Here is a 72,089-nt window from a genome sequence, read left to right on the forward strand (position 1 = left end):
TTTTTTTGTTCAAAAAGAAGAAATTGTAGTTAGGGTTTTATATAAACATATATATAGATATATAATTTTTAGCCAGTGTTCCCTTTTTTAACACTGTAGTGAATTTTTATACTAAAGTTTTTGCATGCACGCACGATCTGTGTGCGGGCATGCTGCAGAGCACTGATCAGTAGTGTGCTTATTTACATCTGCACATTTCTGAGGCTTTGTTTTTTTTAGTTTTTTTTGTGTGTAAAAAGAGCTGCAGTTAGTGGTAGTTCATATATTTATATATTTATATTTTGTGGGGGATTTGTTCTCTTTCGGGGGTCATTCTCACAGATATCTTCGCCAGTATAACTGCTTACCGACCGCCTAACGCAGGGATGCGTCCTGGCAGCGGTCGATTCATTCCTCCTGGACGCATCTATGCGTCATCTCGCGAGATGCAAGATTTCCTGTAAACGCACGCACACAGGCGCGCACGTTCACAGGATTGGCCGGTAAGCAAGTGGATCTACAGCCTGCCAGCGGCGATCGTTCGCTGGCAGACTGTAGATGCGATTTTTTTAACCCCTAACAGGTATATTAGACGCTGTTTTGTTAACAGCGTCTGATATACCTGCTACTTGTCCTCTGGTGGTCCCGTTTGCTTGGATCGACCCACCAGGCAGCTCTGTAATAAGGTAGCACCAAGCACCACACTACACTACACCCCCCACTGGTCACTTATTAACCCCTGATCACCCCATATAGACTCCCTGATCACCCCCCTGTAAGACTCCATTCAGACGTCCGTATGTGTTTTACGGATCGGATCCGCAAAACACATACGAACGTCTGAATGGAGCCTTACAGGGGGGTGATCAATGACAGGGGGGTGATCACCCCATATACACTCCCTGATCACCCCCTGTCATTGATCACCCCCCTGTAAGGCTCCATTCAGACGTCCGTATGTGTTTTACGGATCCACGGATCGGATCCGCAAAACACATACGGACGTCTGAATGGAGCCTTACAGGGAGGTGATCACCCCATATAGACTCCCTGATCACCCCCCTGTCATTGATCACCCCCCTGTAAGGCTCCACTCAGACGTCCGTATGTGTTTTACGGATCCATGGATTGGATCCGCAAAACACATACGGACGTCTGAATGAAGCATTACAGTGGGGTGATCAATGACAGGGGGGTGATCACCCCATATACACTCCCTGATCACCCCCTGTAAGGCTCCATTCAGACGTCTGTATGTGTTTTACGGATCCACGGATCCGATCCGCAAAACACATACGGACGTCTGAATGGAGCCTTACAGGGGGGTGATCACCCCATATAGACTCCCTGATCACCCCCCTGGATCCGCAAAACACATACGGACGTCTGAATGGAGCATTACAGGGGGGTGATCAATGACAGGGGGGTGATCACCCCATATACACTCCCTGATCACCCCCTGTCATTGATCACCCCCCTGTAAGGCTCCATTCAGACATCCGTATGTGTTTTACGGATCCATGGATCCGATCCGCAAAACACATACGGACGTCTGAATGGAGCCTTACAGGGGGGTGATCACCCCATATAGACTCCCTGATCACCCCCTGTCGTTGATCATCCCCCTGTAAGGCTCCATTCAGACGTCCGTATGTGTTTTACGGATCCACGGATCCGATCCGCAAAACACATACGGACGTCTGAATGGAGCCTTACAGGGGGGTGATCACCCCATATAGACTCCCTGATCACCCCCTGTCGTTGATCATCCCCCTGTAAGGCTCCATTCAGACGTCCGTATGTGTTTTGTGGATCCTGGCTATACAGAGCACCGTTCACACACGGTCTCAAGTCCAGTACCTTTATGGGGGAGTGTGGCCCAGTAGTCCTCCCGACAACGGCCTCGTGACCCTTACGCCCAGGCGTCACCCAATGTTCTGGCTAGCACCTAGCCCCGTGGCCCCTCAGCCAGCCGGGTTGAGACCACTCGTACAGAGCCTCCAGCAGGACTCTGTTTCACAAAGACTATCTCCCCTTTGACTGACAGTCTGGGTTAGGCTCTTATCCCAGCCTGATTGTGGCACCTGGTGCTGCCTCAGACCTAATGACTGACTGGGAAGACACATAAAACTCCTGCCATGAATCTCCCCTAGCAGCTAAGAGGCCTGTCACTGCCTCACAATATATATATATATATATATATATATATATATCCATATATATCCATATATATATATGTATAAAAATTTTAGTTAGTGTCAGTTTAGATTTTTGCACAAACGCACGATCTCCATTTTTAAAGTTATTTTTTTACATTTTTTTGTTAAAAAAGGCCTACTGTTTAGGGGAGGGGGGATCTGTGGATGGCACTGTTTAGGGGGGAATCTGTGGATGGCACTGTTTAGGGGGGATCTGTGGATGGCACTGTTTAGGGGGGAGATCTGTGGATGGCTCCCTGTATTTAATGCAGAGTGTGTGTGTGTATATAATGCACACACTCTGCATTAAATACAGGGAGTCAGAGTCAGACTCCCATCAATCTGAGTCACCCTCTTGCAGATGTGTGTATATAATGTAGAGTGTGTGCATTATATACACATACACTCTGCATTATAGCTGCATTTCGCACCCTAGTCTTATACTCGAGTCACTAATTTTTCCCATTTTTTGGGGTAAAATTAGGGGCCTCGGCTTATACTCGGGTCGGCTTATACTCGAGTATATACGGTATATAAAACTATGTATGTATATTTCCAAAAAATGAGGCAGCACTCTACTAGATATAGTGAAAAAAGTGGACCCTTTATTGACCCCTCTGCAACGTTTCAACCGCTTATTGCAGTCTTTATCAAGCATATAAAATGGTGTATCACAGGGGTATACAGCCAGGTCCATAAATATTGGGACATCACCACAATTCTAACATTTTTGGCTCTATACACCACCACAATGGATTTGAAATAAAACAAACTAGATGTGCTTTAACTGCAGACTGTCAGCTTTAACCGCTACCCGACCGCCTAACGCAGGATTGCGTCCTGCGGGCAGCTGGGTTATTCCTCTTTGACGCGCCGGCGTGTCATCTTGCGAGACGCGAGATTTCCTGTGAACGCGTGCTCACAGGATCCGAAGGTAAACAAGTTCATCTACAGCCTGCCAGCTGCGATCATTCGCTGACAGGCTGTAGATGCGATTTTTTTTTAACCCTTGAAAGGTATATCAGACGCTGTTTTGTTAACAGCGTCTGATATACCTGCTACCTGGTCCTCTGGTGGTCCCTTTTGCTTGGATCAACCACCAGAGAACACAGGCAGCTCTGTAATAAGTAGCACCAAGCACTACATTACACCCCCCCTGTCACTTATTAACCCCTGATCACCCCCCTGTCATTGATCACCCCTCTGTAAGGCTCCATTCAGACGTCCGTATGTGTTTTGCGGATCCGTGAATCCACGGATCCGCAAAACACGGACACCGGCAATGTGCTTTTCGCATTTTGCGGATCCGCACATTGCCAGAACTATATAGAAAATGCCTTTTCTTGTCCGCAATTGCGGACAAGAATAGGACATGTTCTATAGGCTCTACAAAAAACGCAGTGTTCGCCCGATCAGGCCTGATCTTGTGCGCACACTTGCGTTCAGTCCGCCCCACCGCAGTGGCAGAATTTTTTTTTTTCTGATCACTGCTAAAACACCGTAAAATCGCTGCGGCGCTATAAAGATAACTTTTGAGGGGCATGGCAAGTTCATAAAAGATTTATTTTTTTTTGGGCACAAGTTAGCGGAAATTATTTTTATTTTTATTTATTTTTTCTCATATTCCACTAACTTGTGACAAAAAATAAAATCTCACATGAACTCACCATACCCCTCACGGAATCCAAATGCGTAAACATTTTTAGACACATTTGTTCCCACTGTGTAAGTTCTGTTTATGTAGATTTACAACAGCTGTTGCTGGTATTAAACACATGCACATGTGATTGGGTTCAATTTACACATTATATGTTGTACGAATCAATCATGTTTGTCAATAATCTGCACATTCCAATGAGTCTTCTCACGCTTTAGGGCCCCTAAAATGCCAGAACAGTATAAATACCCCATAAATGACCCCTTTCTGAAAAGAAGACACCCCAAGGTATTCCGTGAGGGGCATGGTGAGTTCCTAGAATATTTTTGTTTTTTGGGCACAAGTTAGCGGAAAATGTTTTTATTTTTTTTTCTCTTACAAAATCATTTTCCGCTAACTTGTGCCCCCCCAAAAATATTCTAGGAACTCGCCATGCCCCTCACGGAATACCTTGCGGTGTCTTCTTTCCAAAATGGGGTCACATGTGGGGTATTTATACTGCCCTGGCATTTTAGGGGCCCTAAAGCGTGAGAAGAAGTCTGGAATCCAAATGTCTAAAAATGCCCTCCTAAAAGGTACTCATTGGAATTTGGGCCACTTTGTGCACCTAGGCTGCAAAAAAGTGTCACACATGTGGTATCGCCGTACTCAGGAGAAATAGGGCAATGTGTTTTGGGGTGTATAGAATGTTAGAATTGTGTCCATGCCCCAATATTTATGGACCTGACTGTATATACCCAAAATTCATAGCAGCAAATTAAAGAGGACCTTTCACCGATTATGACACTGTGAACTAAGTATACAGACATGGAGAGCGGCACCCGGGGATCTCACTGCACTTACTATTATCCCTGGGCGCCGATCCGTTCTCCCGCTATTCCCTCCGGTATCTCCGGCCACTAAGTTATAGTAGGCGGAGATTTCAGTCACTAAGTTATGGTAGGTGGAATCTGCCCTTGTTCTGCTCTAGCGCTGACCATAACTTAGTGAGCAGAGATACCGGAGGGCATAGCAGGAGAACGGAGCGGCGCCCAGGGATAATAGTAAGTGCAGTGAGATCCCCGGGCACCGCTCTCCATGTCTGTATTCTTAGTTCACAGTGTCATAATCGGTGAAAGGTCCTCTTTAAGTGACAATTAAATAATCATTTATTATAATAGTGTATAAAAACTGTGTAAAAAACGATTAAAAATAAATATACAATCACTTGTGAGGCGCAAATACAGCATCAATGGCTATGGGCAAAATGTGCAGATTATTGACAAACATGATTGATTCGTACAACATATAATGTGTAAATTGAACCCAATCACATGTGCATGTGTTTAATACCAGCAACAGCTGTTGTAAATCTGCATAAACAGAACTTACACAGTGGGAACAAATGTGCGGCGCCAAGATCCGCGTCCTAGGAGTATGACTGCGCATGTCCAGGAGCCTAGCAACCACACTCCAAACTATCGTGATCAGGAGACGTAATCACGGCCACATGATCAATCATATGACAGACCACATGACCCGAGGAAACCACCAGTAGAAAAACTAGCGTCATCCCCATAGTAACAACCAGGGCTGTGGAGTCGGAGTCGAGGAGTCGGAGGCAATTTTGGGTACCTGGAGTCGGAGTTGGCAAAAAATGAACCGACTCCGACTAGATTTAAATTGGAATAAAAAGAAACAAAAGGAAGTTTAAATGTCCCAATTCACAAAAAGTTATAATTAATTATTGTATTTTTCGCCCTATAAGACGCCCCTAGGTTTTTGAGGAAGAAAATAAGAAAAAAAATATTTTGAACCAAAAGGTGTGCTTTTGGTGGGGTTTGAACTAATGGTGGTCTGTGGATGACACTGTTATGGGGGCATCTGTGGGTGGCACTGTTATGGGGGATCATTGTGGGGGCATCTGTGGATGACAGATATATAGCATCTTATCTTATTTGTCATCCACAGATCCTCCCCATAACAGTGTCCCTGTGTAGTGAATGGGGGCCGGCATCTGTTTCTTTAATGGCAGCGGGGCCCGGTGCCTGCTTCATTCATAAAGTGGGCGGAGCAGGCGCGTGACGTAGTGAGCTACGCTACGAGCGCCTCTTGACTGCCAAGAAGTTTTTAAGATGATTGGAATACTTTAACAATACCCACAAGTTAGATATGATTACCGTATACTACAGTGAGCGGGGCCCGGTGTAGTAGAATACAGTGACTGCACCGGGCCCCGCTGCCATTACAGAAACAGATGCCGGCCCCCAGCCCCTCCTCCCTCTCAGCCTATTCACTAGAAGGTCGTAGCATTTGCCCCATAAGACGCACTGCTATTTTTCCCCCACTTTTGCGAAAAATATGGTACTTCTCTAATGTAAGAATAAAGGCCAATGCATGCAGTGCGTCACGTTACCGCAAAACAAAAACGTTAAGCGACCATGAAGAAGCATGCTTTTCATATGCTTCACTATATGGCACGCAACGCACAGTTATGGAGCAGCAATACTTATACTTTCCATTTTGTTGTGTTCCGCTGTTACAGGGAACGCAACGCCCATGGTTAACCTAGCCTCTTACTGATAACTGATTAAGTAAATATGGGTTTTTGCAGGACTAGACACTTGTATAAGTGAAGGGAATGGATAGTCAATAGTTCAAGACTGAAGCTGTAAACCATTTGAAAAACTGCTGCCATTCAGCTAATTAGGCGATAAAAACTTGTAAACTCGATTGTTAGCTTAAACTTTAAACATGACTATGGGATTCTACTAGGGAAATCAGGTTTTACAATAAATGCCCCTTCCTGCATCCTCCCACTGCCCTATCATCAGCAGATCAGCACACAAAGGAGAAGGCAGCAGTTTCCTAGCCAGTAGTTCTGTGGTAATGACATGGTAATGACATTCGCATATTAAATACAAAGGAGTCGGAGTCGGGGAGTCAGAAGTACCAAAAACGGAGGAGTTGGAGTCGGACAATTTATCTACCGACTCCACAGCCCTGGTAACAACCGAACGCACCACGCAGGACAAGCGATAACCAAGATCCTGAGGAAGCCCTCTGTACACACCGCTGTGAAAATGTTGATAAAGATAATCTAAAAAAGAAGAAAACAAAATAAATATATTTATCATAAAATAGTGACACCATTTGTAATCACAAACCCAAAGCAGAACCAAGAAAAGAACCGCAAGACGGGTAGAGTGCACTTAAAGGGGTTATCCCATCATAGACAATGGGAGCCTATCGCTAGGATATGCCCCCATTGTCTGATAGTCGCGGGTCCCACCGCTGGGACCCGCACCTACAAGCAGAACGGAGCGGAGAAACTTGAGGAGGGCGCACTGCGCATGCGCATCCGTCCTCCATTCATTTCTATGGAGCCGCCGAAAATAGCCGAGCACTGGCTCGGCTATTTCTGTCGGCCCCATAGAAATTAATGGGAGCGTTGGCCTCACTTCAATGGCAGAGGCGGGGAGCTGCGCCTGGTGGTGGACGGACCCCGGGAAATCCGGGGTCCTCCAGCCACAACTCTCCCCGGCTCCGTTCTCCTTGTAGGTGGGGGTCCCAGAGGTGGGACCCGCACCTATCAGACAATGGGGGCATATCCTAGCGATAGGCCCCCATTGTTTATGATGGGATAACCCCTTTAATTTCATCACATTCCATTTGAATTCAACATTCAGACCAAATGGTCTCAGAATATGGAGGCGATGGATCCAACGTAGCTCCCTTTGTTTGAGAGCCAATGTCCGATCGCCTCCCCTCTTTGACAAGATGATCTGATCCAAAATCATAAATTTTAGGTCCTTCTCATTGTGTCCTGCTTCCACAAAATGTTACGGAACAGGATATAAACTAATAGGAACTTTATTATATTAGTATATAGGATATTTATTATATTCAAATGTATCCGTATAACGGGCCCCCAAAATACATTTTACTAGTGGGCCCTAGGTACCCCAGTCCGACACTGCCACCCAATGTCAGCTAAGTCTGGGTCCTACCTCTGGGACCTACACCTATCTCCAGAACGGGACACCCGAAATGAGCGGAGAGGATCTGCACATACGCCGCCCTCCTTTTATTTCTATGGGACTGCCAATAAGAGCTGAGAGCTGGGTTTGGCTATCTCTGGCGGACCGATAGAAGTGAATGGAGCGGTGGCTGCACTAGCACAGTGCGCTCTCCATTGATTTCTATGGGACTTATAACCAAGCTCTTGCTCTGCTACTTTCAGAACTCCCACAGGAATGATCAGCGCACACCGCACATGCATGCTAAGGGAGCGACACCTATCTGACATTGGTGGCATATACCATCAGTGACAACCTTAAAGGGTATTCCCATCATAGACAAGGGGGGCATATCGCTAGGATATGCCCCCAATGTCTGGTAGGTGCGGGTCTCGCCTCTGGGACTCGCACCTACAAGGAGAACGGAGAAAGTGGAGGAGAGTGCACTGTGCATGCACCCTCTATTCATTTCTATGGAGCCGCCTAAAATAGCCGAGCGCTGTCTCGGCTATTTCCGTCAGCCCCATAGAAATGAACGGGAGCGGTGGCCGCACAAAGGGAGAGGCGGGGAGCTGCGCCTGGTGGTGGACAGACCCCAGGAAACCCGGGGTCCTCCAGCCACAACTCTCCCCGGCTCCATATCAGACAATGGGGGCATATCCTAGCGACATTCCCCCATTGTCTAAGATGGGAATACCCCTTTAAGGAGCCTGTTCACACCAATCTTTTGACAGCGTAATTTGGAGTTACAAAAAAACACAGGGTCCCTCAGCAGAAGCCTGCGCTGCTATCCAGGCGGCTGCACTGTGGCTCTGACGGAAGGGTGCGCAAAGAAAGTGCATGTCCTCTCATCTCCAGGGCTAGAAAATGTAGAGTCCCATCGAAAACAATGGGAGTTGGCTTCCATGCCAGTTTCAGCTGTTAGAAAATCTAAAGAGGCTCTCTAGGAATAGAAACTAGAACGAGAACTAGAAACAGCGCCACTCCAGCCTGTGGCAGTGTCCGGTATTACATCTCAGCCCTATTCGGCACAGTTGCAATAACACACACAACCAACATGCAAATGGCGCAGTGGAGTTTCTATCTAATGTCGCAATCTCCACAGGACGCACGTCATTCACGGCTCTATGGTACACTCAGCCCCGCCCATGCCTTGACCGTTAACCCAGAACCGGAAGTGGTGAAAGCAGACGGTTTTCAGGCCGCGCGTTCGGATCTGCGCATCTGCCTCGTGTGGTCGTGAAGCGGTGACGGTGGTGAGCGGAGCGGGGCACTGGTGAGGACTACCCTGGGGTTACTCTGCATGGCAGCGGGCGCCTGAGGAGAGGCCCGGCCTCCATCTTGGGTTTGTAGCGCGGGCTCTGAAATGGGGCCTGGGCCTCTCATTGTGCTCCTCGTGTATATTGCTAATACCTGTTTACTGTACCCTGAGCAGCCAGCTGATGGCACTGTATAGTGTACATTACATGAGGGGCTTATACCGGTGACTGCTATGAAAAATGCTAAATGTGTTCCTCATTATACTTTCACACTCGCATTTGGTGCGCATCCATCATGGATCTATACAGACGGATCCGTTCAGATAATACACCCGTCTGGATCAGTCATGAGCACCATTGTGTCAGTGAAAACGGATCCGACCTCCATATTGTGTGTCAGAACAGATCTATTTGGATCCGTTTCATCAGACGGACATCAAAACGCAAGCTTGGAGGCAAACTGATGCTTTCTGAGCGGATCCTTTAACATTCAGAATGCATTAGGGCAAAACTGATCCGTTTTGGACCGCTTGTGAGAGCCCTGAACGGATCTCGCAAACCGAAACCCAAAACACCAGTGTGAAAGTAGCCTTAGGGTACTTTCACATCAGCGTTATTTTTTTTCGGCATAGGGTTCTGTCAAAAGGGCTCAATACCGGAAAAAGAACTGATCAGTTTTCAGCTACTTTCACACTCGGGTTTGGTGCGGCTCCGTCATGGATCTGCACAGATGGATCCGTTCACATAATACAAACGTCTGCATCTGTTCAGACCGGATCCATCTTAAACACCATTGAAAGTCAGTGGAGGACGGATCCGTTTTCTATTGTGTCAGTGAAAATGGATCCGTCCCCATTGACTTATATTGTGTCAGGACGGATCTGTTTGGCTCAGTTTCGTCAGACGGACACCAAAACACTGCAGGCAGTGTTATGGTGTCCGCCTACAAAGCAGAATTGAGGCAAACTGATGAATTCTGATCGGATCCTTTTCTATTCAGAATGCATTGGGGCAAAACTGATCTGTTTTGAACCGTTTGTGAGATCCGTTCAGGGATCTCACAAAACGGAAATCCAAAACGCCAGTGTGAAAGTAGCCTAAAGGGGTAAGGGTGCATTCTGGGTCTGCATCTTGTGGAACTGGTGCAGAACCACTGACTTCTATGTGGCCTCAAAAGATGTGGTCATCACACTGGGTGCTGTCTGCATCTGTATTTCTGCATGTCGAAAAGAGAGCATGTCCTATTCTTGTCCATGGTTTTTCTATTATGGTTGTGGCCTATGTGCTGTCCGCAAATTGCGGAATGCATATGTCGGTATCCGTGTTTTGCGTCGCCTGAATGAGCCCTTATGCACACGACCGTGTCCGTATTGCTGTGTGCAATGCCTTCCATGTGCACTCATTCTCCTCCGTAGATTACTAATCCTAATGTCCACCATATGGACCAGAATAGTACACGTTCTGTACTTTGCGGAATGGACATACTGATGGGGGCGGTACACGGGCAACTTCCTTGTGGTATCTGTTTTATTTCTTTTTGCGGATCCACAGAAGTGAATGGGTCTGCGGGGACATGGATATGAAAGTCATTGCATGACACGTAAGACAAATAACCCACCTAAATCAAATATACTGCACCCTCTGCCCCCGGCATCACCTCCCAGGGTATAGTCAGGAGCTCCCCATACAGATTGTTGGCTGGCTCCTCTAAGAACGGCTGGTTTGACTGACCATGCAGTATGTATGTGGGGGGGGGGGGGGGGCCTTAAATGGGCTGTCCTGTTAGTACAACTTGTCCCCTTTCCACTGGATAGGGGATGCGTTTCTGATCAGCGGGGGTCTGTAACCCCATCTCCTATCCTGTGGATAAGTTGGAGTAATAGGACAATCCCTTTAAGACTCTGTTCACATGAATTACTTCAGTGGCCGCACAACAGAATGGACAGCGGGGAGATTGTGGTGAAGCTGATGTCTATGTGGCACCTCTGCCAGGAGGTAGTGAGGGTATATAACGTCTCGGCTCTGATGTGCCACAGCTGCCTGGCCTGACAACACATTACAGCTGGTGCAAGTGCAAAATGTTGATGTGCCAGGCACTGGTTAAAGGGGTTGTGCACTGTCCCCTCCTGGGCAGACCTCGCCTGGTTCCCCACCTGCACGCTCCTCTGCTGCTCCACTCGGGATGGTCACATGACTGCAGCGGTGTCAAACTGGAAGCTTACATCCAGGGACCCTAGCGGAGCAATCGAGGCTGGGAGCCAGGGCAGTGTGCCCCTCTCGCACTTGACAGACTGTCTAAGATCTGTAGCCTGTTACAGTGCTGGTAAACTGATCCTAGTTTAGCAAAATCTCTAGCATTTGCCACAGAAAAAAAAAAAAAAATTGTACCAAGGAGATTTAAATGGCTTGTCCTATTTTTTTTTTTTTTGAGGCCCAAGCAGCAAATGGCTGTCCGCAGTGCACGGGCACCAGCCTTGTGCCCACCATTTACGGATGCAAACCCATTCACCACTGAAGCGCACATGGTGTACCTGACAGGTGCCCGTATACTGCATGCATGAGCCCTTATTAAACCATGCTTATCGGGCTGCACCTGAATTGTGGCTTCAAGCCCGTTTTCCCATTTCCTCTGCCACATTTTCCAGTTAAGCTGGCGGAGCATTGGCTAGAGGGGTGGGCCTTAAGTGGCATACACCTGCTAAGATGTGCTAAAGTTAATAAGGGGCAGGTATCTCTTAATTTTGGTACATTTCATGTCATCACTGACTAGATAAAGGATGGCATTAGAAATGCCATCTTGATAGATCTCCCCCAGAGATATTACAAAATCCGACTGTGTGGACATACCCTTATGATGCGTTTACAGTGCCTTAGGGCTCGTTCACACGACTGTGTGAAGCCTGTGCTGCGGACCGCAAATTGCGGTCGCAATGCATGGGCATAGACCATGGCCCAGCGGCATGGGGATCGTGGGTCATTCACTTGAATGGGTCCGCGATCCCTCCGTTCCGCAAAAAGATAGAACATGTTCTATCTTTTTGCAGTGCGGAGGAACGGAACCCCAGGAAGCACTCCGTAGTGTTCCGTATCTCCAGATTCGCAGACCCATTGCAGTGAATGTATCCGCATCCGTGATGTGGAATGCACACGGAATTGTGCCCGTGTATTACAGATCTGCAAATGCGGTCCGCAATACGGCAACGGGCAGCACACGTTCGTGTGAACAAGCCCTTACTGAGCAGGCAATTATCGGCAACAGGACTGTTCCTTCCCAATAACTGCCTGCTCGTCAGTAGAGGTGAAGAACTGCATTCACAGGCAGCATCCCCTTCCAGTGTATAGTGAGGAGTGATGGCTTCCGGCATCGCGCAGCCTCGGACAGATTTGTGGTTTCTGGGAAGCAGCTGGTTACACAGCATTGCCCACGAACCCAGATTTAAAGGGAACCTGTCACCGGGATTTTGGCCATAGAGCTGGGGACATGGGCTGCTAGCACATCTGCAATACCCCGTCCCCATAGCTCTCTGTGCTTTTATTGTATTAAAAAACAGTTTTGATCTATATGCAAATGAACCTCATATGTGTCCTGTATCCAGATGATGAGTCCAGCGGAAAGGAGCCCAGCACCGCCCCACGTCCTCCGAATCTCCTCCTTGCTGGCTGACGTCACAGAGCTGGAGCGCCGAAATCTCGGGATGCGCAAGTTAGCGCATGCGTAGTTCGTTCCCTGTGCTGATGCCAGCACAGGGAATGTACATGATGCCGACACTGTGCTTGCGCTAGCTCGCTTTCCGCTGGACTCATCTCTGGATACAGGACACATATGAGGTTCATTTGCATATCGATCAAAACAGTTTTTTTTAACACAATAAAAGCACAGAGAGCTATGGGGACGGGGTACTGCAGATGTGCTAGTGGCCATCTAGCAGCCCATGTCCCCAGCTCTATGGCCAAAATCGTGGTGACAGGTTCCCTTTAATGTGCTGCATGAAATCTGGTCTCACCCGATAATGTGTTGTGCTGGTTCCTCAGGCGATCAGCAGCACATTTACCTCAGATTGTTCTCGTGAGATGTAAATCCTTTCTGTTAAATGATCTTTGCTGATAGTCCTGCAGTGATGTCGGCATGTACAGCAGGTCAGTGCTGTAGGAAAATACCGCAATAGAGCTGCCGGGGCTGTGAGCATTGGTTTATTGTATGGCATTTTGTCTCTTCGCTTAATTTGTCCATATCCTGGAAATTCCTATTTTACTTTTGTGCGTGTTATTTCCCTACTGTGTTTTGTTGCAGGTTCTACAGGAGAATTGGTAATCTTTTACTGCAGTTTGCATATATTTAACCTGTGTAAATGCCTGGCTGAGTTGGTGTACATACATTACTTATCCTGTACTGATCCTGCTTGTATTATACTCCAGAGCTTTATTCCCTATTCTGCTAATGGGGTCCCTGTGTACATACACTACTTATCCTGTACTCATCCTGTATTATACTCCAGAGCCGCACTCACTATTCTGCTGGTGGAATAACTGTATATTCATTACATTACTTATCCTGAACTCCTCCTGAACTACATCCTGTATTATACTCCAGAGCCGCACTCCCTATTCTGCCGGTGGAGTCTTTGTAAATGCATTACTTATTCTGTACTGATCCTTAGTTACATCCTATATTATACTCCAGAGCTGCACTCACTATTCTGCTAATGGAGTCCCTGTGTTCATACACTACTCATCCTGTATTATACTTCAGGGCCGCACTCCCTATTCTGCCGGTGGAGTCTGTGTAAATGCATTACTTATTCTGTACTGATCCTGCGTTACATCTTGTATTATACTCCAGAGCTGCACTCACTATTCTGCTAATGGAGTCCCTGTGTACATACACTACTTATCCTGTATTATACTCCAGAGCCGCACTCACTATTCTGCTGGTGGAGTCACTGTGTACATATAATACTTATCCTGTACTGATCCTGAGTTACATCCTGTATTATACTCCAGAGCTGCACTCACTATTCTGCTGGTGGAGTCTGTGTAAATACATTACTTATTCTGTACTGATCATGAGTTACATCCTGTATTATACTCCAGAGCTGCACTCACTATTCTGCTGGTGGACTCGCTGCGTAGTAGTTACTCGGACATCAGAAGAGATGACAGGTCCTTTTTAATGATTGTGTATTAGTCCGTTGATGTGTTCCTCCGCCTTCTCATACATTTGTCAAACTATATGTAAAGTGGCTAACCTTTTAAAGGTCTGCAAATAACTCCGGGCTCCAGGGATCACCTGGTAAGGTGTGTGATCGTCTCCTGATCTTCCTGCGGTTCTGCAGACAACCTCCAGTAGCCGTACGTACAGGTTGTGTATCTGGATATGATGTGCTCCTGTGCGTACACTACAGCATGGCCGCTTTTCCTTGGCCAGATCTCCTGTCTTGTACAGCAGGTCCCCAGCCCACCACTGGTGGTGAAGACAGACAGAAGGGTGATGGGGGTCTGTTTTAGATGGTCGTGCTCTGACTTGATCCCTCTGCCTTTAGTAATATGGCATAGTTTAGGCTCCACAACGCTGTCTGGTATCTGTAGTGTTCATAGCCTTCTTACTTTCAGCATCAAGTGCCTACCTATCTCCCCCTCCCATCTGAGAATAGGATCGTTAACATTCGATCAGAAGGAGGGGACTGGCATATTTTTTATGTATACAGTAGACAAATTTCCCAATACTGACAGTAATTAACATCAGATGAGTTGACCACATCCCTTTAAGGCCCACGTTTTCTGCAGGTTGTAGATGGCTGTCTGAGAAACCATGGTGATATACAATCTGCTTCATGAGCTTTGTAGGAGCTTCTGCAGACTTCACAAATGGAGGAATGTTCCCAGGTTTTCTCTTTTCTATTGGTGTACCTTCACAGTGACTCTCCAGGCTCCCCTTACTAAGGGCTCATGACCATACTGGCTCACTAGACCATAATCGGCCGGGCAGCAATATACGGGCACCGGCCATGTGCACTCCGTGGTGCAAGCGCAGAGCCGTTGACTTGAATGGGTCTGCAATATACAACTGAAGATAGGACTTCACCCGTCTTATGTGGAGCGGAGGCACGGATCAAAAGCCCTGCAAAGTCCTTCTGCTGACTTTCGGGTCCATGCCTCTGCACCGCAGAAACATAGAAAATGTTCTATCTTTGGCCATAACTTGTGGACCCATTCAAGTCAGTTGGTCCGCATCTGCTAACTGCGTGCACATGGCTGGTGCACATGCATTGTGGACTGTTTGCGGTTCCCAGCACGGAGCCCCTACGCTCGTGTGCATAAGCCCTAAGGCTCGTTCCCCTCTAAGGTTGCACCAGGTTTCGAAGACTAAGTATTTTTTTGATGGTGTGGCAGAGGTTCAGTCCAGTACCAAGATGATCTGTTTTTCAATACAAAGGTGCCCTATTGTGCAGCTTGGCGTCAGTTTGCGTCAGCGATCATGGCGCATGCCGTATTCTCATCAGTGGCTGCACATTGGAGGCGGAGGGAGGGCATCCCTCTCTTCCCACTGTGACATGGCTGGCCACTGCCACTGATGGAAAAGCTGAGGGAAGGTTGAGAATAGGAGTGCAGGGGATTTGTGCAATATATATGAGGGGGTCCCAGGGCTCCAGACATAAAAAAATCAAAAACCGTGCCGCCAATGATTCTACTTTATAATGTTGGGGGGGGGGGGGGTTCAGTGCACTGTGCCACCAATGAATATCGTTTATGCTTAATACAAACACAAGCTGCGCTGCCGGCCATATCCCATACCCGGCTCCCAGCCTCTATGACTGCGTGCTGCGATCCGCCGTCATAGAGGCTGGGTGCCGGGTATGGGATATGGCCGGTTTTCTGCCAGATTTCTATACCTTGCTAGAACGCCATACCGGAAGTGACGCAGCCGCACAGGAATCGGAACACCTGCAGCGCAGCCTGCGTTTTATTCATTGGTGGTGCGGTGGACACAGCCCCCCCTCCTCCCTGCTATCAGCCCATTGGTGGCAGGGGCCCAGGGGGGAGGGATTGCCTCCTTCTCCCCTGTGCTGTTGAGAAGAACATGGCACACGTTGACAGCAGCGCGTCCTATGTCAGTTTAATGTGAAAGAGGCAGAGCAGCGGAGGGTCTAGGCGCCCCATTTACCTATTCTAAGTCGCATTGGCGACCATTTTGGTCGCCATCTGGAGCCCTGGGTCCATGCTTCTCATGATGTCATTACCATGGGGCCAGTAGCATCCATAGGTTACTCACGTGATGTCGTCAGAGGTCCTTTATCCTATTCAGGCGATCTTGCCTCACAAGCTGGTAATCTTGGTGTGCTTCATGGAGTCTAGACACTACTGTGCCTGTATCAATTTGAGGCGCATGGTGATATTACTTCAGTACTTCTATGTGCCTCCATTATGGGTGCATTCGCACGACCGTATGTATTTTGCGGTCCGCAAAACACAGATCCTCAAAAAAGACGGATGATGTCGTATTGGATCGTTTTTTTTTTTTTTTGGTGTGGACCTATTGTAACCATGTCTTATTCTTGTCTGCAAAATGCACAAGAATAGGACATGTTCTATTTATTTATTTTTTTTGTAGGACTGCAAGATGGACATATGACTGTGGTGAACCCACAAAAATGTGGGTCAGATACAGAGTGAAAATAGTAGTTTAATGAGACCTAAGGCCCCATTCACAAAACCGCATTTTTGGTCCACATTCTTTTTGTGGATCGCACATGGACCCGTTAATTTCTATAGGTCCTCCCAAAAAACTCACAACAGTGTACTCTCTGCGTCCATATGTTTGTTCTGCGGCCCCGCAAAAAAGATAGAACATGTCCTATTCTTGTCTGTTTTGCGGACAAGAATGGGCTTTTTTATAGCGGCATGCATACGGACTGCTTCTGTACTTTGTAGATCCTCAATTTGCGGGCTGCAAAATGGATAAGGTCATGTGGTGTGCAGACAGCCTACGAAGTAACCCCCATCATGTACCTCCTCACACATGAGGTTAATGCGAGGTAGATCATGTGACTATTTACTAGTAATGTGAGGCACGTGATGGGTCTGAATCGATAAACCCTTGTTTTATCATTTAATTGTGAGGTACTCCATGTACCTCACACATTAACCCCATGTTGTCTGTGTGGAGCTACTAGATGAAGTTACTATTTGGGCTCATGCACACGACCGTGCCGTTTTTTGCAGTCCGCAAATTGCAGATCTGCGTTGTTACTGCTCCTAGAAGCTCCGTTCTCCCACCTCTGTCTCCTTCATCCAAGTCTTGATTGACATGGTAAATCTCGCTCCTGCCCCGTGCCGTTTGGTATTCGGTGAAGGAAGGACGCTCACTGGCTGCTGACTTCCTTACTGCGCTGAACGCTGCGCGGCGCAGGCGCGAGATTTACCATGCACTCAGGGCCGGCAGGAGGATGTGAACGCTGCCTGGCCCTGTCAATCAAGACTCGGTGAGAGAACGGAGCCTCTAGGAGCAGGAGCAACGCACCCCCAGCTCCTAGAGGCTAATTTGCATTAGGGATCGACCGATATTGATTTTTTAGGACCGATACCGATAATTTGTGAACTTTCAGGCCGATAGCCGATAATTTATACCGATATTCTGGGAATTTTCATTTTTGAAAAAAAATAAAAAATTCCCACAAATCTGCTGAAAATTAATGTTTATTGTTAATGTGTATTTTTTTTTTTTAAATCTTTCTTTTTCATTTATATTTTGGTGTTTTTATAATTTTTTTTTTTAACTAACTTTTAGCCCCCTTAGGGACTAGAACCCTTGTCCTATTCACCCTGATAGAGATCTATCAGGGTGAATAGGAGCTCACACTGTCCCTGCTGCTCTGTGCTTTGTGCACACAGCAGCATGGAGCTTATCATGGCAGCCAGAGCTTCAATAGCGTCCTGGCTGCCATGGTAACCGATCGGAGCCCCAGCATTACACTGCTGGGGCTCCGATCGGAGGAGCAAGGGAGAGGGGATCCTGTGGGGGGGGGGGGCGCACTGCGACTGGGGTGGGGGGCCCTATGCGCCACCACTGCTTAATGGGGGGAGGGGGGGCGCACTGCGCCACCAATGCTTAATACTGGGGTGGGGGGGGGGCTTGGGGGGCGCACTGCGCCACCAATGTCTGATACTGGGGGGCGCACTGCGCCACCAATGAAGCTTAATTTCATATACAGGAGGCGGGAGCTGGCTGCAGGATCACATAGCCGGCTCCCGACCTCTATGAGCAGTAGCTGCGATCCGCGGCACCTGAGGAGTTAACTACCGCAGATCGCAGCTACAGCTCATAGAGGCCGGGAGCCGGCTATGTGATCCTGCAGCTCCCGCCTCCTGTATATGAATGAATGATAGATTAATCTTCATTGGTGGAGCAGTGGCCATAGCTCCTCCCCTCCTCCTGTCCCCTGTCCTCTCATTGGCGGCAGCAGCACAGGGGGAGGAGACACTGCTTCTTCTCCCCTGTGCTGCTAAGGGGAACACTGAGAGCGCTGTCAGCAGCGCGATCTGTGTTCCCCATACACTATCGGAATATCGGCAAAATAGATGCCGATACCGATAGTGTTCAAAATCCTGAATATCGGCCGATAATATCGGTAAATCCCTAATTTGCATATTGCAAAAGTTAAATTTATGGAGTAACTGGGGCATGGCTAAAACTAGGAATAGACTAGTTAAGTTTAGCTGACATTAGCACATTGCTAATGTCAGACCATTTTAATTTAGGTATTTCTGGTGACAGAAACCCTTTAACAGATCACTCTTCTACAGTCATCTCATAATCATCACAACCAGGAATATATTGACTACCTATATAATACTGGATTGCACCATTCACAGTAGGTGACTGCTAACTCTGCCCTGTTCCTTCCTTGTACAGTTACCTCTGCACAGGTCACAACATGCCTAGAAAACTGTCCCATAAGTGTCCCCCTCTATTGTATCTATGGCACTTTGTGGTTGCTGTAAAGCGGGGACCCCCAACCTTTTCTTGTCCTAAGGCAGCGTTGTCCAAATAAACTATTCCTAAGGGACTGAAAAGGGGTATTACCATCAAGGACATGAATGGTATCAAAAGTATGTTATGAATGCCTCGTAGGTGATGGATCCACCTCCAGGACTCCTACCTGAGAAGATGGGGCCACTTGTCCCTAGTTTGCAGGTCTGTGTCTCTCCATTATAATGTGTGTTGCTGGAACACGTGAGTGTTTCACTACTGCCATAAGCTACAAAGAAGATGGCTGAATGTGTGACTACATTTTAGGACTCTTCCTAATCAAGATCATCCTAGTTAGATCTTTACCCTTTAAATCCTAGCCGTTACATTAGCTAGAAGGGTGTGAGAAACGCCTTCTCTCCCAATCGGCCATATATAGCCCATTTCTTCTTTCTTCCTTCCCCACAGTAGTAAGAATGAGAGAGAATCCCAAGTCCACTGTTTAGATTTTAGATGGTGTCTTCTCTAGTACTTAAAGGGGTTGTCTCCCCTCCTTATTTACAGGCTCTCTTCCTCTGTTCCCTGCTTGCTGGTGGCTGAGCTGAAGGCTCAGTGGGCAGGGAGGATGCAACCCTGACCCCTGCTTATGCGTGTGCGCACCCCCTAAATCCTATGAGCTTGTAATAAAGCTCAGACCAAGTGGCTGGACCGGGAGTTACTGCACATGCACACCAATGTGTGCGTGCTCGCTCCTGTGAAAACCGGCCGCCAGATCAGCCAGCCAATAGGGTTTCTGTGCGCCTGCGCAGCCTTTGCTGATAATATTACAGCGGTGGCTGTAAATCTTAGAAACAAGCATGAAATTTGGGGCACTATATAGAGTAATAAGGTGACAGAGGCAAAATGTATATATATTACAGAAACAATCCTAGGACTACAAGGAAGTGAATAAATGGTGATTACTGAGGTGAGACAACCCCTTTAAAGGAAAGGTCACCAAAAATGTTATCTGCCAGTTAAAATTTGATAGTGACACACATCCTGTTTTTATTTTCTAATTACAGATTATTATTTTTTATTCTATCTCCTGAACATTTTTATAGGGGCGGCCATCTTGCGTGAGCTATTCACAGCATTTAGAGAGCATTGAAAAAATTGTGTACAGCAGCCCCATAGGCCATAAACACAATGGTCTGAAGGGACCTCATTGACTTCTGTGAGTTTTCTAGGCCTGGTTAGTGACCTGTGCAGAGGTCAGGAGGGAGCTAATAAGCTGTGATATCACCTATTGCGAATCGTAGATCCTGTGTTGTCTTTACACAGAGGTGATATGAGGTTATCCAGATAATTGCATTGCAGTAGAGTGATCTTTACAGACATTCAGTGGCCAGTGAGAAAACTGCAAGATTTTATAGTTTTGGTTTAAATATAGATATTGACATGGAAAATTAAAAATGACCACCAAAAATGCTCTAAAGTATTTTACATAAAAACATGATTTAAAGAATTTGTTTATCTGATGAAACATTCACTTTAAAGGTCACCCAAGACTGGAGAAAAATTATCATGGCTGCTGGTCCAGTTTAAGCATATGTTGGCTTTTTGATAGCCGTTTCCTTCTCGGGTAGGTTGCCCGCACGTTCATTGTCCATTTCTTGGGCAATGAAGGCTTATGTATCAATCCTATCTATAGTGCGGCTACCTGGAGTTCTTCTTGTACAAGTTTAAACACTACAGGATCCAGTTTTCTTCCAGTGAGAGATCTAGCTTGTCATTGACATTACAAGCGGTGGTCCCTCCCTAGGTCTTCTAGTCAAGGAGTGTTTACCATTGGTGGTTGGGCAAAATTGATATTGCACTCAATGGTGGTCTGTTACTCTTGAGCTCATGAGAGAACCCACTTTTTCCTCACCCCTGGTCTGATTTATTTGTACATATGTGAAAATTCTAAATTTTGGTGTTTGGTTCCTTTGTTCTTCCCAACAACTGTGGATGCTGGGGTGCTGTCATGGGCTCAAGGAAAACTGATTACAAGTGGGTGTAATCTCAATTTTCAGTCTACCATTCAAACAAATGCCTGCAACAAAGTAACGTTGAGGGAATAGACTAGGTGTTGATTTATAAATCGTACGTGGACTTTTTGAACCCCCTACCTTCTGTTTTTGGAAGAGCATACTTCCACGCTTTGCCTCGTTTGGTACTTTTAGGACATGTCGGAAGATCTAGAAGTGTTGGTAGATAATGATTGCTCTATAGTTGTGAAGTAAGGTATTTTCAGTTTCCAGTAAAAGATATTGTAGTACATTTCAAAGTTTACCCATATAATGCTCACCCAATGATATGCATTGGTCTAAACACTTTTCCCTATACCGCGCACGCTGAATCTTGCCTTGGTGTAGTTTTGGATGTTCTTATGTGTCAATTATATATATATATATTTTTTTTTTTAAGAAGTTTGGTGTCCTTTTAACTCTGGTATGTTGTATCAGAATATGGACACTTGAAGTATTGTATGTTCTAATAGTCCAAATCAAAAAGTCTCATGTAGAGCTGTCTCTGCCTTCCATCTCCCTTTCCGCTCACTATCTGCTTAGCTGCACTTCTGTTTGACGGATCATTGCACTTTTGTCATTCATGAGACTGTATATTTTAAAAAAATGTTAATTTTAATCCTATTCTGATTTTATCCAGATTACTGTTGTGCTGACTAAAATTACTTGTTTTTCTACAGAATTTTGTGCCGCCTTTCTACTTAACGAAGATACTTCGGTCTTCCTCATATCCACATTCTCAAGGTTAAATATACTCGTTCTCGGGACCTTCTCGTTCTTATTCTCCTTATTGCCATGAATCAGGGCAATAGAACAACCATGTCGAAGCCCTTTTCCCATTCTTCTTTAGGCAGAGACTTTATGAACGTCAGTTCTGGCCCTAAATTTAGTCAGCAAGGCTCTCGTAATTTGCCTTCTGGTCCCTCCTCCTCTAAAAACTTGCCATCCATATTTAACATCGGTAACAGGGCACCTCCTCCTATGCCATCTCAACCTAGGGGAGACCCCAATCAGGCCAATAAGATCTTGGCCAGCTTTGGTCTGTCCTCTAGGGACTTGGATGAATTGAGTCGCTATCCTGAGGAGAAGATTACCCCTGAAAGTTTACCACAGCTTATTCAGCAGATTAAAAGGAGGAGGTCAGAAGACATGTCTATGATAAGTTACAGAGAGAGACTTCCTAGAGAGCCATTAAGAGGGTCTAGCAGTGACTGGGATGATGATGTAAGACCATTCAGAAGAGAGAGCTTTGTTGAACGCTCATCTGGTCTCGACCATGTGGTCGATTATGACCATGGGAGCCGTGCTCGAGAGCCTCCTTATCGCGAAAGACTGGATTTAGACGACCGCCTAAGAGATCGGGAAAGGTATAGAGACGACCGTTTCTTATCTGATACTTCTTTCCGTAAGCTTGGTACGGATTATGAGCCCATGGGCTACAGCCAACCACAAGAACGATCTGCCTTTGAAAAGGCAAGAGGAATGCCATCCATTAGAAACATTGATGATTTCCATGGACTATCGCCAAAAGATTTTCCCTATCTCTGTTCCCTCTGTGACATACCAGTACATACTAAGAAGGTGAGTCCCTACCTCAATAGTTTATTTTGGCCATAAAACCTTACTTATCCATAGAAGTCGTGATAGATCTTATGCTTTAGGTTCACACAGACCTTAAAAACACTTACTGTAATTTTTTCTACTTCTCTTAAATGGTACTTTCTCAAGTGAGCAATGTTCATATTTGGTCTACGTAATGCGTATGTTCATCTGCCAAAATCCATTTTTGTCTCGCTACTCTTCCTCCCGGTTTTCCTTCAAATGGCATTCCCTCTTGTCTTCTGTGTACTGGCAATTTCCGTACCATTCAGCATTGTTCTATACACAAGTATTTTTGTTCCAAAATATTTTAACTTCATTTGGAGCCCAGTCTCGCCTGGAAATGGTTTAATACAATTTACACTTCTAAATTAGATGGTTGGGCTTTAAGTCTCATGTATATTTCATTACATCAAATTCTGGTGACTGGGCTACCCGAAATGTATCGTAGGACATGGTCATCATTTGGGGTGGATCCTAGGTTGCGTGACTCCCAGGACTCTTTGAGATCAATGTAACGTAACCAGGGAAAAATGTTAATTGAAGGTCTTGATGAAGAAACCTCTATTGGCTAAGCCACTGGGCACCCCTCATGATAATTCTGGCCAATATTACATGTTCCCTCCTATTTATTCGCCAATTGTGGGTGGGTGGTGATACTTGAGGTGTGGTTTGAAGATCAATTCTGAGCTCTTGCACTTGAACATGCATTCTGCTCATTGTATTGCATCACTTAAACGTTTGTTTCTTTTACGACTGGATACTCGAAATCGCATCTTAACTTGACATTATCCCGAAATTGCCTTCATATTTCCACTCAAAATTTCTAAACTCTTCCAGCCAAATTAAAGGCAACTGATATTTCTCGTTTTGCACATGGGCTTTCACTTCAAAAAGTTTTTAAAGGACTTTATCCCTGGGCAACAAGGTGTTGCATAACTATTACATTCTTGTCTTTTACAAATGCTGTAGCTTCAGTTTATCCTGATCGGCACCAATATCACTTAAATGCAAACTGGGCCACTCTTCCTGACAAAGTTTTATGATATGCTTCACCACACAATATTTTAGTACAGTGTAAGAATAGAGAAGAGCAAAATGTTCGCCAGTTATTACAGAACCGTATATCCTTCCTGTAAAGGGGTTTCCCATCTGTCATTTTTTGACATGTATGCAGGTTAATTTATTGGGGTTTCCAACATCAAGGACTTCAACTTACTGGTAGAATGGGGGTTCCCGATGCAGTGCCAGCTATGGACTAAGTGACAAGGTGGCCATGCATGTGTATAGTTCTCTCCACTCAGTGCTACAGGAGACAAGCAAGCTTACTCAGCCAACCCTCCACTGAGTGTGGTCGCCTTTAAAGAAGTGGTTGCTCAGGATTAGAATGCTGTTTTCTTCTTAAACAGTGTCCTCTCTGTCCAGAGATTTGTATGGTATTGCAGCTTAGTCCTGTTTCATTAAGTGGCACTGAACCTTCAGTAGCGGGCACAATTTCAATATGAAGAAAGCAGCCATGTTTTTTAATACTGCTCTGCTCCTTTTCCTAGTGATACAGGCACCCCCATTCTCCTTATGTATTGAACATAATACATTTGTGGTATAGCCTATGGACTGTACAGTCCAGTGGCACTCCAGCTGTTGTCAAACGTCAATTCCCAGCACTTCTGAGAAGAGCAAGTGTGCATGCTAGGAGTTGTAGTTTCACAACACCTGGAGTGCTGCGGGTTGCCCACCCCTGGTATAGACTGTCATGTGGATCCTGATTTTTGGATTCATTTTGTGTTATATGGTTCTGTAATTGGGCAAAGGAAAACTGGTGTAACTTCCCAAAACTGTGAGGAACTTTCCCCCTTGCAATATGTTGTATGATATTAATAATTTTTTATTTTCATTATAGGGCTGGCATGATCATATTAATGGCCCAACTCATAAAAGACACCGTCTGCTGCTGCTTGATGTGTACGTATTTTTATTAGATTTGTGTATCTTTATGAAAAATGTCAAGATTTTGCCTGATTTATAAAATAAAGTGGATCTTTATTTGTGGGAAATGTATTCAGCCCCCACAAAACATCCATTAGAGCAGCCAAGATTACACGCCCCTTCCCCCTTATTTTGTTACCTTTTACTATACAAATAAATCAAATGTAAAACCCATTAAGCTGACTGTAGCAAAAAAACATACGTGGATGAACACTCAAAGAAGCGAGTTATTATTTTTTTTTAATCTTCATGCTGGTTTCCTACATGTAAGGGTCCATTCACACGTCTGCATCCGTTCTGCAATTTAGCGGAACAGGTGCGGACCCATTCATTTTCAATGGGGCCGGAATGTGCTATCCGCATTTGCGTTCCGCAAAAAAATAGAACATGTCCTATTCTTGTCCACAATTGCGGACAAGAAAAGGCATTTTCTACGAGAGTGCCGGCAATGTGTGGTCCGCAAAATGCGGAACGCACATTGCCAGTGTCCCTGTTTTGCGGATCCGAAAGGCACATATGGATGTGTGAATGGACCCGAAGGTTGACAGGGGAGAGAGAGAACAGGGCAGATAGTCTCAAGCTGCATCACATAGGAAAACATAGAGACCCTGCAGTGTGAAGGGACAGCAGCCGTGTCACTGATCTCTTAAAGCTGCCCTTACAGAGGACTCGCAGAGTGGTGAGACTGTCCCCTCTCTCTGCAAAGCCAGGCATAATGGGAAATGTAGGATTAAACCACACCTGAGGGAAATGAGGAATCGGGATGCTGACAACCCACAAATTGCACATCAAATAAAACCCATATACACAAGAACCATATTCTTTAATAATGGCCTATTCTGCCCTATATAGGATCTCCCCCCCCCCCCCCCCCCCTTTGCCTAAAGTGCTTCTTTAACGCAAAATGTAATCAACCAATTTAGGGAACAGTCACCAAAACCTGCATACCACTCTCCCCCAAGCCGGGCCACGCTTCAGTTAAACCATGGACGCACGGTCCGTGAAAGCCCAGCCTGCCCTCCTTCTGACACCCAGTGTCATTAGTTGCTATGACGCTGGGCACCTGGCCTTGGTCGTGCCCCCTCCCCCTGCAGCATCTAATGGGTTAAACTTCCGGAATTCAACAGCCATGTTTACAGCTGAACTCCCACTGCCATCTCATGGGGACATTGGGCAGTGCCAAAGAGATATTCTTAATGTATGTCATGATGCAACTGGCGCCTGCTTAGGACAGATTGCTCTGTTATCTTCGCTAAGGGGTTAACTCATTCCTATGGGGCAGAATCTGCTACTCCTAAACCTGAAAAAATTACCCACAAATACAAATTTTTGTCGTTGTACCCCAGTCCTATCTAGCTTTTGGCCTTGGCCACTTGGATGATTATTTACGTCCAAAAGTTGTGTCTGCAGGAAGGTAGACGTATTTCCGAAATAGGGCAGTTTGCCCGTATTTTACATCACTGTTCTAAAGGGTTACATTTTGGGTATGGGCAAATAAGGAAAACTAAAGTGACTTCTTTTTTTTCTTTTTTTCCCAGTTTAAGTGACCCTTCCGTTCTCTCCCAAATGGCAGAATTTCTATCTGCTCCGGTTTTAAATAAGAAAGTTCTATGTGCCCTGAAATAAAAATGGAGTAGACTTAAAAAAATAAATAAAAAAAATCTCTTACAATACAATATCCTAAGGCCGAATGCGCACGACCGTGGAACACGGACGTGAGCGGCCCATGGTATCCCGGCCTGGCATCTTGTTAAAAGCAGGAGCGCACGGCGTCATTGGTTGCTATGACGTTGTGCTCTTCGTGCCACTGCACTACAGTAATACTCGTATAGATCATATGTGTACAGGTCCTTCTAAAAAAAATTGCATATTGTGATAAAGTTCATTATTTTCTGTAATGTACTGATAAACATTAGACTTTCATATATTTTAGATTCATTACACACAACTGAAGTAGTTCAAGCCTTTTATTGTTTTAATATTGATGATTTTGGCATACAGCTCATGAAAACCCAAATTTCCTATCTCAAAAGATTAGCATATTTCATCCAACCAATAAAAGAAGTGTTTCTAATACAAAAAAAGTCAACCTTCAAATAATTATGTTCAGTTATGCACTCAATACTTGGTCGGGAATTCTTTTGCAGAAATGACTGCCTCCATGCCACGCCGCATTGAAGCAATCAGCCTGTGGCACTGCTGAGGGGTTATGGAGGCCCAGGATGCTTCGATAGCGGCCTTAAGCTCATCCAGAGTGTTGGGTCTTGCGTCTCTCAACTTTCTCTTCCCAATATCCCACAGATTCTCTATGGGGTTCAGGTCAGGAGAGTTGGCAGGCCAATTGAGCACAGTAATACCATGGTCAGTAAACCATTTACCAGTGGTTTTGGCACTGTGAGCAGGTGCCAGGTCGTGCTGAAAAATGAAATCTTCATCTCCATAAAGCTTTTCAGCAGATGGAAGCATGAAGTGCTCCAAAATCTCCTGATAGCTAGCTGCATTGACCCTGCCCTTGATAAAACAGTGGACCAACACCAGCAGCTGACATGGCACCCCAGACCATCACTGACTGGGTACTTGACACTGGACTTCAGGCATTTTGGCATTTCCCTCTCCCCAGTCTTCCTCCAGACTCTGGCACCTTGATTTCCGAATGACATGCAACAGTCCAGTGCTGCTTCTCTGTAGCCCAGGTCAGGTGCTTCTGCCGCTGTTTCTGGTTCAAAAGTGGCTTGACCTGGGGAATGCGGCACCTGTAGCCCATTTCCTGCACACGCCTGTACACGGTGGCTCTGGATGTTTCTACTCCAGACTCAGTCCACTGCTTCCGCAGGTCCCCCAAGGTCTGGAATCGGTCCTTCTCCACAATCTTCCTCAGGGTCCGGTCACCTCTTCTCGTTGTGCAGCGTTTTCTGCCACACTTTTTCCTTCCCACAGACTTCCCACTGAGGTGCCTTGATACAGCACTCTGGGAACAGCCTATTCGTTCAGAAATTTCTTTCTGTGTCTTACCCTCTTGCTTGAGGGTGTCAATGATGGCCTTCTGGACAGCAGTCAGGTCGGCAGTCTTACCCATGATTGCGGTTTTGAGTAATGAACCAGGCTGGGAGTTTTTAAAAGCCTCAGGAATCTTTTGCAGGTGTTTAGAGTTAATTAGTTGATTCAGATGATTAGGTTAATAGCTCGTTTAGAGAACCTTTTCATGATATGCTAATATTTTGAGATAGGAATTTGGGGTTTTCATGAGCTGTATGCCAAAATCATCAATATTAAAACAATAAAAGGCTTGAACTACTTCAGTTGGTGTGTAATGAATCTAAAATATATGAAAGTCTAATGTTTATCAGTACATTACAGAAAATAATGAACTTTATCACAATATGCTCATTTTTTGTGAAGGACCCGTATTACTGTACTGCGGCGGCATGAAGCGCACGGCGTCATAGCAACCAATGACGCTGTGCGCTCCAGCTCTCAGCAGGATGCCAGTCCTAAAGGTGATATTTTCCTCTGGGCTTAAAATATCTGAATAGAAGCTGGAAATATGGAGTGTAACATATGACTCATTTTTATTTTTTCCCTTCCTATAATCTAGATATCCAGATTGGAAGGTACATGGAATGTAAGTATCGGCTAACGTGGGCGTGTGAGTGACTGTAAAGGCTTTCTGTGTACACAGCGCCATCACTTGTTGGCACTCTGTATCTGCTAGCCATGCCTTCTTGCATTGTTTTTCCTGTAATGGCCACAGAATGAAAAGTTTATATATGTTTTTACAGGGGAGATTCGACTGTGCTGCGGCAGTCCACAAATCATGCCCCAGGACTACTGGGACCACCACCACCACCCCTGCCGCCTCCACAGTCCTTATTAGCGATGGGCGGCGGACCCGAAGGAAGACGTGTAAACCAAAGGGTTCACCTAGGTTTGTGGGACACGACTGTTCTGTGTAGGGATCTGGAGTCTGTGGAAGCAGTACTCCTCAACAGGCATTCTGTCACCCAGTGACTCCTTGTTTTGTTGATTTTGTTAATCTTATTTTCTGTGTATTTGCCCCTCCTTTAGGCTAGTTTCAGAAGCCACAATAAGGCCCTGCAGAGTTCTACTGAATTTAGATTGATAGGACCCTTTGGAACCTCTAGAGCAGGGATGCCCAACCTGCGACCCTCTAATTGTTGCAAAACTACAACTCCCTGCATGCCCAGACAGACTACAGCAGGACATGGTGGGAGTTGTAGTTTTACAACAGCTGAAGTGCCGCAGGTTGGTCGTCCCTGCTCTAGAGAGACCCTATTTCCCACTCATGACACACTTGCTAAAATGCTACATACCAGCATGCATCGGCCATGTCCATAGACTTCTGTCGACGTAGAGAAACCATTTTTGGCTTTCTGATAAGGTATCCCACAAACAATCCTTATGTCACTGCGCTTCAGCAAAGCTTTTGATCTCTCATATTGACATACCAAAGGCTTTGATTGGTTGGGGTCCAACTGCTGAGACCCCCTCTCCCCACCAATCACTAGATGGAAGAGAAAGCGCTTACACAGCTGAAAGACTGGATCATAGAATTTCTATTGAGGCCATCTTCTACGAGGGGCGAGAGCGCTGTTTTCTCCTTTGTTTAGTGAGTGACATGGTAACACTTCAGAGAGCATGGTGTGCACCAAGCTTGGTCTGAGTATATCCTTACTTGCTTATGTATTTACACTTCAACTGGATTAAGGACTGAACTCAATTTAATGTAAAATGCTGTGATAGTGTCATTTATATTCATGTATTTCAGGTATGGAAGATCGTGGACCAGGACCTGGACCAAGGCGTTTTCAGAGCAGACCGGTATGTACAACTTCATGTAAGACACTTGCAGTGAAGAAAATAACTTACTGGATGCTCCCTGATTTTAGCGTCTTAATATGTACTGTTCAACTTGTTTGGGGTTTATGTTGGGACAGTTTCCGCTGAACCGCATACATATATATATATATATTTTTTTTCATACAGGGAACAGGGAGAGTTGTTCATATCATAAACTTTGAGCGAGGGAGGAACCTGAAGAACCAGCTTCTAAAGCTTGCAGAGCCTTTTGGAGAGATTACCAACCATTTGATTTTAAACAAGATGAATGAGGTATGGATGGCTGGGGGGCCCCTGGCGTGTTTGTATAGTGCAGATTTCCAAAATCTTCAAGCGGCCTGAATATAGGCAAATGTGACAAGTTCTCAAACTTGCATAACTTTGTATGCTGAGAATGTACTCAGATAAGGAAGAGCGTTACTGAACAAACCTTTACTAGATCCTAAAGCTACAATTGTCTTTTATCCTAAAGGCATTCATTGAAATGTCCAATACAGAAGACGCTCTGGCTGTAGTCGATTATTACAGTACTAATCCAGCTCTTGTCATGGGGAAACCTGCTTGTGTCCACCTGTCTCAAAAATATAAGCGTATTAAGGTAAGTTCTCACTATGTCTACATAGTCTGTGTTCAGCTGTGCTGGTCTGGTCATCCGCAGAACGACCTTTTTGTATCGACCTTTTTCTAATGTGACAATTTTCAGAAAAACTACCCAAAAAACTGGTATCGCCGCGTTCGTATTGAGACGCAGAATAGGAACGTTTTGTTTTTGTTTTCATGCATAGTGAACACTGTAATGTCAAAACCCTTGGTGGATTTATATTTATTTATTTTAAATTTAGTCTCAGATTTTCTTTTCCCCCCCCACTCGTTTTCTAATGCAAGACATGGTAAATTAAATGGTGGCATTAAAAAATGCATCTTGTCCTGCCAAAGAAAGACCCTCATATAGTTATGTGATCGGAAAAATGAACTGTCCTATCCTATTTTTTTGGGGGGGCACAAGGTGACTTAAAAAAAAAAGTGAATCGCGCAGTTTTTCTTTTTCTTTTACAGTGTTCACCACATAAAAACTTTCAGTTTATTTAATAACCATCTCCCCCCCCCCCCCCCCCCCCCCCCCCCCCCTTAGGGGTAGAACCTGAGATACTTTAATCCCTTGTCCTATTCACCCTAATAGATCTCTATTAGGGTGATAGGATCTTACACTGTCCCTGTGCTCTGTGCACACAGCAGCATGGAGCTGACCATGGCAGCCAGGGCTTCGGTAGCATCCTGGCTGCCATGGTAACCGATCACAACCAGGGGGTGGGGGGAGGGAGGGCGGACAGACTGCACCACCAATGATGATTAACGTTTAATATACAAATAGTCGGTGGCAGAAACGCCTTGCTGGCACCCGACCTCTGACAGGGTGCTGCGATCAGCATCAGTTAAAACCTCATGTGCAGCACCTGAGGGGTTAATTGCTACAGATCGCAGCACCCTGTCAGAGGCCGGGTGCCAGCAATGTGTTTCTGCCGCCGGCTGTATTTGTATATTAAACGTTAATCATCATTTGGGGTGCAGTGGCCACAGCCCCCCCTCCTCCCCTCTGCGCTGCTCTCATGGGTGGCAGCGGCACAAGGGTAGGGAGAAACTGCTTCCTTCTCCCCATGCTGCTGAGGGAACATGGCTGCGCTGATAGCAGCGTGCTCATGTTCTGATACTGTGCTGTGCAGTAGCACAGCCTAGTCTCGATTTAAAAGGCAAATGCCTGTATCGAAAGTTAACAACCCTACATTACTTCTGTGAGGTCTCCTGTGCTGCTGCCTCTTTTATATATGAAACATGGTAATAGAGGAGCAGGATCTTCTCTTCTGTATGTTTGTGAGACATACTAACGACTGTTCGCAATCCACTGGCTCCGAGACAACTTGGATTTAGGGAGATATTGGTGCAAATAATGGTTAGTGTTATTTCTCATGTCAGCACACCATCACTAATTCTGGAATGGCAAGTACACTTCAAAATCTGGGAAACGGTATTCAATTATTGTACTTTATTCTCTTTAGAAGGCAGTAGTAAAGCCTGAAACAAAGCCTGAACCAAAGAAACAAGAAACTGGCAGTGTTGTGCATCTTAGTAAGCTACCCAGTTATGGCTACACAGATTCTGCACTCATTAGTCTTGCCGAGAGCTTTGGGAAAGTAAATACCTATATTCTGATGAGAGTGAGGAATCAGGTAAGTGTACAGAAGGTTGTCGTTAGGTAATTTTCATGTTTCTTCCGCAATATTAATGTGTTTTTTTTTTTTTTTTGTGTTTAGGCTTTTATTGAAATGGAGAGGGTGGAAGATGCTCAGGACATGGTGAAGCGTTGTGAAATAGTCCCTCTAGTGTTCCAGGGAAAGACATTGAAAGTAGACTTGTCTGAAAGATACAAGAAGCTGGTTTTAAGGGTAAGCTGTGCGATGTTGCTGTAAACTTTACTTTTGTGTATTTGTATTAGAGAGGGCACAAGAATGTAGTAAAGGTAATCCATTCTGAGTGGATTCTGCTTCATACCAGTGCCGAAGGTCTCGTCCACACTTGCCTCCAGTCCACCATTTTTCTGCAGTTTTTCATAATCGTGGCAGTACACTGCCTTGTATCTGCCCTACCCATGTCTTGTATCCCAAGGAGCCCCTCGTGGCTCACGTCTGGTGATTTCACTATTTGATCCCAGGGATGTCCAACCTGCGGCCCTCCAGCTGTTGCAAAACAACTCCTCTCAACATGCCTGACCAGACTACAGCTATTAGGGCAGGCTGGGAGTTGTAGTTTTGCAACACCTGGAGGGCCGCAGGTTGAGCATCCCTGGGATAAGGAAAGAGGCCCTGATGACCTCAATTTTTGCTGAGCATCCTAAGGGGTTGTATAACATCAGCAGATTATCTGACCAATTTCTGTCCAATCAGACCAATAGTTGGGGTGTGTGTGTAGTTGACCATCTGACCAATGATTGGTCAGAAAATCTGTTGGTGTAATACAGCCCTAAGAGGTTGGATCTAGATCCTAAAGAGAATGTCATAAAAAAATTACCTATTGTCTAAATCTCATTTTTATATCTATTTAAAAACAAAAAAGCATAAAATGTTGCAGTTTTCGCACTGGCCTCTAAGGCCTCGTTCACACCAGCGTTCAGCCTTTCCGTTCTCCTGCTCCGTTATAGGAGCAGGAGAACGGAAAGGACGGATTGGGCACATAACTGAGGCGAGCGGAGCCTACGGACCCCATAGACTATAATGGGGTCTGTTAGGTTTACGCTCAGAAAATGATTTTGCAGCGGAGACAAAAGTCCTGCATGCACTTGGTGCCACTTCAGAGCTGAACCTGGACATATCCCCAATTTCACCCAGGCAGCCCCACGGATATGAGCATTGGAGCATTTCATGTTCCGATGCCTCCTTTGCCCTGTGCTGAATTGCAGAGGGAAAATGTTTGTTTTTTTGTTTTTCGGAGAGCCAGTGATATAACAGGCTCTCCATTGGGACTGCTAGCCGGAATCTCCGCTTAGCCGTGAGCCTGGTGTCACTGGCACTGATGGGTGAACTTTAGCACTGCTCTTGCCTGTAAAATGGCTAGGGCAGCCCTAAAACCTGCCTGTCTGTGCCAGTGACGTTACCAGCAACACTGCTAAGTGGGAGCCTCCACCTAGCAGTGTGAAATAAGCAAACGAGCCCTTGCCATGCACTATCCAGGGCAACGGAGAGCATTAAATGCTCTGATGCTTGTTTTATGGCTGCCGGAGGGGTGAAAATGGAGAGATATCCAGGTTCAGCTATGAACCTGGATAACCCCGTGAAGGTGAATTTTGATGGGCCAAATGAGCAGCCGATTGTCCAGAAGGAAGCGTTCAGTGAAGGAGACAGCACGTTTACATACAGCCATCTTCACTGTATGAGGGCGAGGGGTCCTCATACAGAATCCTGGTTTCTGAGCAGCAGATCATGGTTTAGACCACACAATCTGTCTGCATGAACGACAGGATCTCCTAATGAACAAACGTTTTGTGCGTTCATCAGGTGATCGGCACATTTAGACAGCCAGATCTGGACGAATATTGGTGTCTCTAGTGTGTACAGATCACTTTACTGCAGTTGCTGCTTCCGCCATTCACAATGGGCGATTGTCAAATCTTCTCTATTCTTTCCTCTGCACGGGTCAGAGTATGGCTAGAAAACTTTCCCATAGATGTCAATCCATTGTGTCTCTGGAATATAAATACGTTTTTCTTAATGCTTTCTAAATGTTTTTAAGAACAGATCAGGCAAAATGGCCTCCCCCCATAATCATGTTCAGGAAAGAGAATAAAGTAATCTGTAATCAGAAAAAAAAAATGTTATCTGGGTTTAACTGCCAGAAAAAAAAGACGGCGCCGCAATTTTTTAAAGGGGTTGTCCGGGATCAAACTTATTTTTTTTTTAAATAAAGCTTACTCACCGTTACTAGACGAGTCAATGTTCCCCAGATGTTTTTAAGTAGCTTTTATACTACAGCATGGAGCTATGCTGTAGTGTATAAAAGCTGCCTAAAAACATCTGGGGAACATTGACTCGTCTAGTAACGGTGAGTAAGCTTTATTTTAAAAAAAAAGTTTGATCCCAGACAACCCCTTTCAAAAATTGCAGCGCCGTCCCTTTTTTTTTTTTTTTTTTTTTTTTTCTCTTCTGGCAGTTAAAACCAGATAACACTTTTTTTTTCTGATTACAGATTACTTTATTCTCTTTCCTGAACAGTCCCCAACAGATTGTTTATGTATGCCATCACTTCCTGCCGCACCACACTGGGTCCCAGCGCAGCATTTCCCGGTTTCTACATTCTAACATTGCATCCCTGCGCCCGCCCCCTCATGCATATTCATGACTCATGCACATTACATGGGAGGAGTTTTCTATGCTAACTAGCATAGTGATCTGCCTCCATTCCTTATAAAGCTCCATGCCCAGTGCCAGCCTAGTTACCGCCCCTCCATCCACTCTGCATAATTACTTAGGCTGCCAGTGACATCACCGGGCTCCCTGAGCAGCGGAAGAGGAGGCTTTGCTCGCCTGCCAGGGACCCGGTACGTCACTGAGAACAAGAAAACAGTCACTTTCGGCCAAGAATTTATTGGATGAAAGTGGGGCTTGGGAAATATGTGCAAAAGGTAGTACATGCATGTTTGTAATGTGTAAGGCAGTCTAGTACTATTAGACCAATCCTGGACAACCTCTTGTAAGTGGTTTACTTTACCTTGATTTATCTTCTGCAATGAGACATCTGTTTTGTATTTGGCTTTCTTTAGCTTGTTGGCAAATTTGTATTAATTTGAGCTCTTCTTCTCTCCAGATCCCAAACAAACTTATTGAGCAAAAAGAAAAGAGCCGGTAAGTTCCAATTTGTAATGGCCGGACTGGTCAAGACAAGTATGGCAGTCTTCCAGATTCTACAATATCCTGTTAGTTTGCACGATGAGACTTCTGCAGTTACCAAGTATATTTAAAGGGAAATTTAAACTGTTCTTCTGAAATTCAGCTGCTAGTTTAGAGTTTAAAACTGGGAACGGGTCCTAAAAACGTCTGTATGAAGCCTTGGGTAGTGTAAGGTGGCCATAGACAGAATAGGTATGCCGGTGAGCAGCTGCCAAACACTTGTGATGCCTTCTTCATCTGTCCTGGTTATAGCCAGAGAAGACTGATCAGAATGCCCCATCTTAACTGGAGTAACCTTATGCTGGGTAATACATCTGACTGCAGCTGCCAATACAGGGCGGATACTGCAACCAGATTTCTCACAGTTCAGAGAGCTGTCTAAATCCCTTTAAATTAGGTGTTCCTTCTGGACCACAAGCCAGATTCTTCCGTAGCAGGATGGATGATGGTTGCCACCTTACTTTATCAAAGGTTTGTCATTCCTGCTAATTTTTTTTCATATATAGAAAGAGAAGTCATTCTCCAGACCGCAAAGCTGGTGTCAAAGAGAAGCAGAAAAAGACAGAGACTAGTGAGACTACCGAAGGCGATGGTGAAGGTCAGACCACTTCTGAAGACGTCACGGCTGATGATACCGTTCACACTTCTGAGGAGACAGATATAGTGACTGATTCTTGTGAACCTGAGCTTGTTGAGGAGGATGAGGAGGAGGAGGAAGAAGAAGCTGCTGCTCTCCTAGAAACCAGTAGCTCTGTGGCTGATGATGAAGTACTAGAGGATAATGAAGAAGAGGAAAAAGATGAGGGAGAAGACCAAACTGAGGCGCAGGAATCTCTCTCTTCAGTTGCCTCTGGGAATGTCGCTGAGGAGACTCGAAAGGTACACATTAGTTATGTAGTGTGAGGGATATTTGAGCTGTTTCATGTCTCTAGAATCTTACTAGCACTTGTAAGCTGCAATTGCTGTCCATCGGCCATCATGGCATTGTGTGTCTAACTCTGAGACTTTCACTTCCCTCCAGTGGCACTCAAAGGATATGAGGGCAGTTAATGCTGAGGGGGCAAGGCCTTGTTACATAGTGTGCTGACATTGCATTAACTTCACACAGCCTGACGGAACATTTCATGTACGACCATTGTATTTGTCTATTCTAGAGCAGGAACTCTGCTCTTCAGTAGATGGTGATGATGCGATCCTGCTCCCTGTTTCCCTCAGGCTGCTTAGCCATGACTACATATCGCACCCAGGATAGCATCATTACTCGAGTTCCTGCTCTAAAATGGGTAGTAATATAGTGCTTGTAGATGTAATATGATGTTGGGTTGAGCAGCCTCACAACAAATCTCTGCAGTGTGAAGTGAATGCAGTATAACGAGGCCCTGTCCCCTCACCTTCCAGCTGCTGTACAATTGGAGGCAACCTGTCTTAGTTACGTTCTAGGATGGGTATGCTGGTTGCCATGTTTATACCATTCTTAGAGAACCCCCTTAAGAGGTTTTATTGAGGCCTCATGCACATGACTGAACTTCTATAGTGTGCTATGTGATTTCAAAACAGTGCATTGGTCCATACAAGTTAGTGGGATATAGATTAGTCTGCCCGATCCATGAATCTCAATGCATGTCCTATTGTCAATTTTGGTGGAGAATAGCCCTTTCTTTTGATTGAAATGAGGGGGAAAAGACTGTCCAGTTTTTAACTTCTTTTTTTTTTTTTTTGTGTGTGTGAATCAAAAATCTGATAGGGCTGTGTGTGAGGCCTTTTATAAAAGTTTGATTATTTGTAGCAAATATGATCCTTATGTAGAATAATATAAATTGGGTGTTTTGCTATGGATGGTCCATGATAGTCTGCCTAAGGGCACATGCGCACAAACTTATTATCTTTCAGTGTCGGAATGCACATGGACAACCTTCTTTTTTTTTTTCTTTTTTTTTTTTTTTTTTTGCGGACTGCAAAATACATACGGTTGTGTGCATGAGCCCTAATACAGTGAATTAATAGAAATGACCTGTTTACTACTTTCAGGGAGCTTCTAAGTTTTCTGGGCACATAGATGATTTTGTTACTCTTGATGAGATCGGTGATGAAGAGGATTCGGGTAAGCTGAAATCTGCTGCGAAGTCTGCTGAAGAGACGACTAAACTGGAATGCACAAGTGTGGAAGAAGAGACTGAGCAAGAAAATGAAGCCGAGCCAGAAGAGGAAGAAAATGAGACCTGCGAAATGCCCCCCGCCTCAGTATCTGAGACCGCTCAGGCCAGTGTAAGCACAGCTGAAACAACCCCTATAGCGGCATTATCTATGGATTATGATCTTGGCCCATATCAGCCCAACAATCCTGTTGGTAAGTATACATACATAATCTTTCAAGTCTAAGCCTTCATGCACACATCAGGGCAAATTTAGGAAGCTGTGCCCTTAGCACCCAATTACAAGTGACAGATGTGCTGTGATTGGGTGATATGGGCAACAATTTTTTTTATTTTATTTTTTGGGCCGGTTTCATAAATCTGTCCCATAGTCTCTGCGGTTCTGTACTATGGAGCCATAGGCTCCATATGTCTGCCTGGTATGGTGCTGTATTATGGAGGCCTCCCCTAGAAGTAATGCTCCTAATTGACTACCCAACACCTGTATGAAAGCTGTGCACTACAGAACAGTACTAGTTTCCTCCTGTAGGGGGCCTATTAGACTGCATGATTATTGGGACCAAGCATTTATAAGAGCTCATTAGCTATAATTGGCATGTATAATTGTGCAAATGCTTGTTTATCAGCTGGAGGAAAGATGCCCAATTATCAGCAGCACATCTCCTTGTGTAAATAGGGATGTACTGCCAATAATGAATAGAACAAAATGAGCAAATCATCCCCCCCACGTTCTATTTGCATCAGCCTGTGTAATCAGGTTGGTGCAAACGAGTGCCAGTGAATGTCATATTATCGATCAGCGCTCATACTGCCCGTAAATCCAAATGCCACCTTAGGTTTCTCATTACTAACTTCTATTTAGTGTTAATTTTAATTTTTTGTTTTCCCAGGAGTGGATTTTGTGGTTCCCAAGACTGGTTTCTACTGCAAGCTATGTTGTTTGTTCTATACCAATGAAGATGTGGCAAAGGTTACCCATTGCAGTACTTTACCCCACTACCAGAAACTGAAGGTATGTATTAGGTTACTTTATTGCTTTATTGTGTGTGTGTATATATATATAATATTTATTTTATTTTTTCTCCATATCCCATAAGCAAAATCGTTGGAAATTTGCAGATCAGTGGCAATTAATCCTTGCAGAATGAGTATGCTGCAGATTTTCAGCTCCACTGCATGCTTATTATGCTGGAGCTTTGTTGTGGAATTTACCTTTTTAGATTTCATACCTTGCAATACATAGAGAAAAATCTGCATATAACACATGCAGAGTAAAACCCAAGTCTAAAGTCTGTACCTGCCCAATGTGACAGGCACAGGGATGAATTCTGGTAAGCAAGCCAGGTCTCGGTAACTAACACCTTTCTGCCCAACTTAGAGCAACACTGAACCTAGAAATGAATGCAAACCGTAAACAAGTCTTATAATTGCCCTCAGTTTGTCTACAGCATTTTCTGCATTCTGGCAGTCTTGTAGAAATCCTGCCGGGAATACGAGTAAGGCTACTTTCACACTAGCGTTCGAGCGGATCCGTTCTGAACGGATCCGCTCATATTAATGCAGACGGTGGCTCCGTTCAGAACGGATCCGCTTGAAGATTGAGCCATATGGTATCATCTTCAAGCGCATCCGTCCCCATTGACTAACATTATAAGTCGGAACGGATCCGCACGGCCAGGTGGACACCCGAACGCTGCTTGCAGCGTTCAGGTGTCCGCTCACTGAGCGGAGGCTGAGCGCTGGCAGACGGATGCATTCTCAGTGGATCCGCCTCCACTGAGAATGCATTAGGGCCAGACGGCTGCGTTCAGGGCCGCTTGTGAGCCCCTTCAAACGGAGCTCACGAGCGGACACCTGAACGCAGGTGTGAAAGCAGCCTTAATCTGCTCATATCCTCCATCTTTGACTGTAATCTTTTTGTCCTACAGCAGACCGGGCACAGCAGGGAGGCTCTTGCACAAGCCAGTTGTCTTACAGCTTATCAGAGAACTGGGAGGGACCATGGATGATTTCTTAAGACACAAGCATTGCTTTATCTGCTTCTCAGTTTTAACTTTGAGATGAATTGAAGGATATTTTTTGTTTAGTGCTCCCATCTGTAGTTGTCCCATGTGAACATAGGTGCATGTCTCGCCTCCAGAACCTGCACGTCCCTCTAGAATGGGGCCAGGTCTTGCCTGGAATGGAGTGATGACTGTGTATACACAGCTTATTTTATCCTTGTCTGTGGATGTTCCAAAAATAAATGAGTAAGCACACCCTGCCATTTTCAGAAGCCCTGTAGAAGTGGAGAGGGACGCACGCATGTTTCCATTTCGATCCCCGTTGTAGAGAGCCGTACTGGTCCCACCTATCATACATCCAGAGGCCTTAATGTCCAAATAGTACAACCCCTTTAACTCATGCCATGCCATGTTCCAAACTTTCAAGAGTAGGCATAGAGCAGCAAATGGGTCAAATATGGATAGTTGATGGTGTTTGTTTTTATTCCATTTTTGAGAATTTACCATATTTGAGTTTTTTATTTTTCCCATTTTTCTTTTCTAGAAACTTCTCAACAAGATGGCGAAGAATTCAGAGAATAAAAACTAAAGGCTACAAAAAAAACTGTTTTCATCTGATTCTGTTTAGTTTGCAACATGACAAGCTAGGGCTTTATGTTAGTCTGCCAAGTACATAGTGTCTGGGCAACAATGTCTTTTGACCTGGTGCAGGTTTACATATCCAAACCTTGGAATCAGATGCGGGAGATACAGCAATGTGTCATCCTGCATCTGACTCCCACATGCAAATCGGAGCCAACCTTCCATGAGACCTCGCATCACTGGAACATCTTAATATTGCGATATTGTTGCCCAGCATCTTGGGAAGCCTTGGCATACTCTGCATGCAGCACTAGCTAAATGTTTTTGTTTTTAAAGTACTTTGACTGCACTCAGTGTGGGTTGTTTGTGTTTTTTTTTTTTTTTTGTTTTTTGTTTTTTTTTTAAGACCAATAGATCAGGTTTTATAAAGGTAAACGTGACTGTTCTTTTGTCATAGGAAACCAAAGGTGGTTTCTCAAATGTGTAACCCACTCTCCAAAAGTGCAAAATGGCATGTAGCCATGTTGAGAACCCACTGTCTGCTTCAAAAATACTCAATATTCAGATTTTAGTTTTGAAGCAGAATTTCATGGAGATTTATGCTTATAGGAGTATTCCAGTTATCATAAGTCATCGACGAGATGGGGGATAATTAAGATCGCCTGGAATCCTACAGGTTGGACCCCCACCAATTGTGAGAACTGAGATCCCGTACCCCTCGGAGACATCTGAAGTGAACAGAGTGGCCGGTGGGGCTTCTTTCATCTCTGTGGAGGGTCTGGAAATAGCAGAGTGCTTGTTGAGATGAATGGAGCGGCAGTGTGTGTTGTCAACCTGCAGCCTTGTTCCTATCAGGGGTACAGGGTCTCTGTTCTTGTGATCAATGGGGTCCCGAAGGTGCATAAGGGATACCTTGTCACAACTGAAATACCGCTTTAATTCCATTGTTAGGTTTGTGAACACTGAAGGGAAATGCATTACATGTCTTACTGCAGTGATGAACGTCTGAGCTTCCAACAAGGGCTATTTTGTGCCAGTCCCCACATGAAAACACTTTGGCATCAGCTTGTGTGAAAGAGCCCATTCGGGTAATCTGCTGCGTGAAAGACAGCCAAGCCGCGCTCTGGACAGCAGAAACATGGAGCATTAACATGATTGATAATGCTCTTTGCCTCTCTGTGATCTTTTTACTATGAAATCAGTGACTTTCATCTCTCTGTGATTTTGTAGTAAAAAGGTCAGAGGCACGGAGCATTATCAATCATGTTAATTCTGTGTCTTTGCCATCCAGAGCGCGGCTTGGCTCTTTCACGCAGCGGATTACCCGCACCGCATCCGCTCATGTGAAAAGACCTTACTGTTTCTGTACTCTGGATCTTCAGTGTTGCACAGGGCATCATAGCAACTAATCTTTTTAAATATGGGCATTAAGTGTTATGGAGACTGTCACAACAAACCTTAAAGGGGCTGTTTATTCTCCCCCCCCCCTTCCAGAAATTGTGCTTCTCTTGACCATTGGCTGGTATTGCAGCTGATTCTCATGTGTAGCAGTGCTAGATGCATTCCAAGGTCATGAGTGGTGCACCCCCCCCTGTACACTCACACACACTCTAGTCCCTTACTTTAATCCAGGGGTCAGCAATCCCTGACACTCCAGCTGTGGTGAAACTACAATTCCCAGCAAGTTCTCAACTCTCATAGAAGTTGGCTGTTCTCAACTCTCATAGAAGTGAATGGAGCTTGCTGGGAGCTGTAGCTTAATAACAGCTGGACTGCCAGAGGTTGCTGGCTCCTGCTGTTGCCTTTCAGGTGAAAACCTATTAAAAGTTGAGTACCCTTAATTGTTTTTCTGAATATTCACATGCAGCAAATCCATGCCATTCATTTTGAACATGGTGGTTTCTGCATCTGGTTCGGGGATTCTGGCAAGACTCAGGATCTGCAGCGTCAGAGGACAGATTCATGTGTTTTCTAGGTGTTTAGGTACGCTGTAACCAGGCACTGAGTGATGATCAGTATTCACATGGCACTGAATTGCAGTAGATTGATCTCCTGGTAGAGCTGAATTATTAGATGTTAGCGAGCAATTTGAATGAGCTTTACGCTGAAGTGTTAAATTTGCGTAGAAACGGCACATCTAAAGCAAACGTTTGAATGTCCTTTTCGAATTTGTTTTTTACGGCCAAATGCCATATGTCTGGAAACAGTGTTGCCCTTAACTGGAGCTGTAAAAAAAAAATAAGTGAACATACCATAGTATTCCAGTTGTCGTGCTTAGAATTTAGATCAATCTTCATGTATTCATTTAGAAGCGTTCTGAATAAATCACATCTTGTATTTTACCTCCAAACTGTGTTCTGTTTTTTGTATTTTTATTTTAATCAATCTGGCTTTTTATCTGCATAAAGTAAAGCAGAAGAGGGTCCTTTGGCCAGATGCTGGTATTACACACCTTGGCCATGTGTGCATTTTGTATATGAGGCGGAGGAGCATGGCGCCCTTTTAAAGTGCATCCATTGTTCACATAGTATAAACGATAATACAGAAGATGGCTCTTCAGAAGCAGCGGGGTACATTAGGCAGCATGTAAACAATGGTTCTCGAAGTTGTGTTGGATGTAGGAAAAATGGTTAAGGGTAAGGATACATTCACATAACATTTATTTAAAAGATAACTGTCATCATTTTTTATTTGCTAGTTTATTACAGCTAGGCATGTATACTTGAGTTACTTTGTCAATGACTGCCAAAAGATCTGTAATTACCTTAATGAAAGCTGTTATGTCTCCTGTCCCTTTCCACTGCTCCCTTAAAAGCTATGGCTAATCTGTCTCCAGCTAGGAAGACAGAGGGGCGGTCCTTCACACTGCATGCCTGCATTAGGCTTAAGAGTGAGGAGGCGTGTCTCTCAGTAATCCAATCTGATTGGCTGTCAGGAAGCTGCTGGCTACAGCAAGTTTGTATGTGACCTTTGGGAATGCAGTTTTGGCCTCAGAACTGGCAGAGGAGCCATCTTGAGAAGATTCTCATAATGTAGGATTCAAATCCGCCGTAACTAAGGGGAAAACTCGAGGAAAACAGTGGTAAGTGAAGAAACTAAACATTGCTTTATGCATAATGCTGCTGCAGCATTATAACCTAGATGCATAGCAAAATAAATCATGTATATTAACAATCAAACCACAATCTTAACTGAAGCTAACAGTATAATAGTGCAGTCGCACCCAGTGCTCCCGACATGTCTCATGTCCACTCCATATTTCTTTATCTATTTTTGTAGTAACATTTCAGGATTAGCTACGTATATGTATGTGTGGACCCTCACTTTGATTTGTAGGTGTCAGAACACTGAACCTCAGCTTGCATCATATGGAGCTGTGTAGCCACCACCCTGTCAATCACCAGTGACGTCTACAGTGGACACATCTGCTTTAGAACTGGGTCATGTAAGGTGGCCTGGTTTGATGACTGGTTTCTTTTACATCATATGCCTGATTTGTGAGTGCCACTAAGTTGCAAAATAAATGCTAGAATGCCCTGTGGATTGAAGGCAAGCCAGCAAGCGATGTTGTGAATCTGGAAAGTGTGTTTGAAAAACTAAGGGGATCATTTATCATTCTGAAATACAGGTGCAGATTGCGGTGCAACAGTTAGTTGTCACAATCTGCAACTTCTCCCCATCACGGCGGGTTTAAAATTGTGGGTGGGGAAAGGGGACGGGCCAGTAGGCCCATCTAATTTACCATTTTCGATGCCTGTTTGTCGTAGAAAAATATCTAAATGTAAGACTGGACGGAAGCTTACGTTTAGAACTGGCGCTGGATGTGCTGACGTTATGGAGAGGGCGGTGCAGGCTTAGGGCTTTTGTAAGACCAGCGTCTAAAGCTATTAGGGGCATAAATCTAACTCTCCAGACTCCTAAAAGTTGCTATAGAGCAGGGATGGCCAACCAGAGGCTCTCCAGATGTTGCAAAACTACAACTCCCATCATGCCCGGACAGTCTACAGCTATCAGCCTGCAGCAGGGCATGGTGGGAGTTGTAGTTTTACAACAGCTGGAGAGCCGCAGGTTGGCCATGCCTGCTATAGGGAAAGAAAGTTGACTCCATTACCCTGGCTACCCTTTACTTCATCATCTAGCTAACTGATTCCATAGGAATACTCGTGCAGTAACCCCAGCCTAACTGCACCACACAGCACCCCATAATCACTAGCACACTAAGCTAGATCACTGCAACCTTCCTCTTCTTGGCAGATAGACAATGATGTGGGAGTCGGGAAGGCTTCCTTTTTACAGTGCTGCTGTTACTCATACGGTCAAAGCAAACTTGTGTGAGATGTTACAGGCCCACCACCCCCATGGATGTCGAAAAAAATAAATGAAGCTTGCTGTAGCAAAGATCACTTCAGCCAACAAAAAAAAAATCTAGACATGCAGTGAAATATTTCCTTTTAAAGGTGTTATCCAGGAATATATTTTTGTCTTAACCTCAGGATAGGTCATCAATATCAGATCGGTGGTAGTCTGACTCCTATCTATCAGCTGTTTGAAGAGGTCACTGTGCTCACCTGTCTAGTCACAGCTTACCAAGCACAGTTCTGTACACTGTATAGCAGCTGTGCTATGTGAATTGGACTGAGCTGCTCCTAGGCACCAATGTATGGTGACGTCAATGGCCTACGAAAAGGCTTAAGTGCTCACAGAGCTCTGCAACCTCTTAAGTTGATTGGTGTGGGTCCTGGGAGTCTGACCCCCAACAATATATTGGTGGTCTATCCTTGGGATAGGTTATCAATATCAAATTCCCAGATAACTTGAAGTATATGTTCAGTAACTTTTTTTTCTGTACAAAAAAAAAGTTGAATCCTTTTAAAAATTCCATGCAGTTTTTGGTCCTGCTCATTGGCTGCTATGTCCATGTGACTACTGCAGCCAAGTAAACAAAGACTGGAGGGAGACCAAGGAGTGGTGGCAATGGTTAAAGGTCAAGTGGGGTGTGTTTTTTTTTTTTTTGTCTTTTACCCCCTCGCCTATGACAGAACCCTCCTCAGGACAGGAAATGGGGAAACACCTCCACTTTAAAGGCGGTACCAACCTCCCTCACGCCAGTTCTGTTTCCTGTCCTAAGAGACAGAGTTTGGATTCAACACCACGCCAAGGAGAACATGGTTATAAGGTAAAATAGCATTCTTAATACAGAATGCATAGTACAATAGAGCTGGAGGGGTTAAAAAATAAACTCTCCTTAATCCACTTGTTCTTGCAGCCCGGCTTCTCTTCTGTCTTCTTCTTTGAGGAATAGGACCTTTGTCACTGCGCTCATCACATGGTCCATCACATGATCTTTTTTTTTACCATGGTGATGGACCATGTGATGAGCGTAGTGACATCACCACATGTACTTTTCCTATGCACAGCAACGATGAAGACAGAAGAGAAGCCGGGCTGCGCGAACAAGTGGATTAAGGTGTGTTTGTTTTTTAAACCCCCTCCAGCCCTATTGTACTATGCATTATGTATTAAGATTGCTATTATTTTCCCTTATAACAATGTCAAGTCTGCGTAGGCAAGCTGCTAGAGGATGAGGCCCCATCTCTTATGACGAGCGTAAAGCAGATGATCCTGGATGAAGTCGGTGAGGGAGTTGGTTAATGGCCTCCTGGAGAATCGCCCCAGCACCTATGCAGCCGCTTCTATTCCCTCCTCCAGCGACCAGGAACTGTTGTCAGGATGAATCCTTTGATCATGTAGCAGGAAAGCCAAAAATATTAGCTCCTTACACAGAGTAGTGAGAGCCACCATGGGGTTGGATGATTGTAAAGAGTCAGTCATTTAGAGACTCCATGTTTGAAGGTCTGGGCCCTAGAAAGATTAAGGGTTTTGATGTCCATGAAAATATTGCTGCTGTTATCAAAAAAGAGTGGAGTAGACCAGATAGAAAATGTTTTATTCCCTCTGCCTTAAAATGTAAATACCCGTTTGAGGAGGTTTTGGCCTATTGGGACAGAGCCCCAAAATTTCCAGAAAAGATTTATTTAAGAAAGAGCCGGGCGGCTACGGCGGGTGCCTTTTTAGACCTGCCATTGCGGCCACCTCTATTGCAAGATCCCTGAAGATATGGATGAAAGAATTAGAAAATCATATTAAGGAGGGAACCCCTAGAGATGAGTTGCTTTCCTCTTTTCCAACCATATTTAATGCCATTGCAAAACTGACAAAGGAAATCAATCTATTGCCATTTCAGTTATGCCTTTTACTCACATTTTTTATTAGAAAATCAGAGCATACAACATCTTCCATAGTGTCACAGTACAATGAAATACAATATAATTTGTGCATCACAGTACAAACTGTTAAAATAGAAGACATTGGATGAGAAGTTTACATTAAATCAAACTGTGCCACATTTAAAATAAATTAGTAGAAATGAGATATTAGATATTTATCTCCTACAATTGCAGATCTGGTAAAGGATAGTTACTGGATATGTAAGATACCCATTTTTCCCACCTAACGCTGACACAGGACAACAGGCATAGTTTTTTTGCAATCAGTAGTTCCATGCCATAATTATAGTGGACTTTAGCAATGATTTCTGGTATGGCTGGGAGATCCCTGCGCTTCCACCTTTTAGCTATTGCAACTCTCGTTACTGTTAGTATATGAAAAGCAATAGTTAGGTCTGCTATACTTAAACTTTCCAGCCCCAAGGAGAGCAATGCTATTTCCGGGGAGAGTGGGAGTACCACCCCAATTACAGCATTCACAAGTGACAATATGTTGGACCAGAAACGGTGAACAGTGGGGCAGATCCACCAGATGTGCATTAAACTGCCAATAGCTGACGGGCACCTCCAACAAACATTCGAGGTGGTTGGGTATATAATGGATAGATAAGGGGTATAATACCACATATAAAGGAGTTTTCTTGAGGCCTCTAGGTGGTTGACACATTTCGAGGTTTTAGAGCTGAGGGAGAATACAAAGGCCCAATGTGCTGGCGTGAAAGTTCTATTTAGGTCTTACTCCCACTTAATCTGGAACGGGAATTTTGATATAGGAACAGAGTTGTAACCCGCTATAGGCTTCAGAAATACCTCCTTTCCGTATCAGAGGGTTCTGGAAGGACACAGCATACGCAGAGGATTGTGTAGAATGCGTAATGTTCTTAGAGGCTAGAAGGTGATGTAAGTGAAGGTATTTATAAAAATCAGACCACTGGATTTTATACCGTTCTCTTAAGTTTATGAATGATATAAGAGCTCCATTAGATAAAATCCGGAACACTAAAAGGATCGCTTTAGATCCCCATTGTGAGAAATAAGTTTCCGGCAAGCAGGCACTGAAAGCTGACAACGGAGCATCTATAATCCTGAATGGAAGAATTTTCGGAATAAGGGGACATTTGATCCACAAAGACATTCCAACCTGGCTAGTGACAGATGGAGATCGAGGAGGTGTTTTGGAGAGTATTCCTTGCCAAAGTAAATGCTGCAATGAGGGTGCACGAGTTAAGCTAGTTTCCCTTTGTACCCATTTTTTCACGGTGTCATTAATCCACCAGCTTTTGAGTTGGTCGAGCACAGTAGCTTGGCAATAGGTAAGAAGGCACGGACATCCCAGCCCCCCCCCAGTTTAACAGGCCTATATAGGATATCCGCCGCCACCCTCGCCCTCTAATATACGGGTTTGCAGCGAGGCAATATATCTGTGGGGCACAATGACAGGCAGGTTCCTAAATAAGTACAGAATCTTAGGCAAAAGAAACATTTTGGTCACTGCAATTTGGCCCATCCAAGAGAGAGGGTATTGCAAGTAGGCCAAAATGTCATTTTTAATTTGTGTGATGATAGCATTATAGTTAACAGACTGGAGGTTACTAAGGGGGAACGTGAGGGTGATACCTAAGTAAGGAATACTTCCCTCGGCCCATTTGAAAGGGACCTAAGCTGAGATGGCACTTCTAGTATCTGACGAAAGCCACATTCCTAGCATAAGCGGTTTGTGAGAGTTAATTTTATAGTAGCTCACCCGACTAAACTGATCGATGATATCTGAAACAGCTGTTAAAGAGGATAAGGGGTCCATAACTTAAATAATGACGTTGTCTGCGAAAAGACCTATTTCCACTTCACCACCATGACGGCCCAGAGAGATTGACCCCTGACCTCTGTAGGGGCAGGAACAGAGATAGGTTTAAAAGGACCCCTCCCACCACCATTCACCAGTGTGTTCCTGCCCCTATAGTGGCCAGGACAGAGTAAAAGTCCTCTCTGGCTTTCAGGGAGATGAAGTGGACCTCGTTTATTATTTTCAAATACCTGGGTGACCGCATCGGTGGTGCTCCTTGCGGGTCCTTTTCACCCAGAGATGCGTCCCCTGCTCTCCGGCGGACTCGTTCTCAAGCTGGCAGGGGACGCCGGGGTCACGCTCCCTGTTGAGGGAAGCCTGCCCTGAGCTGCCGCGGGTCGCCTACCTCTCTGAAGTAGCCGACCGGAAAGACGCTCTGGGCTGTCGCGCGCGTCTGACGTCACTTCCGGGCCGCAGGCCCGAAACCCGGAAGTGGATGGATTTTTATAAAAGACGCTAGCAAGCACTTTCCTGTTGCGCTCTCTGCATCGCTCTCCTACCGGAAGATGTCGGACCAGGAGAAAGAGCCACAGCAGAAGGAGCAGACCGCTCCCGAGCGCCCATGCGTGAGTAGCCCACCTGGGCAAGATGGCGGCTTAATAGTTGGCAGAAAGGGGGGGTGCGCCTTTAGAGGGTAACCACTATCCCCTCCCCCTGGTGGTGTCTGCTGGTATACTGCATTTAGTCTTGCTCCTATACCAGATTAACATAAATTAAATGGGCTGCCTCTCTCACTTAGGCCAAACTTACTTTAAAAAAAGTTAAGAAGACCGCCAGATGCATCCAGTGCTCCGTCAGGCTTCCTGAGGATTACACAAAAAAACTGTGCAAGGATTGCATCGCTAAAATAGTGAGAGATGAACAGCCCTCAATTATGCAGGAGTTTAGATCCATGATCCAGGAGGAGGTTAAGTCTTCTTTGGCCTCCCTCCGTGAGGATACCAGGGAGATCCGCCCACCTAAAAGACCCAGGGGGGCAGACATCCCCTCTGACTCCGAAGATTTAGAGGACGATGCCTCATCCTCTAAAAAAGAGAACGACGACCACCTATCTGAGGGCGAGATCGTTGAAGATTCCAGAAAATTTTTCTTCACTCCCACTGAAATGAATGACCTTCTAAAAGCTGTCATGGATACCATGGGGGTAGACATTCAGCAACCCCATACGGTTCAGGAAGAAATGTTTGGGGGATTGAGGGTCAAACGCTCCAGGGTATTCCCCATAAACGAAAACATTAAGGAGATGGTGATGGATGAATGGGCCCATCCAGAAAAGAAGCTGGGTATATCCAAGGAATTCAGAAACCGCCTTGCATTTGACCCATCAGACTCTAAAATTTTTGACAAGGTCCCTAGAATTGACGTCCAGGTGGCCAAGGTCAATAAGAGAACTTCACTTCCATTTGAGGATTCCTGTCAACTAAAGGACACTATGGAAAGAAAGGCTGACAGCTTATTAAAAAGGTCCTGGGAGGCAGCTATGTTTAGTGTCAAGACAAACATAGCCGCTACTTCAGTCGCTAGGTCTATGTACCTATGGCTGAATGAATTAGAGGATCATCTAAGCAGCAAAACGCCTAGGGAACAAATACTAGATTCCATTCCCTTGCTAAAATCTGCCACAGGTTTCCTTGCGGACGCCTCTGCAGAGACAATTAGATTTTATTACAAGACCCGGAGGCTCATATTGCTATTCTCCTTCTTTACTCTGACCAATAGCAGCAAAGAACAAATAAAAATATTGAAACATGTCATCAGCCCCTCCCCATAGTCTCTCTATAACAGGCCACACCGCCTGCAAAACCTTCCTCTTTCTTTGCTGCTGACCGCAGAGATAAGTATTCAAATTTATTGCTCTGTCTTTGTGCACATATTGGATATCTTTGTGTATATATATATATATATTATTTTATTTGTTCGTTTTTAGTTTTATCTGTGTTTTCCCCCCACCCCCCTCTTGGGGGGGCTCTTTGATTTATATATATACATATTTTGTGTCACCCCGTTTTTTAGGGAAGTTTTTCTCTCCCTTGTTTGTGGAGGTCATTGGGGGGTTAATTCGGCGCTTCCCCTCTTTTGCCTGTGGGACGTTTCTGTCCCCTGCTGCGCCTGTTCCTCTGTGGAGTTCTCTACCCCCCCCCCCTCCTTTTTCGGCGCCTCGTTTCCCGCGCTACTTACCTCAGAGCGGCTTGCTTCCGCTTTCCTCTCATTCTTGCAGGCACGCCCGAGATCTCGCGAGATCTCGGGCGCTTCCGCTTCCGCAGTGTGATCTGTGCAGATCGGAGCTCCGGCAGCCTCGGTCCGTCTCTGGGGCTTTTTCTTTGCAGGTTCTTCAGCGTTTTTTCTTCCTACTGGCCTGGGGCAAATCCCCATCACCAGTACAGTAGCCCCAGCATAGTGTGCACCCAGGAGTTAATATTATATAAGTCGCAGTTGTAGGAATATATATATATATTCGAAATTAAACATGCCTAACACTGCACATAGTGGCCAGGGCCCTGCAGAGGAGGCTGTTCCTCTAGTTGAATTAACCCCTTCGGGGGAGGATGGTCATGCTCTGACCACTTGTGATGAAGCTTTTGATTTGCAGGCGTCACTGTCTAGCGCCATTGCTGCTGCCATGGGCTCTATGACTTCGGTCATTTCCCAAACTATTGCCCAGGCCCTTGCTGCCCATCCCGCTACCTCCCAAACCCCGCAGCCCGTCATGGTGTCCTCACCCACCGGGCCAGGGCCATCTGCCTCCAGAAAGAGAAATAAAGGTGATGATGTTTCCACCAATGTTGGCGCGCCTGGTCCGCGCAAGAGAGCCTGTACGCGTCGGGCGGAACGCACGCGCAACTGGAAAAGTGCTAGAGCACTGCAGGAATTGGATTCCGACTCTGAAATCGGATCCGAGGAGGAGGCTATTGATGACGCCTTTGAGGAGGCAGAGGAGGACCCATCAGGGGTCATGGATGATAACCCCCTTAGATCTGCTGCAGAAGGTATGCCTGCATCTTTGACGGACCCCTCTGGGGAACCATTGTTCGACCCAGATTCGCTCCACCACCCCCGCTCGGCCAAGTGGTTACCGTTGGAGCACGTCTCCAAATATTTGGAGGCTAGAGTGCGATGTCCTCTTTCCAAAGAGGCTCGCAATAAGCTTAGGGCGGAATGCCCCAGACCCGTCATCCCTAACAGGGTATGCGAGACTCCGGCGGTCGACCCCAAAATGACGCAGTTCCTCGCCAAATCCGGTTGGAACCCGCGTAGGGGTCTGGAGTCGGCGCTAAGGTCCTGCCAGGATAAACTCCTGGACATATTTGGCCCGCTAGCTAAGCTATTTGACCTGGCGGAGGTAGCTAAAGCCGAGAACAAGCAGGTTGATCCGCTAGAATTACGCAAATGGGTTCAGAGGGCTATTTGCGTAGCAGGGAACGTGAATACGTCCTTGGCTATAGAGAGGCGAAAGGCCATCCTTTTCAAAATTGAGCCGAAATTGTCAAATCTAGCCCTTACGGAGGCTGGCAAGGAGGCCCAGGGCCTCTTATTTGGAGAACATTTCATTAAGGACCTAGGGAGGTTTGTGGGGGCTTTCACGGCCCTAGACAAGGCCCAAACCTCTATGAAGAGAGTTTTTCACGGTAGGGTCTCTACCAGGGCCGGCAGTTTCAGGGGCCGCCTGTCCGGCCGTGCCCAGTTTCAGTCCCGTGGTTCGGGCAGAGGCTCCTTCTCCCAGAGGTCTTCCTTCCAGGAGCACAGACGTGAACAGTCGTCATTCTTCCCTTCACGAGGAAACTCCTGGCGTCCAAGAGGATATCGAGGAAATCCGTCTTCTAGACGTCCATACGGTGAGTCTACCAACTCGTTTCCATTCTTTAAAGGCTTGTGTAGGGGGCAGGTTATGTCTTTTTTTCTCCAGCTTGGTTCCGCATCACCTCAGACCAATGGGTCCTGTCCACGGTCAGGGGTTTCCATATCGAGCTGACGTCCTCCCCACTATCCATCCCACCTCCGCACCCGGCAATGCTCTCAGCGGAAAACCGCATACTGGTCGACTCAGAACTGTCGGATCTTGTCCGCAAAGGAGCCATAGAACCGGCTCCGATGTCCCCCGGCCTGATAATCAGCAATATTTTTCTAGTGGCAAAAAAGGGGGGCCAACTTCGGCCTGTTATCAATTTACGCGCCCTCAGCGCGTTTGTCAGATACCGCCATTTCAAAATGGAGGGCATCCATCTCCTTCGGGACCTCCTACAGATGGGCGATTGGATGGTCAAGCTGGACTTGAAGGACGCTTATCTTACTGTCCCAGTAGAGGACGCGTCCAGGAACCTTCTCTGTTTCTCTTGGCAGGACAGGATTTGGCGGTTCACGTGCCTCCCATTCGGCCTCTCTTCAGCTCCCTGGTGTTTCACCAAGCTGATGCGTCCGGCTATGGCGTGGCTACGCAGTCGTGGAGTTCGTCTCATCGTATATCTGGACGACATTCTGATCATGGCCCAGAATCGGTCAGTATTACTGGATCATCTTCGCTGGACCATGGATCTTCTGTCGGATCTGGGTTTCCTCCTCAATCAGGAGAAATCTTGCCTCACCCCGTCTCACGTGATGGAGTTCTTGGGGTTTCTGGTGGATGCCACGGCAGGGACGCTCAGCCTACCTCCGGCCAAGGTTCGGTCCATACGGAAGGAGTTGTGCAAAGCCAGGTCGTCTTCCCAGATCCCTCTACGCCATCTAGCCAGGATCATAGGTCTGCTGGCCTCATCTATCCAGGCGGTTTTCCCAGCCCCGCTTCACTACCGGGCTCTACAGCGCCTGAAGATCTCCCACCTTCGGGCGGGAGCTTCCTATGCGGATTGGATCTCGCTGGACGAGGAGACCAAGGAGGAACTATCCTGGTGGATCCACAATCTGCGAGCTTGGAACGGCAAGGCGATCTTCGGCCATCGTCCGGATTTCGTGGTGGATTCGGATGCCAGCCTGTCGGGCTGGGGAGCTCACTGCAAGGGGATCACGACCGGAGGCGGTTGGTCAGAGGCCGAGGCAGGATTCCATATCAATGCGCTGGAACTGTTGGCTGGATCGTTTGCGATCAAGAGCTTCACGAGAGACACGGCCAGATCCTGCATCCAACTTCGCATGGACAACGTGTCAGCGGTGAGGTACATCAACGGCATGGGCGGAACCCGCTCCACCATCTTGTCTCGTTTGGCGAAGGATTTCTGGGACTACTGTCTAGACAAGGAGTTGATTGTTTTGGCGGAATATCTCCCTGGCGTCCAGAACATTCATGCGGATTGGAGTTCTCGGTATCTTTCCGATTCCAGCGACTGGCAGTTAGATCCCACGGTGTTCCGTTCCTTAATGTCAATTTGGGGTCCTTGCTGCATCGACCTGTTTGCTTCCCGTCTCAACTCGCAACTACGACGTTTTTACAGTTGGCGCCCGGACCCGGAAGCTGAAGCGGTGGACGCGTTTCTGCAGGATTGGTCCAGAGATCTGCTTTACGCGTTTCCTCCATTTCAGCTGATCCCCAGGACCCTGATTCAGGTGCGACGTTATTCAGCGGATCTGGTGCTGCTGGTCCCATTTTGGAACTCCCAGTCATGGTTTCCCCACATTCTGGAGATGATGATAGAGATCCCGTACCTGCTCCCGACGTCTCAGACTCTCCTCCGAGGACCGAATCACCAACTACATCCTCTTCTCCTAGACGGATCCCTGCGCCTGCTGGCATGTCGGATTTCAGGGGACCCTGGGAGGTCCCAGGAGTTTCGGGAACAGCTAGAGTCCTTTTGGAAAATGCGTGGGCCCCTGGCACCAGAAGATCTTACAGATCAGCCTGGGGATCTTGGGCTCGCTGGTGCAGTGGCTAGGGACTTGGATCCCGTATCGGCACCTGTGACGGAGATCTTGCATTTCCTTTCTTCTTTATTTGACCAGGGCAAGGCTTACCGCACAATCAGCCTGTTCAGATCGGCTATTTCGGCCTCTCACCAAGGGTTTGATGGTACCCCTGCGGGACAACATCCTTTAGTATGTCGTCTCCTGCGCGGTTCTCGGATGTCTCGTCCTCCTAGGCCTAGATTTTCTGCCACTTGGGATGTGTCTTGTGTCCTTTCTTTTTTATCTTCTTGGCCTCAGAATTACAGACCTTTCCCTTCGGCAACTGTCGGCGAAGCTCGTCACTCTCTTTTGTCTGATTTCCTGCAAGCGGGTTTCAGACGTCCGGGCTTTGGACTATGATGCCCGCTCGTACACCCCGGAGGGGGTCTCTTTTGACATCTCGAGGAGGACTAAGACCCACATCCGTTCGGTTGCTTATCCTGCTTTCCCGGCTTCACCTTCACTTTGCCCAGTGGCCTGCCTCAAGGAGTATGAGGCTCGCACTTCTCTGCATCGGTCCCGTGAGTTCCCGCATCTTTTCCTTTCGACCATTCGTCCCTTTGCCCCAGTGACCACTCCCACGCTGGCTAGGTGGATGAAGTGGATCATGGAGCTTGCGGCGTGGATACTTCTGTTTTTTCGGCGCATTCTGCTAGGGGGGCATCTGCTACCTCTTTGGCGGTTTCTGGCGCCAGACTGGAGGACATTTTGAAACTGGCGGACTGGTCCAGAGTGTCCACGTTCAGGGAATTTTACTTCCGTCCAGGTCCTCACGTTTTTTCGTCAATTATTGAGAATTTATCTTAACTTTGAACTTGCAATATGAGCCTCCGGGTCTTGTAATAAAATCAGGTGATTTTCCTATTTCATGACGTAAAGTCATGATTTTATTAAAGACACGGAGGCGAGTATTGCCCACCCTATGTTTTCCCTCCCTATGTGGGTTTTACAATAGGAATGATTTTGATTGTGTGTCATTTGCATATTGCTTTAACTCTATGAGTTTTTTCCTGAGTAGGTTTGTCGCAACCAATTGTTTGTGAATACAATGCACCAATTTGCTTCTATCATGGCTCTGTTTTCGCCTTTTTTCAGGTTGAGATCGGTCAGTTCCGTGGTGTCCTTTGGTCTACGTCCTGGTTCGGAGGGTCGGCAGTTTGGTTCCAGCCGGTCATGTGACGTGGACAGCTTCAGGAGGTTCTTCAAGGTTGTTCCTGTTTGTTCCTGTTCGCTTCCGGATGGATGGCGCTTTTGTTCCCAGGCTGTTCCGGTTCCTGGTTGGCGGTTCGGTTGGACTGTTCGGTTTGGATTTACAAAGAAAGAGGAGGTTTTGCAGGCGGTGTGGCCTGTTATAGAGAGACTATGGGGAGGGGCTGATGACATGTTTCAATATTTTTATTTGTTCTTTGCTGCTATTGGTCAGAGTAAAGAAGGAGAATAGCAATACTCGCCTCCGTGTCTTTAATAAAATCATGACTTTACGTCATGAAATAGGAAAATCACCTGATTTTCAGCCAAGGATGCAGCCTTGTCCAATGCGGCCCGGAGGGCACTTTGGATGAAATCTTGGTCGGGAGACATCTCTTCCAAGATGAAATTGTGTTCCATAGCCTTCTCGGGTGAATACGTGTTCGGCCCTGTACTGGACACAATCCTCGAGAAGGCTACTGATAAAAAGAAGGGGTTCCCTGAGGATAGGACCCCTAAAAAGAAACCCTCCTTTCGTGGTCAAAATACCCAAAGCAGTTCCTTTCGTGGTAAAGGTAAAACCGGATGTTGGAGTTACCCCAAAGGGGGGAGAGGTAGAGGGTACCTGCTTAATCCCCAAAACAAGGGCGGTGAGAAACAGTGAAAAAAGCCGGGGGGCGCCTTCCGCATGATCATAAATCTAAAGAGGCTAAACAAATTTGTGATCTACAAAAGGTTCAAGATGCAATCTTTAAATTCTACCATCCCCTTAATTCAAAAAGACGCGTCCCTCTGTACAATCGACCTGAAGGACGCATACTATCATGTTCCCATTCACTCCCAGTCTCAGAGGTTCCTGCGTTTTGCAGTAAAGGATCACAGGGGGTCTGTTCACCACTTCCAGTTCGTGGCTCTCCCCTTCGGGCTGGCCTCAGCCCCAAGGATTTTCACGAAGCTGGTGGTAGAGATGGTCGCCTCCCTGAGACCTCAGGGGGTGACGGTTGTCCCTTATCTAGACGACTTTCTGCTTATCTCAAACACGGTGGTGCAGTCTATAGCAGATCGAGAAATCTTCTGCTCCCTTCTGACATATCTAGGTTGGGTGATAACCCTAAAGAAGTCCTCCCTAGTTCCAAATACCAGGGTAAAGTTCCTAGGGGTTTTTCTGGATTCGGAAAAACAAACAACCTTCCTTCCAGCAGAAAGAATCCAGAACCTACAGTCATCAATCAGAGCCTTCCTGAGACGTCGCTCCTTCTCGTTCAGAGAAACGATGAGCCTTTTAGGTCAGATGACAGCCTGCATTGTAGCAGTCCCATGGTGCCAGGCCCATTACAGAGCCCTTCAATCCTGGCTTTTAAGAAAATGGGACAAAAATCTGACCTCGTTGGACAGAAAGATCCTGATCCCGGGCCACGTAAAATCTTCAGTCCGGTGGTGGCTTCACACAAAAAAATTAAAAAAGGGCATGGTCTGGTTCAAGACCCCAGCAGTACATATTCAGACCGATGCCAGCATAAAAGGATGGGGCGCAAAAATTTACTCCGATCTGTACCAGGGAGACTGGCCTCCGAAGATTGCAGCTCAGTCCTCCAACTACAGGGAGCTCAGGGCAGTTTGGGAGACAATACGAACAGCCGCTCCAAAACTAAAAAACCAACATATAAAGGTCTATTCAGACAATGTAACGACCGTGTCCTACCTCAAGCATCAGGGGGGCACACGATCTCAGAAGCTGGAAGGTCTATCCAGGAAAATCTTCCTCTGGGGAGAAAAAAATGTAAGATCAATATCGGCAGTTCATTTAAAAGGAAGCCTAAACTGTGCGGCGGACTCAGCAGGACTACCATAGACCAGGGAGAATGGTCCTTAAACATCGAGATCTTCAATCTGATTGTCCAGAGATGGGGCCTTCCAGTAAGGCCTCATGCACACGACCGTTGTGTGCATCCGTGGCCGTTGTGCCGTTTTCCGTTTTATTTCGCGGACCCATTGACTTTCAATGGGTCCGTGGAAAAATCGGAAAATGCACCGTTTTGCAGCCGAGGCCGTGATCCGTGTATCCTGTCCGTCAAAAAAATATGACCTGTCCTATTTTTTTGACGGACAACGGTTCACGGACCCATTCAAGTCAATGGGTCCGTGAAAGAACACGGATGCACACAAGATTGGCATCCGTGTCCGTGATCCGTGGCCGTAGGTTGCTTTCATACAGACGGATCCGAAGATCCGTCTGCATAAGCTTTTTCAGAGCTAAGTTTTCACTTCGTGAAAACTCATATCCGACAGTATATTCTAACACAGAAGCGTTCCCATGGTGATGGGGACACTTCTAGTTAGAATACACTACAAACTTTGTACAAGACTGCCCCCTGCTGCCTGGCAGCACCCGATCTCTTACAGGGGGATATGATAGCACAATTAACCCCTCAGGTGCGGCACCTGAAGGGGTTAATTGTACTATCATATTCCCCTGTAAGAGATCAGGGCTTCCAGGCAGCAGGGGGCAGACCCCCCCCCCCCTCCCCAGTTTGAATATCGTTGGTGGCACAGTGTGCGCCCCCCATCGGGCCCCCCCTTCCTCCCTCTATTGTTATAAATCATTGGTGGCACAGTGTGCGCCCACCATCGCCTCCCCCTCCCTCCCTCTATTGTTATAAATCGTTGGTGGCACAGTGTGCGCCCACCATCGCCCCCCCTCCCTCTATTGTTATAAATCGTTGGTGGCACAGTGTGCGCCCACCATCGGCCCCCCCTCCCTCTATAGCAGTAACAACATTGGTGGCAGTGTGCGGCCTCCCATCTCCCCCCCCCCTACCCGATCATTGGTGACAGCGTAGTTCCGATCGGAGTCCCAGTTTAATCGCTGGGGCTCCGATCGGTAACCATGGCAACCAGGACGCTGCTGCAGCCCTGATCTCTTACAGGGGGATATGATAGTACAATTAACCCCTTCAGGTGCGGCACCTGAGGAGTTAATTGTGCTGATCACGGCCCCCTGTAAGAGATCGGGTGCTGCCAGGCAGCAGGGGGCAGTCATGTACACAGTTTGTAGTATATTCTAACTAGAAGCGTCCCTATCACCATGGGAACGCCTCTGTGTTAGAATATACTGTCGGAAATGAGTTTCACGATGTAGCTCATATCCGACAGTATATTCTAACATAGACGCTTCAAGTTATGTTCGGGTGTCCGCCTGGCCGTGTGGAGGCAAGCGGATCCGTCCAGACTTACAATGTAAGTCAATGGGGACGGATCCGTTTGAAGATGACACACTGTGGCTCAATTTTCAAACGGATCCGTCCCCCATTGACTTTCAATGAAAAGTCTGGACGGATCCGTCTGAGGCTACTTTCACACTTAGAAATGTTTTAACAATATAATGCAGACAGATCCGCTCTGAACGGAGCCACCGTCTGCATTATATGAACGCAAGTGTGAAAGTAAAGGGACTCCTGACTTTACATTGAAAGTCAATGGGGACGGATCCGTTTGCAATTGCACCATATTGTGTCAGCGTCAAACGGATCCGTCCCCATTGACTTGCATTGTAATTCAGGACGGATCCGTTTGGCTCCGCACGACCAGGCGGACACCAAAACGACTTTTTTTTCATGTCCGTGGATCCTCCAAAAATCAAGGAAGACCCACGGACGAAAAAACTGTCACGGATCACGGACCCCGTTTTTGCGGACCGTGAAAAAAAACTGTCGTGTGCATGAGGCCTAATAGACCTATTCGCCACAAGGACAAACGCAAAGGTATCAACCTTTCGCTCCCTAAACCCAAGGGACAGGCCCCTAGCGATCGACGCCTTCTCCCTGCACTGGGACTGGGACCTTGCATATGCCTTCCCTCCATTCCCATTAATCCCAAGGGTTCTCCAAAAGATCATCAGGGACAGAGCCAGAGTAATCCTGGTCACCCATACTGGCCCAAGAGGAGCTGGTTCTCGATCCTAACCAAACTCTCCCCACAGGAAGCATTTATTCTCCCAGGGTGAAAGGATATCCTGATCCAGGGGCCGGTTCTCCATCCTCATCCGGAAATCTTCAGCCTCTCAGCCTGGATCCTGAGTCCAACCTCCTAAGGCAGAGATGTCTCTCTGAGGGTGTTATATCTACCTTGAAGGCCAGCAGAAAGAAGGTGACTAACTCCATTTATTTCAAGATCTGGAAAAGATTCTGCACCTGGTCAGGCGACGAAGCCCCAGATCAAACCAGACCAAATATACAGAGGATTCTGGATTTCCTTCAGAAGGGACTAGAGTTAGGGTTAAGTCCTTCTACCCTGAGAGTCCAGGTCTCAGCACTTAGCGCCTATTTCGATTCCCAATTGGCCAGCCATAGATGGATCCAAAGATTCCTAAGGTCTGCAGCCAGACTAAGACCGTCCCTCAGATCAAAGATGCCTACCTGGGACTTAAACATTGTCCTTAGAGGACTCACAGGTCCACCGTATGAACCCATGGACGCAAGTTCCCTGAAGAATCTTTCTCAAAAGGTGGCTTTTCTTATAGTCATAACATCAGCAAAAAGACTGAGTGAGATCCAAGCATTGTCAATAAGACAACCATATCTCACGATACAGGAGGACCGTATCACCTTGAGGCTAGACCCTACGTTTTTGCCAAAGGTAGTAACAGACTTCCATAGGAACCAGGAGATCATTCTTCCCTCCTTTTGTGTAAATTCTAAAAATTCTGGAGAGGAACGTTTCCATACGCTAGATGTCAGACAAGCAGTACTAAAATACCTAGAGGTCACTAAGGACCTGAGGAAGGTGGACAACTTACTAGTGCTCTTCTGTGGTAAAAATAAAGGGAAGGCAGCTTCCAGATCTACCATTGCCCGTTGGGTAAGACAGACTATCACAGACTGCTACAAGATCGAAGGCATCAGTTGTCCAGAGGTCATTCGGGCTCACTCCACAAGAGCTATATCTGCCTCTTTCGCTGAAAGGGCAGGAGCTTCCCTAAATCAAATATGCCAGGCTGCAACCTGGTCTAATGTTAACACCTTCATTAAACATTATAGGCTCGCATATAGTCGTTGTAACGGACCGTTTCCGCAGACAAGGGGTTAAGATCCGTTCAGGCGATATGCCCCTTTCTGAGATGCAGGCACAGCTACTGCAGAACACCAACCTCCCGAACTGGATACAAAATAGCACTCCAAACTGGAACCTCACAAATAGCTGCCGGCAGACGAACAGGAAAAGGATCCAATCAGCTTACACTCCTGGCAATCAGTCTCCAACAGCATACAGGGAATCCCCCCAATAACGAGACAAGGCTCCGTGTTGAGGGTCAAGCAGTGCTCTGACTGTACTTCAAGTACAGCCTCTTTTATTGCTAAGAACCAAACATAGTACTGCCCACAGGGTTTTGAAATCCAACCAATCAGTAATTCACAACACACACAATGTAAATACAGCAACCAATCGTTCCCGCCCCCTAGAGGACCAGAAGGGAGACTGCGACACAGAACAGATACAACATATCCCCACAATGCATCATGGTTTCCTCCTCTCTGCCTGGGAGACGACCGAAGACAATCCAATTATCTCTCAGGACAAAGGGGAGATCACCAATACACATGTGGAGACAACAGGACAGACATCACCATTTAAACACACAATGGGACAATGGGACAATAGAACCACACCCAGCATATTCCTCCCAAGCTGACAAGTTACACTTATTATAAGTTGTTATAACTTTGTGAGGTTACATTGTCCATACATATAACTTACATCAATTTAAACAGTATAACTTGGGGGACAAACCTATCCAAAATTCCTTGGAATAGGTTCAGGGGTTTAAAAGTTACTATGGGCCATAATCCTGAGGCAAGAGGCTTTTAAACAGCCCCCTCCAAAACCCAGTGGCGAGGTTGGTTTCGCCACAGTCGTATATAATCTGTTACGTCTCTCTGGGCCGTCATGGTGGTGAAGTGGAAAGCCGGAATTAGACTTACCGGTAATTCATTTTCCATGAATCCACCATGACGGCATGATATCCCGCCCTAAAAAAAACAAAAAAAAAAACCTTTTGGTATGAGGTAATACCAAGAAAAGGAAAAAAAAAAAACAACACTTTGAGTTGTCTCACTTGTAAACTGGTGGTTGTAGCACTATAATCTGGAACTCACTGGTGAATGGTGGTGGGAGGGGTCCTTTTAAACCTATCTCTGTTCCTGCCCCTACAGAGGTCAGGGGTCAATCTCTCTGGGCCGTCATGGTGGATTCGTGGAAAATGAATTACCGGTAAGTCTAATTCCGGCTTTTATGCTCTGTTTCGCCAATAGTGATACCTTTAATAGTCGGGGACAACCTGATTTGATGAGCTAGAGGTTCCATTAATAGAGATAATAGGAGGGGAGAAAGGGGGCACCCCTGCCTTGTGCCATTAGTAATCACAAAGGGCATGGAGAGGGTTCCTGAGGAATATACTCTGGCCGAGGGTTTGGAATATAACACTAAAATGGAAGACAGAAGCCTTGGGGGAAAACCAAATTTGCCCAGCACTGCCTCAAGATAGACCCAGTGGATCCGGTCGAACGCCTTCTCGGCATCCAATGATCGGAGCAGAGAAAGCGCTCGACCTTCAGCCACCACTGACATAATCAAGAATCTGCGTGTACCATCTACCGTCTGCCGGTCCTTGACAAATTCAACTTGATCAGCATCAATTAACGTTGGGAGAACATTTGTCAAGCGTGTCGCAATCACCTTACCGTAGATTTTTAGGTCCACGTTAAGAAGTGATATTGGCCTAAAATTAGAGGGAACATCTGGGGATTTCCCAGGCTTTGGCAGGGTGATATCAATGCACATAGCATTTCTTCAGGTAGAGAACCTGAGGACGCAGTATCATTAAATAGCCTAGTTAAGTAAGGAACTAGTAGGTCTTTATGGGCTTTGTAAAATTCATTTGTGAGACCGTCCGGCCCGGGTCATTTGCCAACTTTTAGGGTTTTAATTGCTGCAGAAACTTCCTCCGGAGAGAAAACAGAGGATGTGTCTAGTTTCTGACTGCCTGTCTATGTGGGCAAATTGAGATGGCTTAAAAATGTTTGTATAGAGGGCAAAGAAGGTTCAGGTGTGGACGCGTCAGCTGAAAGGTTGTACAGTGAGGCATAGTATTTAGCAAACGCATCAGCAATGCCTTGTGGATCAAACACTGGCCTAGACCCATCAGAGCAGGATAGAAAAGAAATTCTGATTTTGGCACTGCGCAACTTCAATTGTTTAGCAAGTAATGCCCCCCCTTTATTACCTTGCCAGTAATGTTGGAGCTTAAGCTTCCTCAGCATCAAGTCTTACTGATAAAAATTTAGTTCATGCAAGTGAGATTGAATTAACGTTATTTCTGCTGCTCTATGGGGTGAGTAGGAAGGTTTATTTAAGCGATGCAGATCAGCTAGCCTAGATTGCAACTGGAGTAACAACCGAGTTCTGCATTTTTTTTATCATAGGAAGATTGCTTAATAAAATGACCCCTGAGAGTCGCTTTTATTGTACACCACAAAATACCATCAGAGATGTCACCAGTGTCGTTCTCCCTAAAATAATTGTGCAAACACTCGATGGTTTGAGGTGAATAACGCGGACTCTGTAGTACTCTAAGTTATTAAGCCTCCATATGGAGTGATGTGCAGTAGCATACTGTTCTGTTATTTCAATTGCAATAGGCCCATGATCAGACCAAGTAATGGTATAGACATTTGAGGAGGCTACGCAGGGCAGTAATTGCCTGTCAACCAAAAAGTAATCAATCCTAGTGTACACCTTATGGGCAGCAGAAAAAAAGGTGAAATCGCGCTCAGTGGGGTGTTGGATCCACCAGGCGTCATACAGATCATGTGATTGTGCAAGCTTAGCTATCGCCGATGGTTCCCTAGCCTCAGTTAAGGAGGTAGAGTCCATGGAAGGCCACATCACTGTATTAAAGTCTCCCAGCACAATGAGACGTCCCTTCTGAACTTTAGACACCTTGCGCAGAAGAGTTACAGAAAGCAGAGGGGCGCCGATTAGGCCCATATGAAGAGACAATTGTGTATTGGACATTGTTAATAAGGCCGATCACAATGACAAATCTCCCACCGCTATCCACCTCAACCTTCTCCATTTGAAATGCAATAGAATCTTTAAACGCAATGCTTTTTATGCTTTAATCTAGGTACATCGACGGGCAATAAGTGCGTTTCTTGAGCTTGAAGATGCTTAGTTTCCTTCCATAGTAGAGACCGTTTAAAGGGACAGTTTAGCCCTTTAGCATTAAGTGAAACCATCTTAAATACCATGGTGAAAAACGATCGATGGTGTGTTTAGCCGCAGTATCTCATATGAGAAGAGCCCACATCGTAGAGGTACAGGATCAACCATAAGAGAGGCAGACTACACCTGATGAGAGGAAAATGTGGTGCTGTAAACAGATAATTGAATCAAAACAATAACATAACTAAGAGAACAGATGGCGGTGGTAACCGCTCAGATACAGAGAAGTATGAATTATATACAAAACTTCAGTAAGAAGGGTAATTGCAACATAGGGGCAGTATACAAGAATACTGGTCATATTCACGAGCTAGAATCGGCCTGAATCAGCCAAAGTAGCGCCCTGCAAAGAAAATTAGCAGGAGATGAAGGGAGGGAAAAAACAGGCACAAATTGAATGGCAGTTATGAGCGAGATTTCTCACCCATCTAATGATCACACAGTTTTTCGCTTGCAACGTTCCACGGTAAACCATTCCTCTTTGACGCGTGAGGCTGGCTAATGTTGAAGACGGTCGCCATGGGATTCAGGGTCGGACAGGTCCCATTCTTGACAAAATTTCAATGCAGAAGCGGGAGTGGAGGTCACTTGCAGTGTGCTGCTGTGGGTAATGAGCAACTTAACGGGGAACCCCCATCTGTAAGGATTTCCATGCTTACGCAATAAAGCAGTGCTGGAAGCAAATTCCCGGGGCCTTGCCAAGTCGGCGAAAATGGAGATGTCCTGAAACCGCTCCGCTACAGTAGGGGAGTCTCTTGCTGCTTTCAGGATCTGTTCTTTAGCATGGAAGAAGTGGATGCGTGCAATAGTGTCACGCGGTGCAGAGGTAGGTCGAGATTTGGGCTTAGGTAGCCTATGCGCCCTATCTATGAGCAAATCTGCGATTGGAGCCTGAGGCAACAGGCATGTGAAGAAGTCTTTTAGGAAGGCTGCAAGATCTTCGCCCTTCACAGTCTCCGGAATTCCGCGGAAACGTAGATTGTTCCTGCGTGAACGGTCCTCCATGTCTGCAATTTTAAGTTTTAACGCTGCTATTTCTTCTTCATGAAAATTTGTAGTGTCCACAATTTCGTTATGTGCAGAAGTCAATTCCGCAATTTGGGATTCCACATGTGTGGTTCTAGACCCCAAAGCTCAGATATCATGTTGAATTTGGGTAATAGCGTCCCTGAGGTCCTGTTTTAAGGACTTTTGCAAATCTGCCATGAGAACTTTCATCCCCTTCAACACTGCTTCAGTAATTGGAGCAGGATCTGTTTCCCCTCCTGCCATTTCAAGCAAGGCAGCTGAGGCAAGCTGAGGCTTTTTTATGTGAGACACTGTGTGCCCGGTGTGATGGAGGGTCCTGCTGCACAGAAAGGTCATGCTGAGGAGAGTATGTGACCTGTGCAGGGGATATCGATGCAGAGGAGGAGGATGGGGATCTTCCTGAGGCCTGAGAGACACAGGCTGCGCTAAGGATGAGGATGATGCCGCTCTATCTGCTGCTGGGACGCGAGAGTCGCCATCTTGGATTGCGCTCACAGTAGCGAAGAAGCTGGTGAGTTTCGCCGGGCTGTGGCGTTTCTTACCCCTCGGCATGGCTGAAACTGGCGCTGCTTGCAGCAGGGTGCTTGGGCAGTCTTGTGTGCATATAGCAGGGAGATGCACAGACTTGCAGGGCTGTTTTTTGCCGGTTTTAGTGCCAATGGCTCAAGACTCAGCCGTCTGTCTCCATGCGCTGCTAGCCACCCCCCCCCCCCAGTTATGTCTTTTTGTGTTGTCCTGTTTTTCCACAGGTCCTATATAGTATCTGTTATGTTCTTTGTCTATACCCAACCTGCAGTCTTCCCAGATCTTCCCAGCAGTCTCTATTTCACCGATTTATCATGCCCTCATTACATTAGGGACATTTCAATTTGGACCCCGCTCCTCAAGTTTAACACCTCCATGGGGACCTTTTGAGGTTTTCTGATCAATATTCACTTCCACAGAAATGTCTACTTCACATGAGTACAGCTGTTGTATTTTAATTACCCACCTGGGTTTTCTTTTTTCCCGACACCTGTTCCTAAACAGTAGTCATTCTCTCCACTTTGGTCTTCTTGCTGTACCTACGATGGAAAAAAACTCTGGCTTTCTTACAAGGAACTCATTTTCTTTAACACTAGATGCTATGGCTTATAAATAGGTTTCCATGTACCTATAAAACCTCAACTGAATCTAAAACCAAAAGTGTCCCCATCTTGATCTTGTACAGTGATCTCTTGAAAGTTGTAGGTTGCTGTTCAGATAAAATTGGACTATATATTTTCAAGAAGGGTAAGATGGTGATTCAATGTCTACCTTAGGTACTGCTAATATTCCTAAATTAGGCCAGCCTATCTACCTGAGATGCATGTTTAGAGATTTTGAGGCTTTTTTTTAGTCTGTTTTGGGATTCTGTCCTAGATTATGGAGCTATGTCACCTTAGCCCTGCCCTATGAATTACAGTACTTCATGAATAGTACACTGGAGGCTGAGCTCAGAGCAGTAATGTTTTATTTCTACTCAATCCTGTTCCCCCTGGTGGGTGCTTACAAACCAGTCATGTAATGCATTGAAGAGGACTTTTCTCCATTGTGTGCATGCTCAGGAGTAGAGATGGCCTTGCGGTTTACCCGGCTGTCGTTTTGCAATGAACTTTGCTCGTTCGCGATTCGCCGAACATATGGCGATATTTGCACTTGCCATCCATCAGGTGAGAGAGGACAGCCAATTGAGACATTTAAGCACATGGACACACCCCCAACCCTATAACAGAACCCGATCTGGCAGCCATTTTACATTGTGTTTTGCCAGTGTAGGGAGAGGCTGCATTTTGGAGCAGGGACTGGTATAGGTGTGCTATTGATAGGTGTGATATACTTACACTATAATTTATATGTTAGAAAGTATATTATATTTGTATTGTGCAGCAGTTGTGTGCGGTTCTGCTGCGATACCGCAGCTAGATAGAGGGACAAACACTATTGGAGTAACTAATTGCAACTGCTGTGATATACCTTCTTCCACAAAATCCTGATTATGGGGTGCTATATATACCTGTTTCTGCCATATACTGATTGAGGGGTGCTATATACCTGTTAACGCCAAATGCTGATTGAGGGGTGCCATATACCTTCTTCCACCAAATACTGATTGAGGGACTTCCTGTTCCGGTGCGCACATGTGAGGGCGGAGATAGATGAGGCTCCGTGCTTCCAGTTAAATAACCGGGGGAAACGCTGCAAATCGAGGTAACATACCCTCAGAACCTCATCCCGCTACTCGGCGGGTGCGAATGGAGAAGTTTGTGGTACGAGGCGGCACCCCGATAACAGAATGTCCGCTCCCTCAGCGAGATCGCGCTGCAGAAAAAAAAATGGCGGTTAAGAGAACGAGGCTCACCCGCTCCTCTTCACAACCTCCTGCACAGCCCGAGGTGAGTGAGACGCAGCCCCTCAAAGTGAACATCTTACCACAGTCACAGGGACCACTGGCCCAGTTCTTTTGCGAGGACATAAAATTCAGCTTTTTGGGAATTACTCTGCTGAAGTGGCCAGAAAAAGAAGAGCCTTTTCTTCCATATGTACACAATTAGTCAAAGAAAAAACAAAGTTCGCATTGATCTATCCAGCGATATTGTGAATCTTCAAGCAGGACGGTACTACAGGGAGTGCAGAATTATTAGGCAAGTTGTATTTTTGAGGATTAATTTTATTATTGAACAACAACCATGTTCTCAATGAACCCAAAAAACTCATTAATATCAAAGCTGAATATTTTTGGAAGTAGTTTTTAGTTTGTTTTTAGTTTTAGCTATTTTAGGGGGATATCTGTGTGTGCAGGTGACTATTACTGTGCATAATTATTAGGCAATTTAACAAAAAACAAATATATACCCATTTCAATTATTTATTTTTACCAGTGAAACCAATATAACATCTCAACATTCAGAAATATACATTTCTGACATTCAAAAACAAAACAAAAACAAATCAGTGACCAATATAGCCCCCTTTCTTTGCAAGGACACTCAAAAGCCTGCCATCCATGGATTCTGTCAGTGTTTTTATCTGTTTACCATCAACATTGCATGCAGCAGCAACCACAGCCTCCCAGACACTGTTCAGAGAGGTGTACTGTTTTCCCTCCTTGTAAATCTCACATTTGATGATGGACCACAGGTTCTCAATGGGGTTCAGATCAGGTGAACAAAGAGGCCATGTCATTAGTTTTTCTTCTTTTATACCCTTTCTTGCCAGCCACGCTGTGGAGTACTTGGACGCGTGTGATGGAGCATTGTCCTGCATGAAAATCATGTTTTTCTTGAAGGATGCAGACTTCTTCCTGTACCACTGCTTGAAGAAGGTGTCTTCCAGAAACTGGCAGTAGGACTGGGAGTTGAGCTTGACTCCATCCTCAACCCCAAAAGGCCCCACAAGCTGATCTTTGATACCAGCCCAAACCAGTACTCCACCTCGACCTTGCTGGCGTCTGAGTCGGACTGGAGCTCTCTGCCCTTTACCAATCCAGCCACGGGCCCATCCATCTGGCCCATCAAGACTCACTCTCATTTCATCAGTCCATAAAACCTTAGAAAAATCAGTCTTGAGATATTTCTTGGCCCAGTCTTGACGTTTCAGCTTGTGTGTCTTGTTCAGTGGGGGTCGTCTTTCAGCCTTTCTTACCTTGGCCATGTCTCTGAGTATTGCACACCTTGTGCTTTTGGGCACTCCAGTGATGTTGCAGCTCTGAAATATGGCCAAACTGGTGGCAAGTGGCATCTTGGCAGCTGCACGCTTGACTTTTCTCTGTTCATGGGCAGTTATTTTGCACCTTGGTTTTTCCACACGCTTCTTGCGACCCTGTTGACTATTTTGAATGAAACGCTTGATTGTTCGATGATCACGCTTCAGAAGCTTTGCAATTTTAAGAGTGCTGCATCCCTCTGCAAGATATCTCACTATTTTTGACTTTTCTGAGCCTGTCAAGTCCTTCTTTTGACCCATTTTGCCAAAGGAAAGGAAGTTGCCTAATAATTATGCACACCTGATATAGGGTGTTGATGTCATTAGACCACACCCCTTCTCATTACAGAGATGCACATCACCTAATATGCTTAATTGGTAGTAGGCTTTCGAGCCTATACAGCTTGGAGTAAGACAACATGCATAAAGAGGATGATGTGGTCAAAATACTCATTTGCCTAATAATTCTGCACTCCCTGTATAGTTACTTACCTCACACCAAAGGATGCTAAAGTGTAGTTTGGAGACGAGATCAGCCCTAGAAGTGAACAAGGGACTCTGAGAGGGCAGCATGACCAGGGACCTTCACGTAGAAATCCTCAATCGTAGAGTCTGCCTCAAGCACCCCAAGAAGGGATCTAAACCGAGCATCAAGTCCAGAGTGGGACTAAATACGTCAGTATGAACTTTTCCTCTCCCACAAGAGAGGACGGGTATGATCTGAGAGAGGAAGAGTGTTATCTGTAATGTTAGGATATTCTCAGGGAGCCAGATAGAAAGATATGTACTAGATTATTTCTTTTGGCTGTATGGGGGGGGGGGGGGGGAGCAAATTTAAAGAAGAAAAATCTGAGCACATTGGAGCCAGAAAAGGGAGAGAGTTAGAAGAAAGATTTATTATTCTGGTTTTAAAGATTTCAGCAGATCTAACCAGAAAGGTGCGAATAAAGTGAAGTCCAAAATGTTGCTATGCTGGTTTATTATGTCTTATGTTAAGAGGCAAAATGTTAAGTGTTGGGAGAGGGGGAGGGAAAGGGTAACTAGTTTGGCTCAGCTCCATGGTTGTAGTATGTATAAGCTCTGTAAAAAAAAGAAATTCAGTTACTGAGGTCTAAAATGACAGTTGGTACACCTCCTCTGGAGAATCTTCCTTGCATGATTTACAGTAAGATAAAAACATGAAAATAGTGACATGGAATGTCAAAAGCCTAAGAGCCCCACAGAAGAGAGTTTTGATTCTCAGACATCTTAGAAAATTAGGGGTGGACATTGCCCTCTTGCAGAAGACCCATCTAGAGGAGGTGGACTTTTGGCGAATGAAACGCCTTTGGGTGGGCCAAGTGTTTGGGTCCTCATCCGATGGTAGAAGAGCAGGGGTAATGATCCTAATACATAGAAAGGAACGACAGTTATCTCGACTCACAGTGATGACAAAGGCAGAGTGATAACAATCAAACTTAAAACCGATGCAGGGGAGCTGTCTATTTTTAATGTCTATGGACCCAACTCAGCCCAGACCACCTTTTAAAAAAATCTGGAACCTGAGGTGCTCCAAGAGGGAAAGGGACAAATACTGGTGGCAGGGGACCTTAATGTAGTAAGGGATGGAGCGGAGGATCGCAGACTCCTCAGACAGGTCGCATACTCAAAGAGTCAGAGACTCCCTGCTTGAAAACTTCATGGAATCAACAGATATGACTGATGTCTGGAGATTATTTAATCCGACTGAAAGGGAGTTCACCCACTATTCCCATGCTCAGCAATCTTGGTCGAGGCTGGATTATGTCCTGGCCTCGCGATTACTAATGCGGAGAGTAGAAAAGGCGGAAATAGCAGATATGGTCATTTCTGACCATGCTCCTGTAGTGTTATGCATAGCGGAAAATACTCCCAGAGGGACGGACTTCATCTGGCATCTCCCAAGTTATCTAACAAATGATGAGGAGTTTATTGAGAGATTACGAGGGGGGTGGTGGGAATACACTGACAACAACAAGGATCACAAAGATCAACATATTTTATTCTTGGAAACTGCGAAGTCAGTAATTAGAGGAAACACAATGTCTTTTGTATCAGCCAAAAATAAAAAACTACAAACTCATTATAAACGAGCCACTGACGAAGTACGATAGGCATATACAGCCTTCTTAGGAGACCCGTCCGACTCCTACAAAATAAAATGGGTGACGGCAAAACATACATATGATCACTATGCTGAGATAAAAACCAAAATGTATTTAGACCAAAAATCGGCTGAACTTTTTAAGTTCTGCAATAAAGCAGGGAAATTGCTTGCTAACCTAGCTAAAACACAAAGAGGTAGTTTACAGATCAATAGTAGAATTGATGAGGGGGGAATCAAAATACAAAACCTGAAAGATATCACATTGTTTTGGCAGATTTTATGCTAAGTTATACCGCCAGGATCCCTCAGAGACCTCCAAGGGAAAATAATTACTGTCTAAAATAAAACTCCCACATGCATCAGATGAAATGCTGACACACATTAACCCCTTAAGGACTCAGCCCTATTTCACCTTAAGGACTTGGCCATTTTTTGCAAATCTGACCAGTGTCACTTTAAGTGCTGATAACTTTAAAACGCTTTAACTTACCCAGGCCGTTCTGAGATTGTTTTTTCGTCACATATTGTACTTCATGACACTGCTAAAATTGGGTCATAAAAGTACATTTTTTTGCATAAAAAAAATACCATATTTACCCAAAATTTTGAAAAATTAGCAAATTTAAAAGTTTCAGTTTCTCTACTTCTGTAATACATAGTAATACCCCCAAAAATTGTGATGCCTTTACATTCCCCATATGTCTACTTCATGTTTGTAGCATTTTGGGAATGATATTTTATTTTTTGGGGATGTCACAAGGCTTAGAAGTTTAGAAGCAAATTTTAAAATTTTTCAGAAATCTTCAAAATCCTACTTTTTATGGACCAGTTCAGGTTTGAAGTCATATTGTGAGGCTTAGATAAAAGAAACCTCCCAAAAATGACCCCATTCTAGAAACTACTCCCCTCAAGGTATTCAAAACTGTTTTTCAAACTTTATTAACCCTTTAGGTCTTCCACAAGAGTTAATGGCAGATGGAGAAACAATTTCGAAATTTCAATTTGTGGGAAAATTTTCCAATATAATCATTTTTTTCTAGGAATAAAACAAGGGTTAACTGCCAAACAAAACTCAATATGTGTTGCCCTGATTCTGTAGTTTGCAGAAATGCCCCATATGTGGTCGTAAACTACTGTTTGGCCGAACGGGAGGACATAGAAGGAGGGGAACACCATATGGGTTTTGCAAGGCAGATTTTGCAGGACTGGTTTTGTTTATACCATGTCCCATTTGAAGCCCCCTGTTGCACCCCTAGAATAGAGATTTCAAAAAAGTGACTCCATCTAAGAAAGTACACCCCTCAAGGTATTCAAAACTGGGTTTACAAACTTTGTTAACCCTTTAGGTGTTCCACAGGAGTTAATGGCAGATGGAGAAACAATTTCGAAATTTACATTTTTTGGAAAATTTTCAATTTTAACCCTTACTTTATTACTGGAAAAAATGGGTTAACAGTCAAACAAAACTCAAAATGGGTTGCCCTGATTCTGTAGTTTGCAGAAACACCCCATATGTGGTCGTAAACTACTATTTGGCTAAACGGCAGGACATAGAAGAAGGGGAACGCCATGTGGTTTTTGGAAGGCAGATTTTGCTGGACTGGTTTATTTACACCATGTACCCTTTCAAGCCCCCTGATGCACCCCTAGAGTAGAAACTCCATAAAAGTGACCCCATCTAGGAAACTACGGGATAAGGTGGTTGTTGTTTTGGGACTATTTTAGGGGTAAATATGATTTTTGGTTGCTCTATATTACACTTTTTTGAGGCAAGGTAACAAAAAATTTAAATTCTAAAATTGTTTCTACATTCGCAATTTAGTTTTGTGGAACACCTAAAGGGTTAACATAGTTTGTAAAGTAACTTTTGAATACCTTGAGGGGTGTAGTTTCTTAGATGAGGTCACTTTTTTGGAGTTTCTAGTCTAGGCTACATCAGGGAGCTTCTAATGGGACATGGTGTCAAAAAAAAAAAACAGTCCATCAAAATCTGCCTTCCAGAAACCGTATGGAGTTCCC

At 45.6% G+C, this 72,089-nt stretch overlaps 1 protein-coding gene across 2 annotated transcripts; it reads left to right on the plus strand.

Moving 5' to 3' along the window:
• Nucleotides 1-8,986: 8,986 nt before the first annotated feature.
• On the plus strand, nucleotides 8,987-40,903 carry MATR3 (matrin 3). Of its 2 annotated transcripts, none has more exons than XM_044281070.1 (15): nucleotides 8,987-9,108; nucleotides 21,790-22,690; nucleotides 24,609-24,670; nucleotides 28,290-28,316; nucleotides 28,474-28,619; nucleotides 29,481-29,533; nucleotides 29,699-29,824; nucleotides 30,024-30,149; nucleotides 31,606-31,776; nucleotides 31,861-31,992; nucleotides 34,904-34,941; nucleotides 35,493-35,865; nucleotides 37,015-37,333; nucleotides 38,030-38,151; nucleotides 39,687-40,903. In XM_044281070.1, exons 2-15 carry the CDS (start codon nucleotides 21,905-21,907, stop codon nucleotides 39,729-39,731), a joined length of 2,526 nt encoding a protein of 841 aa, XP_044137005.1. In that variant the 5' UTR covers nucleotides 8,987-9,108; nucleotides 21,790-21,904; the 3' UTR covers nucleotides 39,732-40,903. The 2 variants fall into 2 exon arrangements, with proteins under 2 accessions (XP_044137005.1, XP_044137004.1); XM_044281069.1 differs by having other exon boundaries at nucleotides 9,059-9,177.
• Nucleotides 40,904-72,089: the final 31,186 nt, after the last annotated feature.

This window comes from Bufo gargarizans, chromosome 2 (genome assembly GCF_014858855.1).
Source record: "Bufo gargarizans isolate SCDJY-AF-19 chromosome 2, ASM1485885v1, whole genome shotgun sequence".
Taxonomy (NCBI): Eukaryota; Metazoa; Chordata; class Amphibia; order Anura; family Bufonidae; genus Bufo; species Bufo gargarizans.

What these genes read in the sequence shown, in the direction of transcription:
- MATR3 (XM_044281070.1), top strand. Translation starts at nt 21,905, where the DNA reads ATGAATCAGGGCAATAGAACAACCATGTCGAAGCCCTTTTCCCATTCT. An exon ending in TACCAGTACATACTAAGAAG is followed by an intron (nt 22,691 to 24,608) that starts GTGAGTCCCTAC and finishes TTTTCATTATAG; the next exon opens with GGCTGGCATGATCATATTAA. An exon ending in TCAGCCCAACAATCCTGTTG is followed by an intron (nt 37,334 to 38,029) that starts GTAAGTATACAT and finishes TTGTTTTCCCAG; the next exon opens with GAGTGGATTTTGTGGTTCCC.